This window comes from Microplitis demolitor, chromosome 2, assembly GCF_026212275.2.
Source record: "Microplitis demolitor isolate Queensland-Clemson2020A chromosome 2, iyMicDemo2.1a, whole genome shotgun sequence".
NCBI classification, from domain to species: Eukaryota; Metazoa; Arthropoda; class Insecta; order Hymenoptera; family Braconidae; genus Microplitis; species Microplitis demolitor.
Window position 1 is genome coordinate 1,585,034 of NC_068546.1, and position 60,948 is coordinate 1,645,981.

Genomic DNA, 60,948 nt, shown 5'->3' on the forward strand with positions numbered 1-60,948 from the left:
AAATTCCCAACGCGAACCATTCGACCAGTATCACTCGATTATATTGCGGTGTAAGCATATATAGTACCAAGGGTATTAAACCGTAAACCACTCTATATCCGTACAGGAAGGGCAGATAGCCAATGAGAAATTAAACAAGAAATAACATAAAAAAACCATCCACGAAATATTTTTATATTTGTTACAGCTAGAAATAACAGAAAATATTAAAAATATTTCATTTTCTTTGCAGTTTAATTTTAATATTTTCTGACTCTTAACGGGATCGAACTCGCGTCCTTTAATTTACAAGTCTCGACTGTTAACCACTAGGCTAAGATTAGTTTTAGATTTATACAAATGTTTGTAAATATGTATATATGTAATAATAATTATGTAAATATATGTATGTACAGTTTGTATACGATTTTATATGACTCTCACATCTACAGGTTCCAGGTTGATGTCAATAAATAAATTTGAAGACTCAAGATCACAAGATATTATTTGGATAATAAAAAGTACTGAGGTCAGGTTGGCGACGCGTATTCTTGGGGAATTAACACATATTCGCGATGTTATTGCTTGAGAATACACGTATTTGCCTGGCCGATAACATCACTCACGAGCTATAATCTCTCCTCATCGTCTACAGAATCTCTACTATATAGATTGATTATTAAAATATGAAATTATTTAATTGATTTAATGAAAAAACGAATTTATTATAAATTTATTGTCAGTTTTTTACAGGGCAGAATAAAAAAAATTCATGAAATCAAGTTAAGCTGAGAAAATTTTGTCAAATTGGTGATAAAAAAGTTTTTCATCCGTCGAAAACAAAAGGTAAAGTCTCACGTAAAAACCATTAATCTTTCTACCTTCTTTTTTATTTTTGTTGTTTGCTTTAAGATGCTACAAGTTGTGGTTCTACGCCAGATTACATTCACACAAACTTTTTATTCCCGATACATTGATGATTTATTATTTTATAAACAATTTAATTGTTTCCGATAATCATATACATTTATATCTATGATCTATACATAAATAAAAAAATCTGGGCGTCGGTTGACCCTGCGGGCCAGCCCCAAAACTTCCCGCTGTTTTCAACCTCAAAGAGCTCGAAAATGCTATCACATGCAATTGTTTTTTTATGATCTTTTCAAGCTCTAACAAGTTACCTGTTATGCTGAAGTTTGAAAATTTAAGAATCGAAAATCATCAGTGAAGCGGTTTTTAAAATTTAGTTCCTGATTTTGTTCAGTAAAATAAGTGTATTGAGGAAGAAATCAATGTCGGGGATCAAAATCGAGATTTAAATAAATTTTGACTCATGTAAGAAACAATAAATTATGGAATATCCGATAAAAATAGTAAAAACTACGTTTTATCGATTTTTTTGTTGATAATATGATTTAAACTAAAAACCAAGTTCGATGACATTATATGATCGAAAGAAACCATAAAAAAGATGAGTTGGTATGATATCAGGCACATTTTAGTACGTTATATTCTGATTTATCCGGAAAAAATAACATAAAATGTTATTTTTTTAACTTTTCAACGCCGATATCTTTTGAACTAATCAATCGATTTTGATAGTTGATGTGGCAATCGGCGCGTTTTATTGAGTTCTAGAGCTGATTAAAATTTGAAATCGATCGCGTCAGTCGTTTCGAAAATATTTAGAAAAAACCATTTTTCATCATTTCTTTCTCCCGCGATAACTCTCGAACGAATTATCCGATTTTGATGTTTGAGGTGGCAATCGACGCGTTTTATTGAGTACTAGAGCTGATTAGATTTTGAAGTCGATCGTATAAGTCGTTTTTGAGAAATCAATAAAAAACTAAAAAAAAAATTTTTTTTTTTTCGTAATTCGCCAATATTTTCGAGTCTATTCGATCAAATAATCTGAAATTTTCAGGAAAGTTGAAGGCCAACAAGCTCTTTCGATTGCCACCTCAACCATCAAAATCGATTCATTAGTTCAAAAGTTACAAAGAGTTTACATACATACACACACACACACACACACATACATACACACACTCGGACATCATTCTGAAAATAGTCAGAATAGCTTCCTAGGACCTCAAAACGTCGACATCTGATGAAAACTCGATTTTCAAAAATCGGGGTGAAAACAATAACTTCCCGAAATTTTTGAAAATCGTCGATTTTCTTATCGGGAAGTTAAAAAAAGCTTTTATAATTTATAATTGTAAATTAGTCGAGATATTTATTGAAGCGAATAATTTGAGCATAAATGATTTTATTACTTAAGAGGTTTTGACTTGTAAGCTTCGTTGAAAACTTAACAACCCGAGCAATAAGAGTTCAACAAGTTAAGTCCTTCTTTACAAATATAAATTAACATAAGTAGTATTAAAAATAAAAATAAAAAATTATTAAAACTTTTTATATATTATCATAAATAAATAATTAAAATTGTTTTACTGTAGAGTAAATCGTATAATTTATCGAGAAAAATATATAGTAAAAGTACTAATCATCATCATAGCAGAAATATTTATATTGAATCTATCTGAAGGCTAAAAGCTCTTACATATTATGTGTATATGTATGTATATATTATAGTAGGAGCTACTAGACTGTATGGATTGAGTAGTGGTTATTAGATACATCCAATTTAGATCACAGGTAAATCTACAATCTACAATCTACAATCTACAACAGGTACAGATGGATGCACAAAGACACGCGTGAATGTTGGATCGAATGTTATTAGAGACCTTTGAATCAAAATCATCAAAGAGGACTTTACCAAGACCATAGTAGGAGCTTAACGTTCAACAGCTAGATCTCTACATCTCTATTCTACTACTCCTGCTGCACTTACCACTAATTTAATCACTCTAACATCCATGTTATATTATCCTAATAACATAAATCATTATATTTCATTATATTAATATTCTCGATACTATTCTTCGTTACTTAATATTTATTTTACAGTTTATCAATATTAATACATAACACTTTTCATCACTATAAATATTTACAACTTACCTTTCAATATATGTTTCTGTCTTATGGGAAACATTTATCCTTAAACGACTACTATCGTCTGTTTTTATGTATTCTGCACTATTATATACTATCTGTACTTTATATATTAAAAAATAAAGATATATTTATTTTTAGAGAATCAGATAGAGTAAAATAATTAATTTATTTTTTTTAAATTTATTTTTAACAAATTAAAGATACATAAGATTTATTTTTTAAAATTATGTAGATTGCTAAAGTCTGATGACAAAAAAATTACCTATTGACTCCATATGCAGAGTGATTTTTAAAAAATGTCTATTGTGAATTTATTAATTAATTAAATTAAAATAACATAAATATTGTATTTTAATTGAGACATATATATCTTAAATAACAATAGTCCTCTGTACAACTAATGAGATTTGTACTCGCAATTATAATCTATAAAATTAACGCACTAATGCGCTATTGTAATTTACATACATATATTTAGATAAAAGCAAATCGATAGATTATCCTTTAATTAATATTAATTTACGATAAAAACAAATTCAAATTACATGTAAATCACATATATATATACTAAATAGGATATAGAAGGGATTGTACATATAATAAATAAAATTAAACGAAATAATATACGTGATATGAAAATATAAGGATAAAAGAAATGAATAATTAATAACTGTCATATGAATTCTTGGCAATTATAATTAAAATGCCATTGTTGATTTATTGTAGACATAAAATTGTCAGTGTGATTAAATTAGGAAATTAAATTATTTTGAAAATTTATACTGTGACGATGTGACGATGAAATGTAAGTAACAGTAATTTAAAGTTTAATTTATGATAATTGTTAAAATGAAAGATGATTGGTTTAATTAATTATCTATGTTATTAAATAATAAAAAAAAAAAATAATGAAACAATTAGATTGAGCATTGGGATAATGAATGAATTTAGTAAAAATGAAAAAGCCATTTAAAGAAATAGTTTGGAAGTATTGGAATACTGGGACATTGGTTTGGGGTTGATACGAAATCATTGCCCCCGAGGGGGCTAAACAATTGACATGAACCACCGGCTTCCAAGATAAACTCTTGGCACATCTTCATTAGAGTTGCCCGGACTATTTGTGGCGTGAGCTAACCATTCTTATTGCTGTCTAGAAACAACAGACCCTTTACTTATACAATCTTCAAGCTCTGCACTGGCTCGCTATTTCTCTACTCCTCTCTTCCTTACTACTTTAACCACAAACTCGACTAAACCTTACCACCAAAATAATATATAGATATATATGTTGTTGTTAGTGTCCTACTGTTGTCCATTGTCTATATTATTTCACCAAATGCTACGTCCAGGCATCCTTTAAATGTCCTTTTATTTGTTACCACTTTAACTGACGATCCCCTATTGCTTTAGTCAGAACTTTATATATTAAAATCCAAAAGAAATATTTTATTTATAAATTAATAAATAAATTAGCTAAAGGCAAGTTATCGGTTTTGGTCCTAATTTCGAAAATCGAATTTTCAGGTATGAGGTCCTAGAAAGTTATTTTGACTAGTTTAAGATTTTTCAGTTTCCGTTTTTTTTTTATAAATAAAATTAATGTTTAATTTTTTTTTTCACACTCAATTAAATTAAAGACAAAACGATAAAGCCAGAAGTTACTTATAATGAGTATGAAAAAAAGGAAAAAAAAAATAAAGAGAAAGATATAGAATAGAGCTCGAATAAAAAATAAAAAAAATATAACAAGAAAAATACTTCCGTAGAGGAAAATTTCAATATCCTGGCGTTACTCTCGACCGTTCTTCTCCCATCGGCACTCGAGTACCAGCCCAGCATCACCACCAGTAGTACCACCTACTCACCAGTTCCACTTTCTTGCTCTTCGGTTGGTTCGTTGGTTCGCTGGTTGGTTCGTGACTCGGTGAGACATCGAGGGATCACTTGTTCACTGACTCTGTTCTTGTTCTTTACACAACCACTCGCTTCAATACAACGTTCTTTTCATTCCGCTTTTATTCCAAAGCCACCATGACGACAACAACGACGATGACGACGATATTGGTGGCCCACCGACTCGAGATACCAAGGGTAGTATCGGCTAATTTAATTCGTAAACCCAAGAAATATAAAAGTAAGAGAGATAGACTATCAAGAGACTGAGTAAAGTGCCGGTAGGGACTTGCAAAGAAAGAAAGAAAAAAAATGACAAAAAAACGATTCAAGTATAAAGACATTGTCGTTGTAAAAAGGTAGGGGTTACACTTTCAATGCTATAGGCATTTTATATACATATATATATATATATATATATATATATATATATATATATATACATTTTTTTTTCTTGTGACTCTTTTATCGCGCATAAAAATGCTTTCTTGCATTTGGCTTTTTAACTTTTCTTACATCATCAAATTATTAATGGTGAAATAAAAAAAATATATATGTATATATATAAGAATTCTTTCTTAAGAATAAGAAAAAAAAAAAAAATAATAAAATTTGTATCATTATTTAGATGAAATCCGACAAATTACAATGTTAAAATATATATATTTATATATATAAATAATGAAAAAGAAGAAAAGAGCCAAGTGAACAATCAAGTAAAGAAAGAAGGTAAGAAGAGCCTGGTTATTCTATTGGAGGATATAAAAGCTCTAACAAAGGCAACATAAGTTACGTAAAGTGGACCGTACACTCGCGATATGCTGCCACTACTATCTGTTACCTTATTTTCTACTTTGACCCAGCTTGACCCCCTTTACTTACAACTCACCATATAGTAGTACTGGCAATATACCAGCAGTATACCTTGCTTCATGGTTTTGTCAAGAAATCTCGTAGTAATCCCAGTAACGAACGTTATTGATGTCCATGAAATATCCCGACAGCCCGGATACCACTCTCTTATTATTGTCATTTTATACGATTCTCTACAGACTAAAAACTTTTTTTCCTCATTACAAATATTCCTACTGATGTCACTGCCTACACTTTGTTTTTTATTTATTTATTTATTTATACTTATTTACGAATAGTTTAATTTATTTTATTTTTAGCAGAAATTTGTGAAAATAAGTATGAATAATATTTACCCAAGAAAAAAACCCTTTTGTAGCCATTATATTATATAGTAAATTCCAGAATTTTAAGTACAGATTCTTATGAAGTAAGTCACCAACTACCCGGTCAAAATATTTGGCCAAAATTTTAATGAAATCACTACGAAATCATATACTATTTTACTGAAATTTGCCTAAAATTAGCCGCAATCACGCTAATGAGGAAATTAAATTGTAAAAAGCCGAAAGTTGGCCGAAAATCCGAAAATTTCATTATTTTTTATAAAAAGGTCTAAAATTATCTGTTACATTGTTTTTGGCCATACTATTTTTTTTTTAAAAAAAAAATTTCAAAATTTCGATCTAGATAGATTTCGGCGGATAAAAAATGATATTATTTTTCGGCTTAAAATTTTTTTTTTCCGTGTGGGCAATAATTTATTACATGTAATTTAAACTATTTGAATATTTAAAATAAAAAAAGTATAAAAATAAATGAATGTGTAGGATTATTTAGTGGTAATAAAATTTAAGAAAATTTGTATGTTTACATTTTTTATTTAACTTTGAAACAAATATAAGTAATAAAAACTTTTAATATTATTTTCCGATATTTGAATTAATAACCCACAAGTATTAAGTATTTAGTAGTGTTGTAACATCGAAGTCGATTAATCGAACAATCGATTGTTAAAGGTTCGATTGTAGATGTTTTGCAATCGATTGTGAAGGGTTCGATTAATGAAAAAAAATCGATTTTATTTTTTCAAAACGTTTTTTCAACATCGATTTTTTTGAAAAAATTATATTTATATAATTATTTTTTGCAAAATCTATTGCTTGATTTTTTAACAATAAAGGATCAATTTCGAATGAAATTTAAGTTAGCCGACATCTGGAAATTTTTAGAATTTTTTTTATTGACAAAATTGTTATAAAAAATTAAAAAATGAATATCATATACAGAAAAGAAAGTGCTATTCACCCGTAAATAGCCATGTCCTTAATGATTATTTGTTACTTTAAACAATCGATTATTGTAGTTTCGATTGCCCAACTTAAACGTTGTACACAAAAAATCGATTGTTGTAGAAAAATTTTATTTTTGCAGTGTTTAGATGAAAAACATTGGTAAATTTTTCTTTATGCATAAGTAAATAGTATATGTAATTTGCAATATTAATAATAGTAATAATAATAAAATAAAAATGTAATAATATATTTTATATTAAAAATAAACATTTAAATTTAACAGTTGGTTTAAACTACTAGTTAAAAATATATTTTTCCTCCAAAAATTATTTTTAAAAAATTAGATTGAGACATCTAAAATCGATTGTCAACATCGATTGTTGGATATTCGATTGTCCAACTATAAAGTTGATAATAAAAACAATCTAAAATTTTGAAAAAAAAAAAATTGATTTTCCGATTAATCGATTGTTGAAAGACCGGTTTTTTATACAGTCGATTGTCGTCTATCAGTTATAGTCGATTGTAAACAATCGATTGTTCATGGTCGATTATTACAACACTAGTATTTAGGATTATTAAATACTTGTATGTAATATATTCTGATATTGAGGAAGTTAATTAGTAATATTGGATATTTAAACCGTTTAATTAAAATAATATATGATAAATTGTAAATATTGGATGGATTGAAGACATTTAACAACTAATAGAACAGGATGTTTGGTACGATCGAGAGTAAATCCTTAGGCAGTAAATCCCTGATTTCCCTTAACTTGCACAACTTGGGACTACTGCTTTATCCGCCGGAAGTCCTCCTCAACTCCTTCCCCACCTTCTCCGTTTAAATGTGAATAGAAATAATCTATTGAGATGAATGGCTTTTGACTTGTATATTTTCAAATAATAATTAAATTTTAAATATTTATTAAAAAGTTTCAAAAAATTTTATTTTATTTTTATTTTATAAATTATTTTACTGTTTTGACTATTTCTCTTATAAACTAAAAGTCCCTCATATATTTATAGTAAACAAAAAAAAAAAAATATATCTACTCTTAAAAAAATAAAACAAACTCTATTGACTGTATTTATTTTTCTTACATATATATGTCTCAGAATGTTATCAAAAATTGTTGAATGATATGAAAATATAAAAAAAAAAAAAAAAAACTTTATACGTGTAGTAAGAATTTAAAAAAGTTTTTGATTCGATCTTTAACTTTTGGTTTATTAATCAAATAAAATAAATAATAATAATAATGATAATCCTCTATTTGATTAATGATTACAAATACTTGAGATAAGTAAAATATATGACGCAAAGTGAAATAAAATTTAGCAGTCAACTCGCGCACTCATAAAATCTTACTTAGAAGTCAGAGGAGACTAGAGTTTAAATCAAGAAATGTATAAGATGTAAGACGAGTAGAAAAAAATATATATACTTTGGAGGAAGGATAAGGATAATCCGAAAATAAAAGAAAGCAATGTTGGTCCTGGAAAAGTAAAAGAGTGTAGAAAGCATCAGTGTATCCGTAATGGCATCCAGAGGCTTTTATACTAGTAAACACAAAATCCATATATATATACGGTCTATTCCATTATTCTACAATCATATATATATGGTATGTACAATGCATGTGTAAATTCAATATTTTAGCTTAAAGATCTGGCAAAGAGATTCCATGAAAATGTCTCATTTAATTATTTTGAAATTTTTTTTATTATTTTTATGGGATATATAAGATATGTGAAAATTTTATAAATTTACTTTTTATTTATAATTTAACTTATTAGTCAATGATTTAAAAAAATGAAAATTTTCTATTTTATATTAAGCTCCTTGAAATTTTTTATAATTTTCGGTCTGCTTATTAAGAATAATAAATTTTCAGCGAGTTTTCGGCCTTTTCCAATAAATTTATAAAGTTTTATCGTGATTTCAATGAGATTTAGTTGTGTCGGCCCTTTTTTCACTCACTGGTATTTTCGGCAAAAATTTTTTTCCAGAGTTAGCCAAAAGATTTTTTAAAAAACTCCGAAACTCTTAGTGATGGAGTGAATTAAAATTTGAATAAAATCCGTATTTACTCCCAATTTTTTATAGTGTATATGTAGATAGATAGAGAAAGAGAGAAAAAGCCTGCGGCGAACTGAGAGCAAGTGAATTCCAGGCTTTGGGGTGTGACTTTTCGACTTATTGGCACTGCCTGAATAAATTTAATTCAACAATTTCCAGTTGCTACAAGATAAATAAAATAAAAAAAAACTAAAACGAATGACACAAAGTGAATCTTGTGCGTTGCTAAAGAGACTTGAGAATTTAATTTATATTATATTATATATCTGTGTTGAAATGTTGTTATTTAAATTTATTTTTCCCGTTAATACAGTGAATTAATATATAAATAACAATAAAATGTTATATTATGTTTATTATTTTTTTTCTAATGTGTAGTGAGGTAAAATAACTTAGGCGACATTATATATTTTATACTAAAGAAAAGGTCGATGTTATAAATAAACTTAGGTGTCATCTGGCGCACGCAGATAATAAACTCCTTGAGAGAGAGCTATCATCTGTAAAATAAAGATTAATTTTTTTCCACTGAGATGATATGATTAAAATGAACAAATTTATATAAATATTAAATTAGTAAAATAATAATATTGTGTAATTTAAATTTAATTTATCAATGTCGGAAAAGTTGTTGAGGCGGATGGAACAAGTGATGAAAAGAAATCCATTTAAGGTTTAAGAATTAAAATCGAACAAGACTGCTCGAGAGATAAAGGATGTAGTAAAAGCTAGTATGGGGAAAGGGGAGGGAAGTTGGATCATAAGCACTTTGTTTTTCACTTACTGTCAATTATCTTTTTTATACAAATGTCTTGTAATTGGTTATCGTGACAGCCTCACGGAAATCTTAAATTATACTTTCAATTTAATAATTTTGTAATTTCGTATGATTTATCGATAACCATTTATCTTTTAACAATCACAAATTACCTTATATTACCATGACAAGTGGAAACAGTCAATCTTCCTTAATATTCAAACATTTTTTTTTTTTCTTATCATTTAATTGATTAAATTTTAAATTTTTATTATTTTACTAACATAAGAAAAATAATTTAAAATTTATGGTGAAAAAAATTATTTTAATGATATCATCTGATTAAAATTGGATTTATTGATATTATTTGAAATAATTTGTCTTTGAAATGAAAATTTTTCAAATAAAACATCCAGACTGAAAATAATTTAAAAGTTTGTTATTAAATGTTAAATTCAGTATGGATTGTAAAAATAAGAATGTAGACTTTGAGATGTTGACTCGGAAAAATGGGCATCTGAAAAATATCCAAATGAAAATATATAAAATTTATAAGATTTAATATTGTCGTCTACTTTACAAATAGTCGGATATTTTTCAATTTTAACTTTACTATTGTTTACTAAATTTTAATTTAAACTTGGATAAAAACATTTCAAGCCTAAATAATAATAGAATTATTTTCTTGCCTGAAAAGTGGCCGATAATTAGGCCTGAAAAAAACGAATAAAGACGGACTTAATTTATTGGCCAACTTTTAGGCTCTCCCAATAAAATTCTATCATTTCGAGGTAATTTCAACCAAATATTTTTACCCGGGAATAAGGTAAATGTCCCAATACCGGAACGACGAAGGGTATATGACTGATTTTTATCGTTTTAAAAATATTCAAATAAATTATAAACCAAAATAATTTATTACATCATATAGAATAGACATTTACCAATTTAAAAATAATCAAATTAGTTCTTTTTTCTTAAATTTAATATAAAAAAAAAATTTTTTTTCTATGACACCCAAAAGACCCAATACCGGAACGCTAAAATAGCCGTGTCCCAATACGGGAATTCGGTTGTCCTAATACCGGAACAGTAAATAAAATAAGTTATTTTTTGCATTTATTCATGGTGAAAATATTAATAATTATTAAATAATATTAATGTAAAACGAGTATGAATGTAGCTGAAGTCAGAGAACTTTGAAATTATAAATAAATATGATAAATAATTAAAAAAATAATATTTACAAAAAAAGCACTATTAATTTCAAAATTTTTTGAATTTGCATTTTTTAAAATTTTATATTATTAATTATTTACTCGATTTATTAATAATTTTGAATTTGTCTGATGTCTGCTATATCACACCCATAATGTAAAATGTATTTAAAATTTTAAAATGATTGAATATTCAATGAAAGTAAATATTTTGAACTAAAGAATACAAACAAAATAAATCATTTGAGGTTATACTAGAAAAATAATTAAAAAAAAAAAACTAAAAACAAAAATTTATTTTTTATGATTTAAATTAGAGTTTATCTATACTTAATCTATTTCGTATAACAATTATACATACTGCATTAAATATTAGGGCTCCAGTAATAATTAATATTGTACTTGATTTAGCCAGTCAATAAAACTCACCGTTAATGTCTATCGATAACATTAATATGATTGGCTGTTCCGGTACTGGGCACGGGTTCATTTTGGTGTACCAATAGACGAACAGTAGAATTAATATAATAATACTATTTTTTTCATATTTTTAATATGTTTTCTTGAATTTTATGTCATTCAAGATGCATATACAAAAAAAAAATTATTGAAAAGTAATTCTATGGATTTTCTATAAGCTTAAGACCATTGACTGATTTCTTAGCAAAACCATTAAGAGACATGAAAAAGTCATGAATCCGAGACTATTGCTCTAATTAACATTTTTTTTTTATATTTTAATTATTTTCTAAAATCTATTTTATATCTTATTTTTTAAGTGAAAGATTAAGGTTTCAAATAAAGAAAGTTTTATTTAGTTTCATCGCGTACGAGTTGAAATATAATATAATGATTATCAAATCGTTCCGGTATTGGGTCTTGTTCCGGTATAGGGACATTTACCTCAGTTGAATCTTTCAAATTATCCGAAACTATGAATTTTTTAAATTTTAGAAATTTTTTTTGAATTACTCCAAATTGTGATACGTTTTCCAATAATTCAAATTTTTTTCAGAGAAAAATTTTCAAAATAATCACTTTTAGCTACTTAAAAAAACTGAGCTCGCGATTAAACAAAAATTCAAATCAAATAATTTGAAAAGTTAAAAACAATTCTGAACAACTTGATATAAAATACCGACGACATTTCATTAGTATTTATGTATATATTCATATATAAGATCATATTATATTGTATATTCAATCTAATATATTCTATAGAGAAATATTTATTTGATAATAAAAATAAAGGTAAATCAGAATGTTATGAATTGAATAAAAAATATTGAATATGGAGAATATTTACGAGAAATGTATTTACCAATATTGGAACTTCCGGTTGAAGAACTTCCGTCCGGGCATAGGGTCTAGATTGTAAATATTTTTTTTATCTAAAGTAATGTCCGTCACAGATCAGCAAATGAATAAATTTAATTTTGAGTAAATAAAAAAAAGGTAAAAAAAAATATTCGTATTTTATTGATATTAGTGACAAATAATTATTTGAAAGTTATATGTCTTGTCGTTTGTCCAGCACATATAATTTATTATCTGGGTGTGTATGTATAATAATATTGGCTTTTAGTGGTCTCATCGAGTGAAGGATATTAAACGATATTACGAGGCTAATAATAACAATATGACGCACGTAAGAGCTAGTAATTGAATAAATAAGGGTAGAAAAAGAAAAAGTTTAAGTATAGGAAGAAAAATAAAAAAAAAAAAAAGGTAAATTTTCGAGTAGAATAACCCCGTGGTGCTTCACGTCTTCACAGTTTTTTCCTGCTTGGATTATTCGCTTATTGGTTCATTGTGGATTCCTCTTGTCTTTTATGAGTTTCACGTGTCATGAATAACAAAATATGTCAACTCTCTCATCATCTTGTTTTACTGCTTCAAATAAAATAAATAATTAAAATACAATATAAGAATTTTTTCGTTTTTTCAAAAAAAAATGGGTTTCCTTTTCGAATATCGTCGAAATGACAGAACGATTGATTTCAATATTAAATTACTACAAGAACTCAATAAAACATGTCAGTTGCTGCTGAAAAAATCAAATTCAGTTAATTTTATCGAGATATCGATGGCAAAGAAATTTAAAAATAATCGAGCAATGTATTCATGAAAAGTTGCCCGTAAACTTTTTCTCTGCTGGGAATAACTCGACACAATATGAACGTTTTTTTGTTCATTAGGATGTCCTGTAGTAGGAAAAACCCAAAAAAGTCCTGAGAAATATTTATTTTTTAAATTCAGACCCATATGATGGGTTGGTGGACATGGGTTAAGATGGGTGGAAATGATTCTCTACAAAAAGTAGCCCGTAACTTTGGTCCTGTTGGAAATAACCTATCATACCATAAACGTTTTTTGTTCTTTATGATGTTATCTAGTAGGGGAAGCCCAAAAAAGTCCCAAGGAAAATTTATTTCGCTAAAAGAAAAATAAGTTTATTCTGTTATGAGAAAAACGAAAAATAAAAATTAAATTTGCAGGTGCTTGGTTACTTAAATTATACTCCAGAAAACTGGATCCTCATCGATGAAATTAAAGCTGAATTCAACATGGTCGCAGTTAACAGTGGACGTAGTATGCCACATGGAAGCCAAACAGATGATTTCCCCGGATACTTTAAACTCACTCCGATACACAACCGTCAGCAGACTCAACATCCAGCCGGCTACACACACTAATATAAATAAGACGCGACCAATAAACCACCACCTCAACTGACTTTTGAAATATCTAAATATTATTTTTATTAAATAATATATTTTATTTATTTATCAATTTTTTATAAATCTATGGATATTTTTTTATTTATATACAACAAGGGGTAAGTTGACAGTGACAATGTCCAATATAAATAACTTTTTGAATAATTTCACGTCCAGCTAAACATAAACACATGAATTTCTACTTTTATATTTCTACTTTTAATATATCGTAGCCTACTTTTACTGCCTAGTCATTCTCATTTTTTTTTATTTATTATAATAATAATCTCTCTTTCTCTCTTATTATTCATTTTTTTTTTTTTTTTTTTTTCATTGACATTTTCGGTATTTTGTATATTTTTTTCCCCCTACAAAACTTTTCATACAGTCCTGATCAAATTTATTTTTTCTTGTCATTCCTGATTATATTAAATGTACTCTATGTTTAGGGTGGAATGATTTTAACGATAAAATATATATATATTTTTTTTTTCATTTCAATAGAAAATTCTAATACAAAATATCTGGAAAACGGTTGACTCTGCAGGACTCTGGAAAACGTTATCGCGTGCCAAAAAGTAAAAGGGCGTATACCAATGTATGCGCCCTTTTACCTTTGCAAAGGTAAAAGGGCGCATAAATTTTTTTTTCATCGCCAATTAATTAGTAAACATTTTCTACGCTTGAAAATCACATATTGTTTTCCCAAAGGTAAAAGGGTGTATGTCTTTAATTATGCGCCCTTTTAGCTTTAGGAATTTGAAAATTTTGTGACCAAAAGGTAAAAGGGCGTATAAATTTTTTTTCTAAAAAATTTATTAAAAAGCTTAGCCGAAGTCTAAAAATGAAAAAAAAAAAAAAAAAAAAAAAAATGCTGCAAATTGTATGAATGTTATTTTATTTCACAGTTAATTATTAGAGTTTATAATAGTATTTTAAAATTCTTATACTAAATTGAAAAAAAAAAAAAAAAACAGAAATAACCGGTTCATTTAGGTACGATTCCTATACCCTCTTCCTCCGTGTCTGTCGCACGTACTTTGGTTTTTTTTTTTTTTCATATATTCTGATTCATGACGGATCCATAATCCAAAACACTGATTAAAGAAAAAGTCAATAAATTTTTATTTTTTATAGTCGTTGTAAAAATTGTTTATTCAATTGAAAATTTGATATTTTCATTTTATTTTTTTTTCAGTTATTTTATTTTTAATAAATTAAAAAAAAAGTGTAGGAGGAGTGTTTTTTCATCTAACTTGTCTTGTGAAATTATTTGTCAGTATTTTGTATTAAAACTAGAATTTTTTTTTATGCGCCCTTTTACCTTTAGGCACTACTTTTCAAAAGGTAAAAGGGCGTATGTCTTGAGATACGCCCTTTCAGCTCAAGGATGCCCAAATTTTTTTTTTGCAGATCTTTGCGTTTCGAAAAATTTCAAAGCTAATGGCAAAATAAAATTTTTTTATGCGTCCTTTCAGCATAATTCCCTACTAACCTGTAGCAATACGCCCTTTTACCTTTTGGCACGCGTTATTATTTGTGAAATTTTCATGCACGCATGCAGACATACACACTAACATCAACCTGAAAATTGATAGGAACTCGATTTTCGAAAATCGGACCGAAACCAATAACTCGTCTCTTTTTTAAAATTTTCAATTTCCATAACGGGAAATTAAAAAAATGGAAAAACAATTAATAATAGTCGTGTGTTAAGCTCAATCAGTAATAGATATAAGCAAACATTGTCTTTGAAATAAAACATATAATATATTTCAATATTACCTCAACCTTGAATATTTTCTCTGACAAATATTAAACTTTGTTGATAAAACATGACTCTATGAAAGCATTAATTAATCCTGACTAGTGTTCAAAGGTCCTTGAATGTAAAATCCCCTAGGCAAATGAATGAATTCTCTATCCATCTCTATCTTATAAAATATCCGTTTGATCTCAATAGTATTTTTTTAATTTTCGTATATTTAAGTGAGTAAACAATAACTTGCATAAGTTAATTAACTGTAAATATTATTTTTAACTTAAAATCTGGTATTTTACTATTTATTATTCACCATATTGAAGTATGCAGAAGAAAAGAATAAAAAAAATAAAAAATATAAAAACTCAATTCACGTACATTCATTTTTATTGCATAAAAAAAAACGTCCAAGCATAACTTTCATTGTTCAGTATTTAATCCGGCTTTGACTCCAATTGATTTTAACAATGTTATCGTACAATACACATATGTCCGCTGTTCACCATTTATTACGAATAAAAAAAAATTATTATTCAAGTAAAAAATGAAGCTAAAAATTTTTTTATTATATGAATTTAAAAATTTCACCAATAAAAAAAAATCTAGTACTTGTGTTTTATAAATATTCGAACTGGACTAAACAATTTTATAGAATTTGTGATAACAATTGGATGTATATATATAATATAATATCGCAAATTAGTGTTGTAACATCGAAGTCGATTAATCGAACAATCGATTGTTAAAGGTTCGATTGTAGATGTTTTGCAATCGATTGTGAAGGGTTCGATTAATGAAAAAAAATCGATTTTATTTTTTCAAAACGTTTTTTCAACATCGATTTTTTTGAAAAAATTATATTTATATAATTATTTTTTGCAAAATCTATTGCTTGATTTTTTAACAATAAAGGATCAATTTCGAATGAAATTGAAGTTAGCCGACATCTGGAAATTTTTAGAATTTTTTTTATTGACAAAATTGTTATAAAAAATTAAAAAATGAATATCATATACAGAAAAGAAAGTGCTATTCACCCGTAAATAGCCATGTCCTTAATGATTATTTGTTACTTTAAACAATCGATTATTGTAGTTTCGATTGCCCAACTTAAACGTTGTACACAAATAATCGATTGTTGTAGAAAAATTTTATTTTTGCAGTGTTTAGATGAAAAACATTGGTAAATTTTTCTTTATGCATAAGTAAATAGTATATGTAATTTGCAATATTAATAATAGTAATAATAATAAAATAAAAATGTAATAATATATTTTATATTAAAAATAAACATTTAAATTTAACAATTGGTTTAAACTACTAGTTAAAAATATATTTTTCCTCCAAAAATTATTTTTAAAAAATTAGATTGAGACATCTAAAATCGATTGTCAACATCGATTGTTGGATATTCGATTGTCCAACTATAAAGTTGATAATAAAAACAATCTAAAATTTTGAAAAAAAAAAAAAAATTGATTTTCCGATTAATCGATTGTTGAAAGACCGGTTTTTTATCCAGTCGATTGTCGTCTATCAGTTATAGTCGATTGTAAACAATCGATTGTTCATGGTCGATTATTACAACACTATCGCAAATAAAATCCTAAATACTACTATGTATTGACGACTGGTTGCTGCTGTAATTTAACCAATTTTAGACTATTGTAGTGCTGTAATTATCAGTAGTTATATAAACCCTAAGCCTAATTTCGGATGTATGTCAGCCTAGTGGTTAGCAGACGAGACTTGTAATTCAAAGGACGCGAGTTCGAGCCCATCAAGAGTCAAAAATATCAAAACTAAACTAAAAAAAAAAATGATATGCTTTCACACATTTTTTTCGCCATTTACCAGGATGTGAGGATATAGAGCGACGATATGACTGGCTGATTCAGAGTACACGATAATATTTAATTGCCTGAATTATTAACATTTTGATACTTTGTTAAATATATAATAACGAGTAGTTTATTAAAGCAAAAATAACAATAATAATTTAATTAGTCAATAAAAATAAAATAAGATTATGATCGTTAAAATGAAACTTAGTAGTAGCAGTAGTACTATAATGAGTTGAAATGAGATAAGATGAGATGAGATGAGATGAGGACAACTTGTCATCGATTAAGACGTACATTTTAACGTTGGATGTTCAACGAGGCGTATTAGCACTGAAATTCCAAGTGAGAAGTAGAGAAAAGCTTGCTACGGTTAACGAGCAACCTCCGTTCATCCGTTATTCGCTTCCTCGCATTTCTCGGATACAATTTTGTGTTATACGAGTGATAAGCACTGACGCGAACAATCTCTCACTTGACACTATAATTATCTTACAACAAATATAGCAACTAATAATACGCATAATAATAATATCTAAGTTATTTTAATCATATATTTAAAACCATTATTAAATGTGGTATTAAATTTGTTGTTGCTGTTGTTGTTCTTGTTGGCCATTAACTAATTAATTTATCGTCCCACGGGCAAAAACTCCATTACAATGTAAAAGTATATCAGCACGCAAACGTTTTAACGCCTTTTTTTACCTCTGCAATTCAAGTATTGAAAAAAAAATAAATCCATAATAATAATTATATTTAGCTATTTTTTAATAACAATTTAAATATTTTATTTTGTTCCATTAATTTTTAAAAAAATGAAATTAAATTTCGAATTTTTATTCACTAAAATTCATTAATGAAAATAAAAAATAGTGTCAGTGGTTGTAAGCAGTCGCGATGAAGGGTTTCGCTCGTAAATCTTAGTTGAGCTTGCAACCAACATTACAACTCTCTTATATACGCTCGCTAATGCGTATGTTCAATATATACCATATGCACCCTGCACATATAGATACATACCAGCATTAGAACATAACACACGTACACGGGAATCCAACTGCTACACCCAATACAGGAAATCCTTTTACTCACTCTCGCTATATATATACTAGCCCATTCTACAAATTCTCTTGGCTGGTACTTTGGTAACCTGGTGTAGTAGCTCGATCCTGATATTCGCTCTCTCTTTCATCCTCGAATGCGGATAAGGTATTTCTGTATATTCATATATATGATGTACGCACCCACACCCTGTCATATTGTCTCACCCTGTCATCAACGTGTCACGTTACCCGATGGTAGCCTCTCGCGACCGAGCGGATAGTAGGTTCCGGCACGAGAATCGATTCATTAATGTGTCGATGACCTCGTAAAATATAGATAAAAAATACATATCATAATTTTATGGTTTTTTTTTTATGATTATCGGTATTTTATATAATGATAATAATAAATTGAAGTAATTAGTAATTATTCCCATGAGTGTTAAATGGCTTAAAATCGTTGAATCGTTTGGTCGAAATTCGATTCACGAACATTTGGTGAGTAGTTGCGGAAGTTAAGTTATCAGAGAGCGAGGTTCAAACGCGTATCAGTATAAAATGACTGGAACTGGTAAACTTGTTGGTGGGTGGTGCTGCTAGTAAAGGAAAGAGAGAGAATTATCCCTCAGGACATACTCTCAGCTTCTGTGGATTGGCTATACGCGGTGGTTCTCAAGAAAAACTCAAACGATCCAAGGTAATCAAGAGTCTGATGTCTCGTGGGAAACCTACTTTTATATATATATATATATATATATATATATCTGTCGCCAACTCTCTATATGCTATCCACTATCGTTTCCCGATACGAGTCGCCAGGACTCGGCCAACATCTCAAACGGACATACTCTACGACTCACCCAAACTCACGTCTCTATATATAAATATATATAGATAGAGATATTAAGAAATTACTTTTTCATGTTGTTTGCTTAATTATTCGTTGATAGATATAGAGGCACTATCCCTCTGCTTTGTATTCGAGGTGTCCAAAAATTATATAACATTATCTATATTTTGGAAGATGATGATTATAAAGAAACAGAAAAAAATTTTATTACATCAAATATATGATAATATGAAAGAAATAAAATAAGTCAACATGTTTCCTAGTCCTGGACTTGGATTATTTTTATTTTTTTTTGTCTGTATTATATAGTAATAATTGAGTCGAAAGAGGGCTGTTCTGTCAACGACAGCCTATTGTTTCCTGGGATAAGCCGTTTTTATTAAACCGGATGATTATTCAACGTCGAGAGAATATCACTGATAGACGAGATGATAATAATAACAATATTATTAATCGATCGAAATTTTGTTATTAAATAGTCTGTCTTGTTCAATGGCATGCAACCAGAACAAGATTTAAGAAACAATCGAATAATAATAAAATTACTCAAGATAAATATTTTAGATATAAGTTTAGATTTTAATATGACCAAATGTTAATTAAATTATATAACTTGGACTAATTTCAAGTTTTCGGGCATTTTTAGACCGTCATTGGCCTAGATAGCTCTCGATCTAATTTTTCTTACCTGGGTAATTGTTAACATGCATTTAATCACCCGAAAATAATCTATTTTTACTTCCGGTTATGATCATATAAATAAATAAAGTAAAAGTAAAATTTTTTTTTACTTAATTATTTAAATTAGAGTAAGAAAAAAATAAATAAATAAAAGTAATTAAAGGAAACATTTAAAAGTAAATGGTACAATTAATTTAATTTAATAGATTGAGTTTTAGTAAACTCAATAGCTTGGATTTTCTTATTGAGAGGTGTGGTGCCAACGAAAACGGAATAGATCGAATGAAAGATATATAGATATATATATATAAGTTGGTAAAGAGGGTGAGAAACAAGTCAGAGGGTGGAGTGATAAAGAACATACCTTAGCTCGACAGTTACCATTGAATTCTCAGGATTTACTTGTAATTATTTTGTAATAGAAATAAATTGTTAGATTTGTATCAGCATTGAGTCACTTGGTACACTGGTGATATCCTCGTATTACTTGCTATTGGTGTATTCTCTCTTGGTTTCTGAATAATCGAACCTTAGGGATCTTCTAAGTCACTCTCCCATCTCCCACCACCTGTTTGATTCCTAACACCAGTATCGTAATTCTCTAAACTAAATAATAATTACTATTATTATCAATCAATAAAAAATGTCAACAAAATTAAATTATTACACAAATACATTGAGACATTTTTATTTTTATTGTAGAATTATTATATACAACAAAAGAAATGAAACTGAAAAAAGAAACATTCTTACTTAAGAAAAATTCATTATATTACAAAGGTTAATTATTTTCAAATTATAGAAGGCAATAAAATATCATTTTTTTAAAATTCCCTCAGATTTAAAAAAAAACGTTTCGCTTAATTTTTTTCTTTATCTTAATCTCGAATCTCATTTTAATTGTTCATTAATTAAATTCATGCATCAACAAATTTTTTTTTATTTTATTGATGATATACAAAGCCACTGAGATATTCAAAATTATAAACGTTTAATTTATTAATTAAGTATTTAACCTTATCAGCTTATTTAAAATTAAAACGCATGAATTTAATAATAATAATAATAATAATTATTGTGATGCTAAGCGATAATTATTTCGTAAAAATTTATCGTAAGTTTAAAACTAAAATAATATTTATTTTTTTTTGTTTAATTATACAAGCTTAAGTATTTAATTTAGATAAAATTTTTAAGTTTTATTTTATTTATTAATAAACTTATAATTATTCTAAAAAATAATTTATTGCTGAATAATATTTTCTATTGATCCGTAATATCTGTTTGAGGTATGGAATCTTCCGAAGATGATTTTGTTGATTCTGTTGGTTCAATAACCTCAAATTCTTCACATGACGCTTCTTTACCATTCGTATCTAAACTTTCAACCCTTATTTTCTCTTCTAATTTTGGAACCGATACAATTGGTTCTTGAAATTTAACTTGTGAAGTTGTCGCATCTGATGATGTGTCTTGACTTTCAGTACCTAGTAGTCATAGTACATTAACTTAATAATTTATTCAATAAACTTGACCTCATTTTTACAGGATTCAATTAATTTCCTAACGTTGGGGGGTGTATCAGAAATTTTAAGTGAGTGAATTGGACGAAAATTTGGTAGCGGTTATAGAGCGCGTCTAATGCGACGCGATGTGAGGCGCGCAACAGGAAAATATATAAATATAATAAAGCATTAGAAAGTAATGAATGAATATTTGAAATTGCATATAAATTTATTGCACATATGACTATATTTTATTGCTATCTTTTTTTTTATAGCAGACAATATTAAATACAGACAAATCAAACTCTAGTGAAATATGTACATGATATGAGCAATTCCAATTTCACAGGATTTAATTTTACAAATAGACTTGGTACTGTAAAGATATAATTTTGACACAAATAATATATTTCAAATTATTAAATTCATCATTATCATCATCATCATCATCATCATCATCATTATCAATGATTTGGCAGAATTAATCATTTATATCATTGTCACGTATTATATATAATATATTATAATATAATGTAAACAAATCAAAGCAATACAATTGAAGTATAATGAATAGAAGGTACAACATAACAATACTGTGAGTTTATTTCAGGCATAACTTAATCAAGTTATAATATTCAATGGATTTAATCACGAAATATCAATTTACGGTTATGTAAACCGTAATATTAGGGCGCAAAATTCTTTCATGTATTCATAATAATAATGACAATGATAATACAATAGAATTATTAACTTAATAATTATATTTATATATGAATGAATAGATAATTAAAACCTTAATATGATTGATTTATTAAACGACAAATTTTTACATTGAAATTAATACAAAATATTTAATATATCGTGATAATAATAGTAATGATGATGATATATAATTAGGAATGAACTCTGTAAATGGTGGCGTGCAACAAACCTTGTACGGTTGGAACAAATTGACTCGGTGATGTTTCATCTGTAACTGTTGAATTATTAGTCTCAATTTGTTGTTGTTGTTGTTGTACGTTTTGCTGTTGCAAGTTTTGCTGGGAATCATTCGGATCCACATCTAACTGAGAAAGTTCATTAATGTAGTTTTGTTGAGTTTGATCTCTGGTTGGTATCAAAGGATTTGGGGCATCTGAAGATGGAGTTGTTGCTGGCGATGGACCAGGGGTTGTTGCTGCTGTACTTGGCGTTGGCGATTGAGCACCGCCAGTAGGTGCATGATTTCGTAATAAGATCTGTTGCAATTGCGCTTGCTGTAATATTACTGGTAACTCGTAGTGGTGGAAAAAATACAGCATTGAATGCTGAAAATAAAAATCAAATTAACTTTTTTTTTTTTTTTTCCCCAATTTATTTTAAACAAAGTAATATTAAATCTATCGTTGTATTCAAAATTATTTGAATATCATGATATCACTGGACAAATCAGTCCAGTCGAAAACTTTTTTAAAATACAGATACTGACAAACAGTCAGAGTTTGGTATTTCCACACTACCCACGGGAGTAAAAGAGAAAAGGAAACCTGGATAATATAGAACGAATTTTACAAATTTCCATATAAATTTACTAGAGACGAGGTACACGTGAGCCACTAGAGAGAGTCCCAATCTCTCTCTATCTTTTTTTTTTTTTTTTTTTAAATATATTTTTTTATTTCTCCCTCACTTGTGTTTCTAATATAAGCTGAATATGACACTCGGGTTACTACACTATCACCACGCACATTTATACTAAATTTATCCCTACTATACACATATATATATATATATTTTAGTCCCTTATATTCTGAGCCTTCAATGAATAACGCTAGTCTACACCTAACAAACTCGCAATCAACCCCAACCACCCAATGACGACCAAACCTTCTGTCCTTCCGACCCAGCCTCAGCATCCTTTAGTCGATACTGAACTCCCTTTTTCACTACCATATATATTATTACATGATATCATACATATATATAGTACGATCGATCATTTTATTCTCATTCTTTGCTTCTTTTTAACTTCCCCCTTAAAAAATCGATGATTTTCAAAAATTTCGGGAAGTTATTGTTTTCACCCCGATTTTCTAAAATCGAGTTTTCATCAGATGTTGACGTTTTGAGGTCCTAGGAAGCCATTCTGTTCGAGTCACCGGAGAGAAAACTTAGAAAAATTTTTGTCCTTTACTATTATGTACCAGCGATATTTCAGGAGATTTGTCTGAAGCTTCCACAGAAAATACACACTCAGCACGTAAACATTCCATATTCACCACATAAACAATCCATACTCGGGGCTCGGTCTTGGGAAAAAAAAAATTATGTTCCTTCACTTTCATGTGCAAGTGATATTATAGAAGTTTTCTATGAATCCTAGACAAATCCTAGACTCAAACTAGAGAAAACGTATGAGAATTTTTTGTATCACAACAATGTTTTTGAGCTCAAGGAGATGGAAAACAGCGGGAAGTTTCAGAGCTGGCCCGCAGGATCAACCGATAGACAGATTTTTCTTACTATAATTATCTATAAAAAAGTTTTTCATAATTTACCACCAGTGAAATAAAAATTTTATATTCAAAATTTGAACCGAATTTACGAATAATTCAAATTATTTAACACGTTTTTATAAATCTATGACCTTTATAGTTAATAAAAAATAATTGATTAAATTAAAAAACAGCAAATGTGCACACGACACTTGTCGATTTATAAAAAATAAAAAAATCAGAAAAACATAAATTTTAAAATTATTTTTACCTCTAGTTATTGCATAGTAGTACTCAAAAGGACATTACACTACGACAGTCAGTTTTAATAAATTTACATAAAAAATCAACCATATCAATTGCACACATATTTTATTAATTTAATGTGAAATTCAAAGGACATATTATATTGAAGCATGGACGTTTGTTTATTATTATTATTATTGTTCTGATTTATATATGAATAAATAATAAAAAAACTACATAATTTATATTTTAACGTTTACAGCTTAAATGTTTGAAATGTAATAACGATATTTATTAAATATGGAGTAGCACAATATTTTTTTGATGCATCATTTTACCCTTTGAAGATTAAATAAATAAAAAAAAGTTAATTAGCTTAACAGAAGAGATTGATTTTGGAAAATTTCATGTTATTGATAATGAAGCCCTGGGGGTTAATCGTCAAAGACCGTTGAGCCATAGATGAAAATCAAAATGACCCGCGGCCATACCCTGCTTAATTTATCACGATATAAATTCTAGCTCATTTATAATCATAAAATCCCACTAACTACCGATCTAATCAACTAATTATTAGTTCTATCATTTATCAAATAATTATATTTGTCATTATATACAACAAAAATAACTCTATACAAATATATAAATAAATTCATTTCTTTTTGGGCTCAAAAACCCTTAATATAAAAGGAAATACATTTTGCTGAAATTTTTCTAAAAATTTCTATATCTGATGAAAACTCAATTTTCGAAAAACGATCTAAAATCAATAATTTGCCTTTTTTTGAAAATTTTAAATTTTCATTTCAAGAAGTTTTTGAAAAACGAAATATATATAATAATAATAATAATATTGTAGTGGTACTAGGAGGTCTTTACTGAAATTGACAGCAATGAAGTTGCAAATATAAGCAATACATAAAATAAAAAAATTTGACGGACCGGTAAACTTTATGTTGGACGAATCGTCAGTACAGCTATTATATAAAAATAACAAAAGCATTAGGCTTTTGACAGTATAATCGATTGAAATAATTTCTACTGGGAAAGCAAAACAATTATTATTTCAGTATTACAACTTAACATTATTATTATTATTATTATTTGAAATTTACCTTTCACCGAGAAAAGTTATTGTTATTATTGTATATAATAAAGTAGTATAGTTAAGTAAAGCAATGCAGTGAAATTATAAACAATAAAATAATACAATGTTTCGGGATATTATACATGGCTGAGTAGATACAAAGCTTTGATCTTTCAAGAAGAAGGTAGACAAGGCAGTATAAGGAAACGTCACTTGCAGTTGACAACGAAAATGTAATCTGTGAGAAGAGAGATCCACTCACCTGAATGAAGAGCCAGGATGTGACGAGTGCAAGACTGCTGTACTGTCCATTAAACCGATAATGATAAGCGTAAAAAGAAAAATGATAAAGATAGAAAAATCTGCAACAGACAAAATTATTATTTTTATTTTATTTATTTAATTAAAATGAGGTTACGTTTAATTAAATGCATCATTTCAATGCAAATATCCGGCTAAATTTTATTAGGGTTAAGAATATATATAAGAATAAGAATTTTAAAACCACAAAAAGTACATTGTCGGTTTATATTATGCACAATATAGATATAGATTCTCTTCTTTTAAGTAAAAGAAAAAACTTGTTGAATAAAATTATCCAAGCAATTCACAATGGGTTTAGTTGTTTTACCGCCGATAGTAATCTTTAAGTAAATTACCGGAAAAACCTTACGGTTTATTAACATTTTAAGGTTTTATTTTAATTCAAAAAACTAAATAAAATGCTTTTAAATAATTGCTGTTCTACAATAATATCGCGTTACTAAAACCATAAGGGCGTATAAAAAAACTTTTTTGCTCCAATTAATGCAACAATGTTGACAACATTAAAATCTATGGAAAAAACAAAAAAATTTTTTTTTGTTTTACGCCTTTTTGGTTTTAAGAAAAAATTTTTTTAAAATCATGAGGGCGTATACTGTTTTTTCGATTTATTATCAATTACAGGTAAGAGTAAGAAAAGAAATTGCCAGGGTAATAAAAATTATCACTCCACACTTCAATTTATATGGACAAATATTTATTTAAGTGAAAGAACAAATAAAAAATAGAAAAAAAATAAATTCATCAGGGTTTTAGTCCTATACCATCTCCATCGTCAGGATCATCTGTACCTAAGAGTATAAAAAAAATTTTTTTTAATTTTTTTTAGAACATAACTTGACAATAATAAAAAAATTTATAAACTATTGCCATCGCTGAAAATTAATCTTTAATAATATTGATAATATTTTTGTGGGACGGTGCCTGATGCACAAAAATGATTTAGGTCATTAAACTTGCTTCGATATATTGGTATTCTAAAACCATAACAATTCTCAAGAACAACGGCAATTGATTTTTGAAAATAAAAAGAAAAAAAAAACAGGAAATAGAAAATGAAACCTTGATTGAAAAATGAAAAAATGCACCTTTGAAAAATTGAACAATCTAAATGTGCATTTCTTTAATTTGATTAAATTAAATTTCACATCACTCATAGAATTTAGAATTTTTTAGATGAATTTTTTTCGTTCTCGAATTTTACATATTTTTTACATCAATTGTTGAATTAAAAAAATTGTGACAAGATTCGATCAAAATTAAATAAAGAAATTTGGTTTTTTATTTATATAAATATTTGTTCAGATAAATTAAGTTGTGGAGTGATAATTTTTATTACCCTTGCAATTTTTTTTCTTACTCTGATCTATAATTAATAATAAACCGAAAAAATAGGATACGCCCTTATGACTTTAAAAAAATTTTTGCTTAAAACCAAAAGGGCATAAAACAAAAAAATTTTTTTTTTGTTTTTTCCATAGATTTTAATGTTTTCAATATTTTTAAATTGATTGGAGCAAAAAAAAAAATTTTATACGCCCTTTTGGTTCTGCAGAACCAAAAGGGCGTATATTTTGAGATACGCCTTTTTGGTTTTAGTAACGCGATATTTAAATACGATTAAATAATCGTGTGTTAAGAGAAAACTTTTAAAAAATAATAGTAAAGTAGTACATGATTTTTTCTTCTCTATAAGTAAAATAATTACTATGGGATTTCATAAAGTTTCCTCCAACTAACAGACCAAAGAGAGTATCATCACATCACCAAATGACATTCCTTTCGATGACTCTCACTGTTGAGATAATTCACATTCCACGAATTCAATGCCTTATATTCGTGCCGGGTTAGAAAGTATTTGTCAACCTAGTCTTATCATTATATCATTCTATCACCCTATACTCCTATTCTTCTTTTGCAACAGCCTTTTAACGTCTGTCCACTGAAATTTTCTATTCTCAAATATTTTGCTGATACAAATTAAAAATGAAACTAAAAAACAGGATAGCTATTTTTTTTTTTCAACGATAAACTCTGCAATAGGGTCATTGCGTAAGATATTGGTGAATTTATATATATAAAAAAATATAGAATGAAATGATAGAAGGAGATAAAGCTGGTGAGAGAGGATAGTAGAGCATATATAGTATATATAGTGAAATCCAGCGTTACGTATTCCCATAACATCATCTCTAAAGCCGCACAAGAGAGTTTCAGTTCTGAATATAACAGACATGGCATAGCAAGAGCCAGTAGTCTAGTATAGCTACATAACTATATGTACTATGACATACATTCATATATCTATCTTATATCTTTTGAGTATAATGGTGGCAGTAGCAGAGAGGGTAGAGACAGAAAACATAACATTAGAGGCAGCGTCTGCTAGGTAGGTTCCACCAACGGATTCAACCTACTCTTAGATGTGAAGTGCTGGGTATTTGGATCTACTTGAGAAGTAGCCAAAGGCTTCATATGCATCTACACTCTATATACTCAAACATAAAATCCAGCTTATTTTTAAACTATAAAAAAAATTAATTTTACTTGTATGACTGTTGTTGTTAAAAAATTGATAACGTAACAGACATTATTAAATAATCAATGTTCATAACTATTGCATAACATAATTTTGTTATTTTATACCATAATAATGTAACTATATTGTCAATCAATCTACGGTATAAAAGCAATCTGAGCTCAGGTCGACGGGAGCGAAAGAAGAGAAGGAGGAAACCCCGCGGGGTATTGAGTGGCCAGCAAGCAGCTAAAGAAAAGAGACAAGGTGAACCACCTCCACCTCCATCTCCACCATTCATACAGACATACAGACATAGTAAAGACGTCAGAGAAACACTAGATAGACAGAACAAAGTACAAACAATCCGCCTTTCAGGCGAGAAACCTCTTTCTCCTCTTTCTCCTTTTTCTCTTCTTTCTCAATAGTCTCCTATTCCTACACTCCTATCCACTTTCTTTGACAACTCTCTTTATTCTAGGATGCTCATCGTTGACAAACTTAAAAAAAACTATAGATGAACAAGAAATAAGAGAATAATAATAATAATTTTACTGGTTATTTAGAGTAGAATACAGGGAAATTACTTTTAGACTCAAGTAATAAGAGAAGAATTTTTAATTTTTATATCAAATTTACAATTTTAATGATAAAAATAACAAAAAAAAGATAAAAATTTATATATATGTAGACATTGAAAAGATACTATAAAAAATAAAAGGAAAAAAAGAAATTCAAGTAGCGATAAGTGGTATGACGATGAAGAATGAGAAAGCGAAATCAACTCTATGGTGAATGTCACATCTATGAACAGACTACTCGAGTGCTGTGAAAATATCGGCGGCTTCTTCAAGAGGCTTCACTGCCAATCCGATTGAACATCGGTTATCAAAGGAAAAAAGGTTACTATCAGCTGCTGCTATCTAATCTCTTATTTCATCGGACATAAAAAAAAATATATATATATAGATATATTGATTTTTTTTACAATCTTTCATGAGCAAAATCAAACAATTAACCATTACCAAAATAAAATCTTTTAAATTATATAATTCGGTGGCCAACATGACCCGGTTTTACTATGACACCATATCATTTTAAACAAGAGTCATTTCTCCATGTAGAAGACAATATAATTTAGCTAAAAAAAAGTCCTCATAACACATGATTATGAAATTTATTAATTCGGTAGATTAAAAAAAAAGTATTTGTAATAATTTGAAGGAAAGAAAATCACAACGATGGCTGAAACTTCAAAGAGCTTGAGCTTGACAGTCCCTGGTTTCTCTTGTACCGGCAAATAAGGTTATGTAACCATTCTTACCCAAGGGATGTGGTCCCTATTTCTTGACTCGGACCAGCGGAAAATGAAATATCACTCGAGATACACCACTAGCACCATGTGGCAAAGGTGAGTGGAAGATAAATACATAAGACTATTTTATTTTTATACGAAAAAAAAAAAAAATTATAGTGATAATAAAATAATAAAATGTAGATATCGTGGTATCAAAACATATGGAGACTCTCTTCAGCAACACGTCCAGACAAACCCTCTTCTTTCCTAATAAAATAAAAAATTTTTTATACTTGGAAGATTCAATTATTTGAATTGATTTTATCGTCAGATTCAATTTTAAATATTTGTAACATTTATAGCCAATTACCATAGTTGTAATTGATATTCACGAAGCATAGAAAAGGTTTCATTGTGGAATAGTTTGAAATCTGATTCTCAGTAACTGGTCATAATATCCGAGACAAGAAAACACTAGCCAATTAAATTCAACCATTTTGTCCTGATTTTTATGGGAAATTTAAAAAATCCTGATAAATCATCAATATATACAACAGATATTTTGTCCTGAATATTTATGACGAGAATCATACTGATAGAATCTTATGACCGGGAATCCTGAATCTCAACAGAAGACTGAGATTTATAATATTTAAAATTATACGTATCAAATCTCATTTCCACATAAATAAATAAATAAATAAATAAATAAAAAACCATAGAGTCTGATGTCTGATCCCACCTTTCTCTCAATCTTAAGAGGCTTATCGTGCTTTAGTCATACTAAAGGAATATTTACATATTTTGCGATTTATATCTCTCAATTCATAAAAACGTACGAGCAAGTCTCTTGCTACTGATGTTACTGCCGCGGCTGCTGAGTCACAAGAGAATTGTCATGTTTTTTAGTTATTTTTTAAAAAAATGCAAAATACGTATTTCAAACATATTTGGTTATTATTTTTTTTTAAATAATATAATTTAATGGTTTTGTAAAAAATTTATTGAGAGTAATAAAAAAATATAAAGAATTATAGTAAAACAATTTCCGGGTTGTAGGATATCGCACATGAGCCAGAAAATGGCCGAGAAGTGTTGAATCGACAGGAGGCCAAAGGGCCAACACGGTAGGTGCATTACTCGACACCATTGGAAATCTGCCTCACCATCAACCTTTATACCCATAGATTCACGTACGACCTTTTGGACACCACTATTCACATACAAATCGATATCAACTAAATCGAACAAAAGACAGCTCCAACTCTCTTTGTCCTCATCCATATCCCGTTCACTATTCAGCTATCCGACTTTACAACTATATTGACATTTAACAACTACACTAATAGGTCCGTTTAATATATATATATGAATATATAATTAACAAGTAGTATCACTAGCTAAAAAGTCAGCCACAAAATTTATATAATTTTACCTTCTCGATATGAAAATTTCAAATTTTTTAAAAAGGTAAATTATTGGTTTTGGTTAGATTTTCAAAAGTCGAATTTTCATCAGATACCTATTTTTACTATTTTCAGATGAACGTCCGTATGTGAGTGTAAACTATTTTGTCGTGCAAAATCTTTAGAACGAGTCAACGGACACATAAAAAATTTAAGTTTTTTCTTGCTTACTTTATAAAGCGATTTATATGAATCAGGATAAATTATTAAAAAATGAGTTAATTTTTCTAGAGGCGGTATGTCAGGAGTATTTACGTCTACTTACTAGTCATCCAGCATTCTATGATAGATCATTTATTATACCTGCGATTCGTAGATAGAATATGCTGCCTCTAAGCCCAACATGTCTCTCTACATTCAGGAAATTATTTTTTAGATTTACAAAGTTCGAATTTAAATTTACTTGACGTTAGAGCTTGTCTTATACTGTTAGCTCATAATCTATATTACCATATTAATGTATTATAATTTTTTAGTCGGCCGCAAGAGATTTTGATCTAGTCGAATAAAATTCACTATCTGTCTATCTTCATTATCATTACCAAGTATACTTGAAAAAGTTTTAGTATTTATTATTATTATTATTATTATTAAAAACAAATTAATTAAAGTTATATCATAGAAAATGATGATAATAATAATAAAATGTAATATAATTATTACATAAAATAAAGAGAGATATATATATATTTTATTTCCTTTTTATATAAATTTAATACACCTCTTTTTTTATGGCTTAGAATTTTCATAGTGAAATTCCAACGGCAGCTTTCGACGCGACGGCGACGCAATACCACTCCACTAATTAGACATTAGCGCAACAAACAACCTCGAGGTGTGCTCCCCCGAGCAAACCCTGCCCGACCCAACCCACCATCACCAGATCACCATCACCACCACCACCACCACCACCACTACCAACAAGGATTCTGCTGTCCTCTTTACTCTCTGTTCTCTTTTCTCCTCCAACCTTCGTCTTTCATTCATATATATACACTCACACACACACACACACACAATTGGCAACTCCCTCACTCCACTATCAAAAGCTATCCTACTACCTAACGTTCCACCTCGGTTTCTCTCATCCTCCATATCACCTACTCTACTTCATCCTGTCGACGAAATGTTCAAGTTACAAATTAACTTGTAGGGATAGCAGTTTCCACTTCAACACACATACGCACTATCAACTTTTAAATTTTTATTTTCACTAAAATTTTAACTATTTATTTAAGTATGGACGGAAGTTTAATTATCATAATGATATTTAAAAAAAAAAAAAAACACAAGATATTTGTGGAAAATAATAATATACTAGAAAAATCCTAGGTTATTTATGTAATTGTCAATCAAGTTTCTTAGTCTTTGAGGTGTAAAAACGCTCAGAGCTACCAAAGAGTTTGACCATGCATGAGAAACATTTCCGGTCAAGACACGAATCAGTTGAAAAAAATAAAAACAATAAAAAAATATATTTTTTTTTCCTTCCGTACTTAATTTCAAATAAAACTCTATGTTTACTTTATTTTTATTATTTCCAAAAGTATCCGTAATTAACCTCCATTATTGAGCTTGCAACGCCCTGGGTTTATTTTTATCTTTTTTTAACTCTCCCAGCCATTGTTTTTTTTCACATGTATCTTTTATTTTTTATCTTTTCTTGTCCTTCAGCCATTCGATATCACTCGACCGTGATACTCTCTCAGGCTCTTTACTATCTCCAAGATTCCAATCTTTAAGTACTTGATTCGATTAAGTTTCAGATTGATTTTAGTTAATCACAATTTTTATATTTTATTTCCTTTCTTTAAATTCATAAAAACACGTAAAAAAATCTAACCAACTCGTGATGGTTATTATTATTATCATTATCTAATTAATAATAATAAAGAAAAAAGTATAAAGTATAAAGATTTTTGAATCTTGTCTCAGTTGCCGCTGAATTGTTTTATTTAAAATTTAACTGTACAATAAATATTAAAAAAATTAATATCTGATCATTAATAGAAAATGATTTGTTCTGCGGTATATTTAGTATCAGAATTGAAAATTTAATTGGCAGTGTTAATCAGCGAGTCGAAATACAAGATAGATAACAAGGCTACCATTAAAGACCATCAAATGTTGGTGATGGCTGGTAATTTCAGTAGCCTTACTCCGAGGATTACTCATTGAACTGTATTATTGTTAATTCCATATGAACGCTTAGCACAGTGGGATTAAAGTTTCTCCATCTACTTGCTACTGCTAATGCTGATACTGTTATTTGTACCAGCACTACACTATTTCCATCTCTCATACTGATTATTCTCATTGCCTATCAATAGTACTAATGTCTACGTCTCTACATACCTACGTCTTTGCGTCTTTGCGTCTCTGATTCACTAACAAGTACTAGTAGTACTCGGTAACCTATGCCGGAGGCATGCATTTCTCCAACTTAGTATAACAAAGCAACAGAGGATTTTAATTGGAATCCACCAGCAACAGCCGTACCAGCAGTTGCACCAGTTTCAACAGTTGCAGTACTACCAGCCGGATAATATATACATATACATATACATATACATAATACTAAACCAGAGTAGGGCTTATATAGAATAGCAGGTAGCTACAGATTTAACGAGTCAAGAAGAACAGAAACTGCCTGAAGGAGTCTTCTATTCTCCATCCTGTATCTTTAGTATCTTTACTACTCTCTGCTCTACTTGATAAAATTATTCAATTATGTACTAGTATATATAATGGTTGTTTTTACAATGGATGAATATAAACGATAAATAATTTGGTTTGTTTATTCCCTTATTGTTTTAGTAAACTTTTATATTTTAGTGAAAAAGTAAAGCAGTACTACATACAGACCATCACCCAAGGCGTCGAAGCGTGCCGACATTTATAAATGGAAGCGACGTTGCCATTACTATGCAAATAGATTCACAGTGACACGAAGTGAATGGGTATACCCTGGTCACCCTGGACACCCTGGTCACCCGACGCCACTGATGCTACCGGAACACCGTTTAATAGAGTGTCGTTTCGCTGTAGTACGCCACACCCGATATACATATCCCAAGTAATGAAATTGTCCACGCGTTAACATTCGACCGTTTGTTTCACGATCGGATGAATCTGCTATGCTACTATTACATAGTGATATCACAAAATACACCTTCCATCCTCATAATTCGTTTTGCATTTAATTATCATATCTATAATATTTATAAACATATTTTTCAGTCGATTTACTTTTTAATAAACTTTAAGTTACTATCCGTCCGTAAAAAAATTTAGTTTAATTTTATTAAACTCAAGAGTCTATAGGGCTGCTAAATTTACAAGTGCTACATAAATTCGTGTAGAAATGGTCTCTATTATTTTAAAAGTTAAATTTTATATTTTTTTTTAAAGCAAAACCAGAAACGTATTTTCTTATTTTTTTACAATTATTATTATTCAGGGACAAACTAAAGACATTTATACTAATTCAGATGGAAGCCGTTAAAAGGATAAAATAAAGATGCAAAAGTACGTAATACGGGCATATAATATAATACGGGGTAGACAGTTGGGTGTCATCACCGTCAATTCTCGTTCAGTGTAACGACGCGTCGTCGCCAATGCCACTGCCACTGCAATTCGCATAATCTTCTTGCTAGTGTGTTACTTAAAGTCTTATAAATTTTTTAATAGATATTTTATTTATCTATTTTTAACAATCAAATATATATTTAATATATTTTTATATTACTTTAAGTGTAATACAAATAATTAATTAAATAAACATCCGATTTTTAGCGCCAATAATTTTTTTTTTTAAATATGTTTAATTAATGTAATTTAAAAATTTTAGTGAAAACATATCAATCATTGAAATATAACAAAGCTTTTTATTTATTATTATTTTTATTTTTTTTTTTTTTTTAAATAAAATATATAGTGGCAGTTTGAAAATGAATTTTCATTGAGTACAACACTAAAACGCTAGGGAACTATTCACAAGCAAAAAGCTGAAATAATGGGTTCTATGCCAAGTACAGAATGTCAACTTTCGTGTCGACATTTTGTACTGTCACACTGACAAAAAAAAATATAAAATAAATATAAAAAACGAGGGTAAATATAAAAAAAGAAGAAAGGTAAGAGCGTCATATCCGAAAAAAAAAACATTTTTCAATAGTTTCACGTGACACAAAAGTAAAGTCATTTGGTATTCGCACCAGGTCACTTGCTGTCCGGAACGATCAATTGCTCTGGGTAATTATCCTTGGGAAATTAATTTTCTCACTGGCACTTGCTCGTATTGCAATCATTTGAACCCCATAAATTTTTATTTATTTACAGAATGTTGATAAAATTTAAATAAATAAATATTATAATGTTAAATAAATTTCTGGCAGTTACAACTATTATTAGTTTATGTATATAAATATTAATATGGCTTTGTGTTGATGTTGATGGTAATACTTATATATGAATTCATGTTTAAGTATGCTGAGAAGAATCTGGTTTCTGGTATATTTATAATATATTAAGAAATGCGAAATAATGGACCCGTGGAAAATGATGCCGAGTACGTCCATCAGCGTCGGCTCCAGCTCTCGAGTTGGCGCCTGCCTGACGGACGCTATTCTAGATATCACCCTCCGTTTCCACTCTTTCTACCCTCTTTTAAGGTAGATGGACACAGACGCTGTGATTAAAACCCCACGAGTAGTATCGGAACCCCCGTCTCGAATCCATTTCTGTATACACTCTCACCTCTACCTTTGCCTCTACCTCAACCTCTCATTCGTTTCCCTTTCCATCATAAAATAAGTCAGGGAAAAATAAATCAATATAGTTTAATGAACTCAGTCTTACAATTGTTAATAAACAAATAAAATAATAATAATAATAATAACAAGAAATAAGTGAACTGGAAGAACACATAAATTTGTATATTATAAAAAAAAAGTATGAGTAGTAGTGGGAGGGGAATCCATATCAGCAGAATGACAATCGACCGCATCAGGGAATTCGCAAACCGCGTGCTACCACCACATTCACACAGCGCAATAACAATGATTATTCATCATTGTACGCATTCGCGGGCACAGACGCTGGTGATAATGAAATTTCACGAGCAGGACAGGATTTCGTATATACGCGATGGCAATAGGAGATCATCATCGGACGGCTCTCCCGTCTACTACTCTATGAGCCGACCGGATGACGCTAGTCTTTGTGGCATGGGTAATGTTTGCTCTGTAATTTCGCCTCGAGTCTAGTTCCGGGGGATGGGTACTGGCGCAATACTGATGGTGAAACAGACAAGACTCGAAGCTTTCAACCCTCTCAACCAACCAACCTACGAACTGGCAATCCACCCACTAACTCACACTACATCCCTACTTTTAAATAATTTAAATATTCTCAACCTCAATAACAATAATAATAATAATAATAATAATAATGATGATAATAATAATAATACCCCTGATAGCGATCGTACGTCTGTTATTTATATAATTGCTTAACAACTTCTATTATGGACTTTATTCAATCATAATCATACGACCTCAGTTATTTGCAGACAAGCCCAGCTGATTGCTGTATATAAGCTCACATTGATGATGAACAACCCCATCATCGAGATGACGTCTATAAAACACTTTTATAAAATTACCCTACTATTTTAATCAACAAATAATACTAAAATAAAAAATAGGGAAAATAATTTTATATTTCCATATCGATCCGTGTCATATCATTTGATGTTTGAAATAATTTTTTTATATTTAAAAAAAAAAAAAAAAAAAAGAAATTTAATAGCAAAAGTGTGGAACCTCGGATAAACCGTGAGTAGTTCCGGTCAATTGTGTTTACCCATAAGTGAATTCTGTCAAACATGTGCGTGCTCCGTCCGATAACTGCCGGCTAGATAGAGGTACTCGCGTTGATCCGATAACAATTCACTTGTGGAGTTGGTAATGCGAGACGGTCCACGCCCCTACATCCATCATACGTGCCAAGTCACCCCTGGCTCTTACCACTACTACTTCAACTACCACCTCCTTTTACCACCTTCATCGAATCCTATCTTGGGTTAGTACCTAGTAACATTCATCCCTCTTATTCTATCAACCAAGCCCTCAATTTTACTGATGCTTATTTCGGAATAAAAAAAAAATATTAAACTTTCGTCTTGACAGTTTTTCTCTCATTGCTTCACTACTTTATACAATTAACTTAACAAATAACCGAATTTATTATATCTATTAAATTTTTAGCATAACTTGCGCTTTTTTTAAATTTTAAATTTCAAAGAAATTTAATTAAAAGTATTCAACGATTATAAGTAACTTGATAGTAGGGTGCAATAATTATTCAATGGAACAGTTTAAATTAAATAAATATATATTTTTTTTTCCCTTGTTTCGTTTTGATCAACTGTATCAACATTCAAAGAATTTAGTTGAATAAAAATAAATAAAAAATTAACACTCATTAAACATTAAATTAATATCAAACAAATGAAAAAAGTATTTCTTCAATATGAAGTGTCGCGTTTAGTTACTAAAGAGCCATTTCATTATATGGATAAAATTAATTAAATTCATTATAAAGAGAACGAATGCTTACATCAATATCACGATTGCTAAGTCTATAAAAGGGCATAGAAAATTTTTATTACGGATAAAGTGAAAAAATATTTATTTTATTATATTATTTATTAATGAAATACGTAATAATTTATGTTTACTTGATATTTTAAGGGTATAGTAATGCATCTTAGATGAAAGGGATTTTAATTATAAAGATATTCAGTGGTTAGGGTGTTAGAGAATCCGTCAGATATTCAAACAGAGTCACAAGCATAATTTGAGGATTGCAAGTAATAGTCGGGCTTCTCGTAATTGAACGGCATGTTACTCGCTGTTGTTCAAAGTACGAGTAGGAAAATTAGGTTAATTATTACTTAACCAGGAGTTTATATATATATATGTATATATTCCTTACGGCTTTGTTCCCTATTCCGAGGATTACTGAATTCACTATAGAGTTTACTGATTCGCTATCAAAATTATATTGTATTTAATACTCAGAGTCCTATATTTAATCATTTCCTATTAATATTCCATCTTAGTCTATTAAATTTACCCCCACCTCCATAATTTACTCGTTTTTTTAAACACATCTGTTTTATAATGAAAAGTTGTTTGTAATTTGGATGAAATTTTTTGTTGTAACTAAACCTGATTTATTTTTTCGGTGATGACTTTAATCAAATTCAAAAATGAGCCGATTTAGTGACTGTTTTGAAATAGTAGGGATTTAGAACTTTCGAAATTTTCAGCAAAAGTTTTTTTTGTCGATTCAATTGGATTTAACTTTTAATCCAAACATTCTAACTTGTTTCTGTTTGTTGCATCTGAAAGCTCGTTTAATTGTCTCTGAATTTCACTATTTAGCTTAATGTTTTTTTTTTTTTTTTTTAATACGAAGTACTAGGATTTATATACATGTATTGTACGGTAGTTTTTTTGAATAATGTTAAAAAAATACCCTGCGATTTTTTTAAAAAGAAAATCTTTGACTAATTCAGAAAAATTTTATAAAACTTTTTAAAAGTTACAAAACGACAGTCAGTGTGTTTGACCAAGAGACGTATTTTTTTTTTTTAAATATTTAAGACGCCTGTGTATCATTTGAAAAAAAAAAAATCTACCTATATAATATTTTTCACTTTGAAAGTCTTGATTCTTTATAGCACAAGGTAACAATGTAGAAATAAATTCTTGAAATATATACGGATTTATATATTGTGAAAAATAAAAAAAATATAAAAATGTTGTGCCATGCGATGTAGGAATTTGATCTCTTTATAATATTTTTCTGGGATACTTGTATCGTTTCTTTGATGTTTTTGAGAAAAGAATCGTTTTTTCTGATTTTTTATTTTTACATATTTATTTTTGTATTTATTTCAAATAAACACAGATCAATTCAAGTTTAGTCTGTTGACTGGGAATAAAGAAAACGGTTTGCGTATCCGCTTGGGGCTACTTTGTTAATCGCTTACCTGTTCCTTAATACTTTTTAATTAAAAACCACTTTTAATTCCCTTGTGTTTCGGACAATATCCATACCAGTATAAGAAATAATTTCTTTAGATATAATATCTAACTTTTTTTAAAAATAATAATAAGAAGTAAAAAAAAAATCTGACTCACCGTAACCAGTGTCGTTTAGTGATTGGCGTATGACAGCAAATAACATCATATTGGTCCGCAATCCAAACAATTAGTATAATGTAAAATGCAGTGGTGGTATCGTTGAAAAATTCCGACATTATCGTTTCCATTCCTATGACATGTGAAAAAATAAAATAAATTGTAATAAGACACAGTTAGAATTAAAAGTTGGTCTACTTAAGGGCAATTAAATTTAAATATTTAATAAAGTTTGGTGTGTCGAAATAAAAAGTTGTTTCAATATGGTCTTTTATGAGAGAAGAAAGGACAAGAGGAAGTAAAGAGAGTTAGAAAAGGGAAGATGACGATAAAGATCCACTTTCCTTTTCTCAAACTTCTTCAACCAAGGTTCCTCCTTCGGGAACACTGAGAAGATGATGGGATGAGATAGAAGTGACTAATGGTTCAACGCTGTTAAGTTCATTTGATGGAAATTTCCCCTGCAGTTTGAGCCAAAGTCGTACGTTGAATTGCTGGAGAATCCCAACGCCCTTCGCAACCTCAATACTAATCGGAAATTTATACGGGTAACTTTGTCATTCTATCTCACAGCCGATTGATTTTTTTTTTGTTTTTTATTATTACTATTATTATCTACACTCTCTATTTCGGGTAATAAAAACTAAAAATAATAAATAACGTTTATAATATTTTAACGAAAAAACCATACTTTGTTTACTAAAATAAACCGCATTTTTAAATCGGTATTACCATTGGTAAGTTATGAAACCGCAGACAGATATACAAATATACAACCTAAATACATAAAAACCTCATCCCTCTTTGTATCCATCTCCAGCTTCAGCTTCAACTCTACTCTCACCATTTTTTTACATAAATAATTATTATTTTTATTACAATAATGAATAAGATAATACCTAATATAGTTTTATAAACAAAGTTATTATAATAATAAATATTAAAAACACGGTACTCTATTTATAATAAAATAATAAAATTAAAAGTATCATAAAAACACATAACATTCCGAAACATAAACCCGGGTGTTATCGACGTTTTTCAGCTTATTTGACCTGAAACCCTGTCTATTAATCGAATAACTCTCCCAAGCAATTAAATCGATGCACCACACCATGGATTAAACTCCTGTAAATTTAACATCGACATGCACCATTATTTTACGAATACAACTTTACGGTTTTAATGATTTTACTATTATTGTCTACAACACAATAATATTTTTAACAAAAAAAAAATATACGATTTTTACACCAATTGATTTTACTTCAACATTTTTCGATAAAAATAAAAATTTATTAGATTTTATACTCCTAATTTTAATTTTATTTTTTATAAATTAGTAGAATTAATTCAATTTAAAAATTCGTTAATTAAAATAAAAAAAATAAAATAAAATTATCAACAGGACGAGAACATCGCATCAGAAAACACTAGAGACTACGAGCGTGTTCTTTAATGAATTTTAATGATACCGCTAAATTGTGTAGCATTGAGTAGAGATAAAAAAAAATATGGATACCGAGGGACAACTACTATAGTCAGAAAAGTGTAAATATTTATCTTGAAACGCACTGTTAATTAGTATTAATGAATTTGCTAATTTTTTTTTTACCACCTATTCATCTTTGGATAGTTCATTTAGCAACTTTTTTAAAATCATGTTAAGTAAAATTATTCTTGGCGAAACTGATATAAAAAAAAAAAAAACTCATTTTGTACAGTACTATATTAATCTAAAGAAAATTAACAAAGAGTAAAAAGCTAAAAACAAAGAAAAAGAAAAATAAAGAAAAAAAAGTCGAGCTCTTGACGGGAAAAATGAATGAGCCAACAATTGAGGGTGTGCCAAAAGATAATTAGTTTCTTGATCAGACGCCATCTGCATTCGGTTATATATTTTTATCAATTATTTTTTTGACTTAAATGAAACATTAAAAAGTGTAATAGGGCTAAAATTATTTTCGTATTATATAATTAATTCATCCTTTACGTATCATTTTAGTAGATTTCATATAAATCTTTGGCATTTGTCCTCATGGTGAAATTTACAAAAAATTTCGCTATTTTTAAATTATAAAATTTTAGGACTATTACTACAGTTTTAAATAAATATTATACTGGGCATTTCTAGACGTATGAATCACAATGATGGCGTCCGAGATGTTCTCGTAACGCTTGGATAACAGGAAAGCTAATGCACCCGTTTAAATGCATACTAGTCGGGTATTTTCTCACTAAGTTAAGCCAAGGACCCTACCCAACTTTCTTTCACGCTCGACCACTCTACCTTTTTTACATAAAAATCCTAGACTCGATAATCTTATTTTCGATAAAATTTATCAAATATATTTTTTTATAAATTCGCTTTCAGAAAAATTATACTGGATTTTAAAAATGAATTATTTTTTTTCTCTCCATTGTATTAAATAATAATAATAATAATAATAATAGAGAAAAAAAAATGTAATAAATTTATTTGAATACAGATATATATTGTTGTCATCTTAGTGAGAGATGGAATAGAGATAAGACTCGAGAAAGCGACAGTCGAAAACTGAGATTCGTCTAGCAGGAGAATGAGATGACGGATGAAGAGCAGGAAGCGACACAGGAACCGGAACCCATTACTTCAGATAACAACTTCCTCAAGGTACCTCACCCTGCTCTTTTACTATATCCTATGTAGCCCGGTTTGCCTTTACTTGGTATAAACCGACCAACCCTACTTGGCTACATGACAACTGCTGATTTCACCAGGAAATTTGCCACTTTTGTTGACATGTTGGTCACATCCGAAAGCAACTAGTGGCTATACTCTAAAAAATATTACATTTTCTTATCGAAAAATTATTAAATCTACAATAAATTATTTCATGTCACGAAAAAATATCACTGCGTCTAATTATACATGTAATCAATTATTTATTATTTTAATTAAATTATTTACTAAAAATGAAATACCCGAAATTATATAAACTGATTTTAACTGATAATATTAATTCGATAATAATGAGTACTAAATCTCCACAATGATCGAAATATATCATTAAAAATAATGATGTTATGCAATAAGTTTGTTTAAAAAAAAGGAAAAATATGTAAAAAAAAAGTAGTATAAATATAGAAGTTTAAATTATCTATTTCGATTTCCGACCAATATCTACGATCAAGTGTAAGAAGCAGTGGAAATTCAACTGATAGTTGAGGCTTGTTTCCTCTAAACGGATGGGGTGCAGACTTACATTGAATATATACAGTAACAGAAGTAGCAGTAGCAGCAACATTACCACACGTAACCCGATTTTATCCCTAGTGAACTGGTAAATTCACTTAAACCAATGTAAGAGCACTTAGAAGATTGATTTTTTAACCGGGTCGCCGGACCTTAGAATCGACGAATGAGAATTTAGATGGATTTTCTTACTCCACTAAACGATTGCTTTGATAATGAACCTAACATGAAGACTCTTTTTAAAATCAAGACCAATCCCAAAGAAGAATTTTTATTTCGATCACAAAAAGCTTTTTCATAGTTTTCATAAGCCACAAACGAACAATATACATAAAAATATAAAAAATAAGTGTCATCATTTATAGATAAAAAAGAGGGAGGGACTCAAAGCTACAAAGTATCATGTGATACTTGAGGTATTTGTCAGCATCAGCTTTTGATTTTTAAAAATCCTAGAGTTTTGTTGGAATTGTAAGAAAAAAAACTGTTTAAAAAGATAATGAAAATAAAAGGAAAGAAATAGGAAAAAAACGTATATCAAATATGTTAAAATTAAAAAGAGGAAATGAAAATGGGCAACAGAGAATTGGTAAATGAAAATGGAACAGGACGACAACCCAACTGTTGCGCGTTCATCAGAAATTTATGCAAAATCCCTGGGTTAACCGTCCTGACCAATGAGCTTTGTAACTGAGCCAAAGTCATGCCGGCGCCACTGATTTAGTAAAAAGCTCTTTAATATTTTACAGTTGGTTGGTTACGTCGGAACGCGTTAAAAAGGGGGTTGAATTTTCACTGGTGTATTTGTGACGGTTGAAAAACAAGAGTACTAAGGGTGACACCAGCACATTTTCTCGCAATTTAGGCATCAAATGTGCACATTTAATTTTGAATAACTATTCACACTAGCTTTTATATAAATAAACATTTAAATTTTAATTATTATTATTGTTATTTATGAAACTTTGTAATGTACTCGTATAAATATTCTTAAACAGCTATAAATTATCCGGTTGGTTTAATTTTAGGATTAAATGTATGATAAAATTTGAACGCATTTGCTGTTAAACACTTTCATTAACTATTCCTCATACTGTACTTAGTTTATGTGATTAAACTCCACACAAACACGTTCGAGTGCAACGAATTATATATCATAAACTCTGTTCAATGCAATAGAGAAACAAGATTATAGTAATTAACAAGATATCATGATGGATGTCGTTGATGTAGAGGATACCCTTTTTGTTATCATTAATTAATAATAAATCTATATATGTAGAAATCAATTGTTCAATATTAAATTATTAAATTTTTTTTATCGAAATCGATATATTACTGGTATCATTTGAAAATAATAGAGCCGACGATGTCTAATCAGATAATTTCACAGCTCAGAGAGCTCAAAAATTTTATCTGTAAATTTTTAAGCTCAAAAAACGGTTTCCTAAGAGCTCAAAAAGTCGATATCTGATAAAAATTCGATTTTCGAAAATCGAACAGTAACCAATAACTTACGCCTTTTTTTTTTCAAATTTAAAAATTTCATAGTGGGAAATTTAAAAAGATGAATAAATAGTAAACTTACCAACAAGAGCCAAAATTACGACCAACAATGACGCTGCTGGAAATGACGCCGTTACATTGAATTCAAGCATTTGAAACAAATCAACTGTAACAGAAAAAAAAATAAAAGTGTGTTTATTATGAAATTAAATAATTATCAGTGTAAATTATGGCAAGTTAATAATGAATAAAAAAAGTCTAGTTATTTAAAAGTCTGGCAAGTCTTGTAACGAAATACGAAAAGAAGATGCTAATAAAACTTGGTGACGGGCTCGATCTTGATTCAAATTTCTCTAGCTATTACCGAGACAACTTTTACGTACATATTTTCTTGTAGACATTTAATATACACCCCAAGTCGTAGGAGTTTTCTAGTTGGCCCCCAATAGAACTTAGCCAATCCCAGAGCAGCTAGCTTCTTTATGCAAAGAAAACTCACGTCACTATTTTTTTATTTACTTTTTTTCTTTACCGCCTCATCTATGTGGCGTTTTAATGAATTTTAGATTTTAACTTACTGTCCAGTAACTTTTAAGACGTGCTAGTTATTAAAACTTTTTCTTCTTTCTCTTTTACACTTGGGTTAATACTTTATTATTATCAATATTATTTAAACCCACTTGTCGTTTCAACTTATCCTCATTTTTGTTTATTTTATTTTTATAAACTCAACATTAAAAAATTGAATTTAAAATAAATAAACATCAAAGGTTTTAATATTAAATAATTTAATTAAATAAATTTAAAAAAAAAAATGATCCAGCAATTTATTTAATGAAAAAAATAAAAATTGGTGTGAAGATTAATGACCAGCCGAGGACAAGAAGTAGAAAAAGTATTTACTTACCTTACTCTGAGGGAATATATAACGACCCAAGAGTCACTGCTACGTTTTAAAAACCAATTTTTCATAATTCCCTGGATGGAAAACAAAAGCCAAAGTACCTTTATATATATATATATATACATTTTTATTTTTTTTTAAATAGCGCATCAACGAAGAGATACAAGCTCGAATGTCACTGGCCAGCCCATGTTTACCGGAGAGAAATAGACGCTAACAAAATTAACCGAGACAGCCATTTTACCTTTACTGTCCATTTTTCTACCACAATTTCTTCCAGCTTTTGCTTAACGCGTTCCACTATTTGCTTCAGGCCAATGTACTAGACCAATTTTACAAAACAACCAAATACCAAATCCAACTAAAATAACCATCCCACTTAATAATAATTATTAATATACTCTATTTCATAATAACATCTATTTTCGTGCAATTTTTACTGTAAATTTATTGTAGATACTAACAATAGCGATGATCAAGCATTTTATTATATACCGCGTGATAAGAATTACTTAAAAGTTTAAATAATTAATGATAAATTAAAAAATAGTTGAGTGACTCAAAAAAAGAGATTATTTTTCATTTTTCAAATCATGTGAAAATTTTTTAGTTTAAAATGTTTTGAGAATCCGCTCCAAAAATCGGCTAGATAGATAAATTTTAAGAGTATTAACCCTAAACAATTTCTTAGAAGCAAGTTAATATAATATATTGAATTTATTAACTGCAATACTCACCAATAAAAACAAATATTTGATGATGTGAATATCTCAAGAGCATTGAAATCGACACGGTCTGAAACAAATAATATGCAACATAAATTCAAAAATTTATATTTTTAAATAAGTTATTGTATATATCGACAATATTAAGTATTTTAGTATTGAAATAATGAATAAATACTAAGATTCCTATAGCAATTTGAAGGAGATTTTGAAATAAAGAACAATTTCATTTCGTTAACTCCGACCCGGCATTGCTAGTGACAAATTGCAAGCTGCTCTCACCGGTACTATCGGTTTCCGGGTGAAACGAATAATACAATTGAATTGCGAGCAACGCGAATTGAATAGGCACCTGTCGCCCTACGTTGGATAATCTGTTATTCTCAGCAGCTAACATCCAGTCCTTCGAGTCATATAAAAACTATTCATCCGTTCAACTAACGATTAATAATTTTAAATTCAAGTTAATTCAACAAATTGTTAATATTATTATTGGAAATAAAATATATTCAAGTTTTGCATAATAACTTAAAGTTTTTCTGGTGAAATATATTTTGCTGAAATATTTAAAATCAATAGATCACGATAACTGAAGAATAAAAAAGTTAAAAATGAAAAAATATGTCAAATATAATAAATAAAAATAACATAGAAATCGATTTGTTTGTTAGTGTAAACTAGTTTCCAGCTTTTGGCAAATTGATATCATTGATTTTTTTTTTTTACAAATACTACCAAGTGCTTGTGTAAAAAAAAAAAAAAAATGAACATTTTATTGCAAAAGTTATAGTGGTATCACATGCATGTACATGATAAAAGTGAAAAAAAAATAATGAATATAAAAATAAAACAGCAAAAAGGACGAGGAAAAACAAAAAACGAAAACCGAAAATGAAAATAAAAAAAAAAAAAAAAAAAAATTAAAAGCTGTTACAAACGTAATACGAGGTATAAAAGGTGCATGACGAAAAGACTGGAGGATTGACGACAGTCAAAGCCACGTGACCGATAGAAATAAACTACCAACTAGCAAACCGTGTACAGAGAGTTTGAAACTCACGTGGATTGACACACGACACAAACTAACAGCTAACTATTTATCCCCAACAGGGATTGTGGTGACATTTATCATTACGATACGATTCATGTTCAGACTACTTTGATAACTCGTACTATTATTGTTATTATTATTATTGTATTTTAAATAAATAAAAGTAAAATTTATTCAAAAGCATCAAACATCCCAACTTGGTTATTATTTATTATTATGTATTTTTAAAAAAAAATTTTTCTATCTCGAGCCTCGTTGGCGTCAGGCTCGCGCATATTTCACGATAATTTGATACGAAATGACCAGCTTGGGGCTCGCGACGACGAATATGATGCCCCCTAATAACGTTGATTTATACACGAGCGGTTCAACTCTCACCAGAGGGTCGCAAGTATGGGGTCAAAAGAGCACCAACAAGCTGGGATTTTACCTCCCTTCTCTCTATCATCCACCACTACCCATGACCAACCTCCTAGGCAACGGGAGGTGGGCGGTTAGTTTGAATTGATTGCCATATCCTCTTACGTTTCCCGACATTGCTGTGTGGATTCATGGCAAAAATAAAAATAAAAAAAACCGTTTGATTTAAACCTTTGCGTATCAATCGTCCATGTGATGTCTAATAATATTTAATCTACCTCGTCCTTTTTTTTTTTTATTTCGACCATTATTTTTATAGAATATCACAATAATACAATTAATTACTTTAACGATAATAATTAAATACTTACAAAAACCAGCATAATAAAAAACGCAGCAAGATAGGAAGTCCGAGCCATCCACATGCTGACAAAACGATAGTGTTCCCCAGTTACAACATTTCTGTAAGTATAAATAAATCATAATTAGTAAATAGTTGTATGCTAATAATATAAATATAAATACCCATATGGAAAATTATCGTTCCGAAAAAGATCATGACAGTAAACTGTCAAATTTGCGACAATTTTTAACTTTGAGTTCAAAGTTTAGTAAACGATCAACTCAAAGTTCAAAAGTGTCAAATCTAAAAGTTCCTGATATGAACTTTTCTACCACGAATTTTTTTTAACACTGGCACATTGTAAATAAAATAATAACCGTAAAAATCCTTTATTGTCTTCATGTTCAGCCAAAGTTTTGATGCTTGCCATAAGAAGATCATCGTAACCAAGCAATTCATCAAGAATAAGTCTCGAAAATGCATCACCGAAACATTTATCATTTTGCGGATCCAACGTAACTATTTTAACAGGGATGTTAAGTCTTTGACGTACCGCTGGAGACAATCGTAGAAAGCCATATTCCAATGAATACTCGACGATGTATTCATCTTCTGGAAATACTAATTCATACTCAAAGAAAGTTACTAAGTTAATTCAAACAATATTCGTAGCTTTCTGCACCCATTTATACTATTTTCCTTAACAAATTTACTGATTGTATTATCTTATATATACATTCGCTTTGTCAGCGAGATAATTATTTCGAATTTAATTAAATAAATAAATAGATCCTTTTTTTTTTATTATTATTGTTGTTGTTGAAATAAATTTGTAAAAGTAAATATATAATCAATAAACTCATCATAAAAATATAACAATAAATGACAGAAAAATAAATATATTATTATAGAAAAAACTCACCTGCTCTAACTAATTTTTCTACTTTAGGCACATGATCCTTTAAAGGCTGAATGATATTTTTATCGACACTGAAATCAGAATTAACAGTCTGATTTGTAGAGTTTTCTAATTTAATTATTGTTGTTGTTGTGACAATATCCTGATCCTGAAAATAAAATGAATTACTCAAAAATTTACTGTATTCCACAATGACTTTAATTTATTTTTAAAAAATAATGATCTTACATCTGATGATGCGCTAAGAAATTTATTGCTCCACAAATTAGTCGATAATGAAGGACTCATGCTTGCATTAGTAATATTCAAATTTTTACTTGGTAATTCTGAAACCGTAGCTGCTTCAACGACATCATCATCATTCAATTTAGTGTTGGGTTTTTCATTATTACTTTCGGGAATTCGTTCTTCATCTACAGCCGAAGGTTCAATATTTATAAATCTAAAAGAAAAAAATATATGCACATAGAAAATTAATATTAATATTACACGCAGATAATTTTTGAATGAAAATTACTTATAAATTTTGGTACTGTAAGGACATGGTAAATAAAACTTAAGACGTCATGGTAAATTCATACTGAAGTCTTATTTGCAAAGTGAGAAAAAAAAACTCTTTGAGAATAAAGAGACGTCCAAATTATAAATAGGAAGTCATTCAGAAATCATAAAGACATCATTTTGTTATCTAGAATGCAGTCGAGTATTATATTTTTCCACATGTCCTCACAGTATCATATTTTGTTGATAATTTTTACTAAAAATTTCTCTATATGTATTATTATTACCCATCTCTTTGTAGTATCCCAAGAACGCTAGTTAAATCATCAACTTTTTCTTGTCGTAATTTTTCTTCTTTAGCGTAACTTTTTTCTATACTGTAGTCTTCAGCTCCATTCCTTAGGATTTCAACTCTTAGAATACCATCACGTGGCCACTCATCTCTTATATGTTCCAAACAATTGGTCGGTGCACGTGAAAATACTATGTGAATATATGCCATTACAAAAAACGCCATTATTGCCTAAAAAAATATGAAAACATTAATAACAATAACTCGTGGTAAATAAAATAAAAAATGAATTACCTTTAACAAAACTATAAACTCTATAAATCTTCTTACAGGTTTAGGAAATGTTCGAGCATAAGCTAACGCAGCTTTTATAAATAAAGCGTGAAAAAGTCTATCTCTCATGTGATACAATGCATTTTGATTGTTATTATTTCTAGCTCGATTCATTAAACCTGGAGCAATTGCTCCTGCTAAGCTATGATTATCTGTAACTCCTCCATTCTGACTATTGTTTATGTTATTATTATTATTATTATTAATATTATTATTATTCGTTATATTATTGTTATTATTAATATTATTATTCGTAACATTATTATTATTATTATTATTATTATTATTATTATTATTATTTAATGGTGGAGCAGCAATAGACACATCTGCCGCTGACATTTTAAATATTTAAATGTAATCTTTATTTTGAAATAATCTTCAGATAAATTGTAATAATAAATATTACAATAAAATGTGCGTGATAATTAATGAAATTTTTTATTTTTACAAAATGTAACTTTACATTTTATATTAAGCATTTCAACAAATCAATTGTATCTGCTTCAAATTATTAGACCTGCAACAGAATGAATATTTCATTAAAGTATTTAAAAAAAAAGTAAAAATAAAAATACACGTGTACAGATAATCAAAAATTTTTTAAAATTGAATTGCAAAGCTATTGAAATTGTCATGAATTATTGACTTTGTTTCAATGACTCATGATATACATATATATTAATATTTATATATTCTCTAATTAACTAACGTTTCTTTCGAGAACTGTCTAAATTATTTTTTTTTTTTGTCATGACAAATTTTGTTGCCGCGGGTCATTAAATAGAAAAGAATTTACCAGAAAATTAAAACAATAAACTAATAAAACTTTAATAAAATATATAACGATTGTTAATAAAATAAAAGAGCAGGTAGAAGAGAACTCGAGACACTTAACCTCTAATCAATAACTAAAATATTCTATAAGTTTGTACTGACAAATTTAAAAAATTTATTTTTTTAAATTTAACATATGGGTTATTTTTGTAGTTTACTTATAGAAAAAAAAAAGTACGTGAATAGAAAGTGTCAGTAAAGTTACGTAATAAAAACAAGCATTGAATTAAATTGTAATATTAATATCATTAATTAATAATAATTATTATTTTTAAAAATTTTTTTCAATAACGAAATAAAATTAAATACTAAAACAAAAATTTTTGAATATCAATAAAAATGTCCCGCATTTCGACACCATATTTTAAAAATAAAATCAATAATTAAAAATTAATTGTCATCGTTAGATTAATATTACTTACATTGTATACAATATATATATACATTTATTTATTAGTAATATTAAAAATGATTATTATTATACACAGATGATTACTAAGAACTTGTTGTTGTTGATGTTGTTATTGTTATTATTGTTAGTGTAATTACTGGAGAAAGACGTTGCCAATAAGTGAAAGTTATTGTTATTATTTACAAAAAAACATCAATGTAATAGATGTTTAAATACAAGAGAGAAATAATGGGGTCTCATTGCTCAGTGTTTTGACCGTTTTCAATTTTGACACACACACACAGAACACACACACGCACTTTTCATTAGTGAACTGTATGGTGCAATTTCGCGATTGTGCCAGCTGTATAATTTACTGAGTGCCGACGTCGTTAAAGAGGATGTAAAAACTTGGAGGTTGGAACTTGAAAAACAAATAACTACACTGTTTTTTTTTTATAATGGTTTTATTAACCATCACAGTTCAGATAATCTATATTTTTTATGATAATCTATATTCTAGCGCGACATTTTACCAAAAAAACTGATTCCTCTATGGGTTTACCTGGGGAGAGTGAAGCAAATTCCCACTTTTTAAGATTTCCACCTGGCGGCGTGATGTTGGGAGAGAATATAATATGACTACGGATGTCGATAACAACATTTCCACTTTATCGGACAATAGTTTTACAGCTAGAGGCGGGAAAAATGAACGTCAAGTTGATTTTCGATTAGAAGGCCGAGACCGCCACTTGTGCGAATTTAGCGTCTCATTGAAGGAATTGCCAAATCAAAATGACCTGAATTGATAGGTCTACGTTAGGTCCGTATAGGTCCACCAAAATTATCGTTAGGTCCCCTATAGTTTTTTTTATAAATAATTTTTGAAATTTTGCAAAAACAAATATTTCATTTTAGCATGAAAAACTAAAGACCAATACGGACCTAATGATAAGGAATGCAAAAATGATCAAATTTATTGGTTTCTTTCTGAATGAGGTGCTAAAATGAAATTTTTTTTTTGCAAAATTTCAAAAATTATTTATAAAAAAAACTATAGGGGACCTAACGATAATTTTGGTTGACCTATACGGACCTAACGTCGACCTATCAATCCAGGTCATTTTGATTTCGCAATTTCTTCGATGAGACGCTAAATTCGCACAGGTTTCTCTCTGGCCCCCCACTCAAACAAGAATGAATAGTGAAACGCGCAGTGGCGCCAACAGCGCTAAATTTCAAAATTGAAATTTAATAATTTTATTAAAATTTATTTGTCTCGGTAATTATATACTCGCCACGTTGTATCAATAATTCAAATACTTAAACATGTGATTGGTCGCAATTCTAGGGTTATCTACAAATAAATAATAAAATTACAATTATTTTTTGTTTTTTAAATGCTGACAAGTTGGTAAAAAAATTACAAACTTTCACATAAAAGTTGAAAAATTTATTCGCTAAAAACTTTAGCGGGTTATGTATGTTTTTTTATTTATTTGAATAGATTATTAGAAAAATTGAGTAATGGAAAAGAATAATTTGACAGTTATAGAGTACGAGTGGTAAAATAATATTTTAACAGTTTGTGAAAATAAATGCACCCAAAAATATAAAAAATTAGTCCGAAACATCGAAAAAATCAACGTTTTTCGGTTCAATCGAAATGTAGGTCATGGCTGAATATAAAATTTGGAATTTCCGAGGTGCTTATTATTAGGAAATGATCTCGGGAACACGCTGGGACGTATCTTTGGCAGACTCGCCTTTGAACCACCTAAAAAATCCAAAATTCGTCCGAAATATCGATGAAATTAATATCGAATATCGAACAAGAACAAGAATAAGAATATCGAACAAGAATATGGATGAAATTCTTGTTAGAGTGGGGGGCCAGAGAGAATCGCAAAGTCGATTGCTGAGTATCAACTGACCGTAATAACTATTATTAATAATAAATGACTTTTAATAATAATTATTAATTAAAATTACAACTAATAATCTAAAATTTATTATTAAATAAAAATATAATGAGAGGATTATGTTTTAACATTTATTTATCCATTTTACAGCAATTTAAATTTGTTCAAAAAATTTTTAATTATCAGTTAATTAAAAAATTCGAACAAATAATTATTTAAAAATTTATTACGTTAAAAAATAATAAAAAAAAAAAAAAAAAATCAAATTCGAGTGCGGATTTGAACACCCAACTCTGAGCGGGTATGAAACGACGCATGGTGGGGACAATATTTCTCCTCCGCTTGTCTACAGCGCTCGGTTTCTCTCGGCTTCTTTCGGTTTCCCGACACACCGATGGACAAAATTGCATTTGTGCACCGCGCGCACGGCGCTCGGGAAGGGGTAAAAATATCGCACGTTCTGGCAGCACCACATAACACAGTGACGTCGGTAGTGTTTAAACATGGCCGAAGCTCCAGACTTGACATTCTTTGACTTAAGAATAGTCCATGATAATTTCGACCGTGCGTTAATTAATGAGGATGATGTCGATATCAAATTATATCTGGAAGCTTACAATGAACTTTACAAGTAAATTTCCTGTGTATTAATTATTACTATTATTGTTATTTTTTTTGTAAATGACTGAATTGTTTTCAATGCGGATCTCTGTCACGTCACCTGTTCATTGTTGATAATCATCATTATTGTTTACAGATTTTTCCAGCTGATGGGAAGTGTATTCAGTTTCGTGTCCTCGGATTTGAAGCAGAAGATCGACGCGTTAAATGAATTGCTGATCAAAGATAATGACAATTATCGATCGATCAAGTCAATGATTGACTATGAAAAGGACAGTAAATTGCTGGAAAAAAATGACTGTACCAATGGTTCAAGGACGCTGCTGCGATTGCACCGCGGGCTGGGTAGTTTTTCTTTGTTTTTAAAACTTTTAGTTTTGTGTAGTAATTTAAAGAATTGCTTTTCTAGATTTTATCCGCGAATTCTTGAGGCAGTTGGGTGACTTGAAAGACGTGGATAAGACGAGTAATTGTTGCCAGGATGCTTACAATAAAACACTAGCGAAACATCATCCATGGGTTATTAGAAAAGCTGCTATTGTTGCCATGTACACGATGCCTACTAGAGAAGTTTTATTTAAAAAGGTAATTCAGGGAGATTTGGGCAAAATGATACACTACACAAAAATAAATAATCTTTAGAAATTAGTTGTTGAATTATAACCCGTTCTGGGTGTGAATATAAGGAATTTTTCGCGAAAATCACTTTTATAATGCGTTCCATGAATTTTGAATCTTTACGTCACGATTTTTTTAGTCGATGTGTTTATTTTTGGAAAATTCGGGTGTATGCTATTCTGATAGATGACAATCAGACATATTTTCATATATTATATTTAGTTATGAGACCCGACTCAAAAATTTTTTATTTTTTCAATTTTACTGTTGCGAACCCATAAAAAACCAGAAAAATATCATTGAATGATATTTCTTTAGATTATTTGATTTAATAAAAATCTAACTATTGTATTGGTCCTCGTGAGGCAAGTTTTCAAAAATTTTAGCATTTTATGAGTTATTCATTAAAATTTTCGAAATTCAGATACTGCACTACTTTTTAAAATTTTTAGTAGGGGAGGCGAGAAAAATGGACCCCAAAATTTAAGGGGTCCATTTTGACCCGAAACAGAAGCCCTCATTTCTTCAGCCCCCCCCCCTTCCCCTAAATTCATGATTCTATTTGAATTCGTATTTCTGCTATATAACATGTTATATATTAAAACATGTTATTTAAGGGTTATATCCAATTTTGTTTCATTGAAAGTATATAAATATTATGATATATCAAAAACAAGAATAATAGTAAGTTACTCTCTAATGCGTTGCGTTATGAGTCGTACAATTTTAATTATGATTAATGATATGCCTAATAATAATACACTATATTCTTTTCACATATTTTAATAATATCATTCTCTATAATGTATTGTTCATCATATATTATCATGATTTTTCGGTTGTTCATTTAAAAGATTAAAATAACTTAATAAGGCGAAATCTACTCCCATTTCGGCTGGCAAATGACCTTTTGTTTTTTACATTCATTTTCGGATATTTTTGCTACAGATATTTTGTCATAGATATTCAGTCGCAGATAATTTTGTTAGGAAACCATAAATTTATTTTTCTATTGGCTGCTATCAAGTCGAATTTTCAAATTTAGTTCCTCGACTTCTTAAGACAATACTATTAAACAAATTAACCAATTTATTATCAATTAATGTTTTTAGGTATGTGGAGAACATGTTCAACGTAATGTTGATGTGCTACCAAAAATGTTGGAAGTAACTGCCGACGTATTTAATCGTACTCATAATCTCTACGAATTTAATGATCTTCATAATCTACACTAAGTGTAAACACATAGCAACTTAAATTAAATTAAAAGAAAAACTACTTGACACGGCAGTGATAAACTGAACCATAAAGATTAAGATAAAAACACATAAAAATTAATACCACTTTTATTTGATATTTTTACACAAAAATAAACCATTCCAGCAGAATAGAAAAAAAAACTTACAACTTGTATTTATTATACGTAATTTATTTATGGCTTATAAAATTAAAAAAAATCATAAATGTTTGCGTTATTGTTATAAGCGATGTATGTGATAAAAAAAGCGGGATTATTGGCAATATAAATTAATTTACAAACTTATCAATTTTGTGTTTTTTTTTTTTTTTTTTTTTCTTAAGTATCCATATTTGTTATGATGATAATTTGCAGTTATTTTAAGTACTGGTACTAAAATTAAAAACTCGACAATGTTCTATTGGATTCCAATGAATGGAGGAAGTCATCATTCATAAGCATTCCTAAGAAAAAAAAAATTCGTAAAATGTGATTTAATAAATTTAATTTAAAACTTGAAACATCTTATCTAATTAATTAGAATTTTTTTTAATGAGCTACTTGACAAGTATGAGAACTTTAAAAAAATTCCAGCTAAATAGATCTATTATTCCAATTTCTAATGAATCAGATCTGATACTAATTATTGCGACAACTTATAAATTTCTGTCTTACTATTAATTTATTAAATGTACTTTTAGTTTGATAAATCAGTGTACTTTTTTCTAATTAATGAGATCTAATTATAATCAGAATTGTTGCTAATTAATTAGATCTGATTAGTGTTATTTTTATTTATTTGTTATTTATCTCTTTCAGCTTGATTAATATGACTCGTACCAAAATTAAATCTATTAACTTACCAGCAATAGAAGCTGACATGAAGCAAACAATAGACCCTCCAATAAAAGCTCTAATAGCAACTGCAGCAATCTGTTCCCTTTTTTCGGGCGCCAGAGCTCCCAACCCGCCCATCATAATTCCAACAGACCCCGGATTAGCGAACCCACAAATAGCAAAAGTTGCTATGCCCTCAACCCGTGGCGTCAACTTTCCCAATTTCTTCAACTCGCCCAGCTTCTGATAGGCCACAAACTCATTGACAACAGTCTTTAGCCCAATAAGAGTTCCCACATCCTCGCACTGGTCCCAAGGCACTCCGATGATCCAACTCAGGGGCATGAATGCCCGCGATAACAAGAATTCGAATGTCAAATCTGCGAAGCCTACCAGCCCCCCGAGCCACGACAAAATGGCGTTGAAAAAAGATATAAACGACACGAATGCGACGATATTCGCGATTATTCCCAAAACTAACGGAATCCCTGCCATGGCACCCTTTGTTGCCGCGTCCATTACACTAGTGTCCTCAGATTTTTGCATCGGTATGTTTTTAAATGTCGTTTGACTCTTTTCCGTTTCGGGGTAAAGCAGTTTAGAAAAGGACAGTGAAGCTGGCGCTGCCATCAGTGAGGCCGTTATCAAATGCGATGGTTGGGCGCCAAAACTTATGTATGCTGCTAATACGGTTCCTATAATTATTTTTGTCAGTTAATTTTTTGAAAATACGATTCGTTAAAGTTAGGACTAACCAGAGACTGAAGCGAAACCGGAACACATCACTGAATGAATTTCTGATGACGTTAATTTAGTAATATATGGTTTTATCAATAACGGAGATTCTGTCTATAAAATAATTAATTGCTATTAATTAATCAATTAATATCTAAAGGGAGAGCTTACCATTCCGAGAAAAGTATTGGCCGCGGCATTAAGAGACTCGCAAACAGTGGTACCCATTACTGCATGCAATGCCCAGCCTAATTTCAAAATAATCCATTGCATGGCACCCAGGTAGTACAAAATTTGAATAATAAAACTGAAGAAAAATATCACTGGTAGTGCCTACAACATGAATTAGTCATTAAATGGGAATTTGGACGTGGGTTGGTAGCATGAGCCTTCGGCTCGTGATGCCAACAAACGTCGAAAGCCCGTTCTGAGTAGCGGATTACTATTTTAGCACCCATGGAAGTTGAATAATACATTTATTGTAGATAATACTGCAGATAAACTTACGGAAAAGGCAAAAACTTTGGCATCGACAAGGTGGTCAGAGAAAACAAACTTAGACCCACTTTCAGCGTAATTCAAAAATTTAGCGACTTTGCCTGAAATGCATTGGAACATCAATCTGCCGACTGACCAACGTATGGTTAATAATCCGAACCCAAATTGTAATATCAGGCCCCAAATCACGGGCCTCCAATTAATCTAAATATTAACCAATAAATAATGATAGAAAAAATATGTAATCACTTAAACATGAAGAATTTTAGTCACTTAAACGTTATTAATAATTCGTTTATTAGTCTAGTGACTAAGAATGAGCCATTTTAGAAATTTTGGCATCACAAGCCAAAGGTTAATGATGCCAACACCCTCTTGTTTAAAGCTCATTTGTTTTTAATGGTAAGCAAATTAGTTGAAATGGTATAAAAAAGGTATTAGAAGCATATTGGCATCATAAGCCAAAGGCTAATGATACCAACACTGTCAGTGAAATCTCATTTGTTGTTAATGGTGACTTTTCTTAAGCTAATTGGTATAGAATGGCTCTTGGAAGTGTGTTGGCATCACGAACCAAAGGTTAATGATGCCAACACTTTTAGTAATAGCTCATTTGTTGTTAATAGTGACTAACTTGGGCTAGTTGGTATTAAAAGGGTATTGGAAACATGTTGGCATCACGAGCCAAAGGCTACTGATGCCAACACTCTTTTGTTACAAGCGCATGTGTTTTTGATGGTAATTAAATTAGTTGACTTGGCATAGAAAAAGTATTAGAGGCATGTTGGCATCACGAGCCAAAGGCTAATGATGCCAACACTGTAAGTGAAAGCTTATTGTTGTAAATGGTGACTTACTTAGGCTAGTTGGTATAAAAGTTGGTATTAGAAGCATGTTGGCATCACGAGCCAAAGGCTAATGATGCCAACAAGCTTAATAATAATACGTGTGAAAATTATAAATACCTTACGTGGATGTTTTGAGATTAATAAACCAAAAGAAAGCATAACAAGCAAACCAACACAGCTTATTAATCGATCTCTTGACCCAATCGTATCGTTAATTAAAAAGACTATCACTGACGCCAGTACAATTAAATAGAATATTACTTTTATTGAACATGATGCGTATCTAAAATAATGCATATCAATTTACTATTATTTTCTATCTGTCCTTAAGACCAATAATGATCAAATTTAAAAGTTTGTTAACCTTTTTTGATTGATTGACTCTAAGCAGTTGCAAAATGGCCGGAAAATATATTTTATCGAGTTGGAAAAATATTTTTTTATTATGAAGTAGTAACACAAACTGAAGTATGTGAAAGAAACCAGTAGTAAGAACATTCCATAGCCGTCACACCATTCAAATACGCAATTATTGTCTGAAAAAAAAATATTTAAAAAAACATTTTTCTCAAAAATGAAATTTCTATTTTTAAGACTTACTGTTCCTAGACCAGTATAAGCTTGCGAATACCAGATAAGTAAGTACTATAATATTTATTACTATTATTCCAATATATTTATAAATTTCTTGTTTGTTCGAAAACCATATTTGTAATTTTGATTCCGTAAAATTTTGATGATTCTAAAAAATAAATGATTTGTTTATATTTAAAATGGAAAATTTATGAGAGCGAAGCGCCAGATTGTGAAGGATAAAAAAATTATTAAATTATCAGATATAAATAATATGATAATATTTATTGAAGATTACCTCACTGTCAATGTTTTCGATGTACGATTTTTTTTGTTCGCCGTCTTGATTATTTTCCTTGTAAATAAAAGTAAATGAATTATTAATGTTAATTATTTTTACAATGATTGTATTTCAATAAATTATTTTTTTTAATTTTTACTAGGAAAAATTTATAATTAAATTTACGAGGTTGTTAGTAATATTTTTTTTTATCACGTATTAGAATAAATGGAATTTTCTATTGGAGCGTAAATGAACTTAAAATTTACCAAAAAATATCAACGAAATTATTTTATAAAAGTAAATATTGGAACTAGACATGATTAAGTAATTTTTAAATCGGTCTAATTAGTCCAATTAACAATTAATGGATCTAACTAATCAGAATTTAAAAAATGTATAAATATAAGAAACCATTAGAAGAAGAAATTCGTCCAATTAACTAGCATTAGATGTGATGATTATGTATTGGATCTAATTATTGGAAGAATATAAATTCTAATTAATTAGAGTGAAAAAATTTATTGTTAAGGAGTTTCATTAGATAGAAATCCATTTAATTAACATTCAATGGATTTGACTGAAAGTTGGATCCAATTACTTAAAATTAGATCCAATTAATTGGAGCTTAATCTAATTAATATTGAATAAATCTCATTAATAGTCTAATTGATAAGAACTGGAAAAATGAGTCTAATAGTTAATAGATCTTGTTGATAAATGAGTCTAATTAATTAGAAACAGATCCAATTAATTGGAGCTTAATTTAACTACTTTGAATAAATCTTAATAATTGGTCTAATTGATTAGAACTGAAAAAATAAGTCTAATAGTTAATGGATCTAGTTGATAAATCTAATTAATTAGATCAAGTAATTATTAATTAGAAATTAGATAAATTTTTCATGGGTATGATTACTATTAATTAGATCTAAAATTGGTCAATTGTACAGAAGTCAAATATAAAAGAAATTATCTAATTAATATTTAATGGATCTAGCTATTGGATGGGTCTAATTAATTAGAACTAAAAATATATAATTTTTACGAAGTTTAATTGTTGAAAAACGAATCTAATTGATTGGAAATAATATGTCTAATACCTAGTGGATCTAACTCTAATTCGTCTAATTAATCAAATCTAGATCTAATTATTTTAAAAATTTCCAAGAAATTAGAAACAATTCTAATTACTTCGAAATCTTAATTAATATCTAATCGATCTAACTAATAGACTAATTAATCAGATCTAGAAAATCCAATTTTTTTCTAATTAACTTTTTTTACCTTACTAAGGTCAATTGAAATTCTCAAATTATGACTACTGATTTTTCTTTCCACCTGAATCAAAAAAAAAATAAAATAAAATAAAAATTCCAATTAAAAATTAGATCTAAAATAAAAACAAAATTTAATTTTTTATAAAATTCAAATTTTACCTCAGAGAAAGCGGGACTGGCAATTCCCGCCATTGTTTAATCTAAAATCTCTATAAATATTTATAAATAACCGTAAATATTTTTTAAAAAAAAAACAAAATTATTATATTCAAATACACTCTACATAAATATATATCAGGTTAATGGACTTGCTATCAATATTTCTTATTTGCAATGCTATCTAAAGTGTCACGTGTTCTGTAACCACTTTAGCAACTCACTGCACTTTTTAAATTTAAAAAAAATGACAAATAACTTTCAATAAAAAAAAAAAATTTAAGTACACAAATTATGACACGAAAAAATTAATTAATTAATGCATTGATTAATTCAAAAAATACTGAGAGTCGTACGGATTTTTTAATTGTTAGCCGTACGAAAGATATCCGTCAACTGGATACTTAAATATTATAACGTCGATATCGTCATCAAGATGTCGTTGGACGTCTTCAGATAACATATATATAAATTATTTTATGTTTATTTTAATAACTATTGTAAACAAAACTATTTAAATTTATTAGTCTTAATTGTTTATTTAATAATTAATTAATTAATTAAAATAAAATATTTGAAATTTCCTGCGATAGAAAATAAAAATTATGATTTTTTTTCAGATAGCAATCAAATTTAATAATGGGTGTCGTAACACGATAATGTCAAGGACAATTTTATTTATCGTGATTAAAATAATAGAGGAAAAAAACTTGACAGTTTTTGGACTTCGAATTTTTTAATTTTTTTTTTTTTTTTGCAAAAATGGGTGAGGTGGGGGAAGGTGTTTTTAGTAGTGTAGAT

The 60,948-nt window shown here is 28.9% G+C and overlaps 3 protein-coding genes and 1 long non-coding RNA gene across 6 annotated transcripts; 2 read left to right on the forward strand and 2 right to left on the reverse strand.

The window, feature by feature from the left end:
* The first annotated feature begins 8,414 nt into the window (after positions 1–8,414).
* On the forward strand, positions 8,415–14,663 carry LOC128669032 (uncharacterized). Its single transcript, XR_008404592.1, has 3 exons — positions 8,415–8,683; positions 13,611–13,951; positions 14,337–14,663. It is a non-coding gene; the product is annotated as an uncharacterized LOC128669032 (long non-coding RNA).
* Positions 14,664–20,874: 6,211 nt separating this feature from the next.
* Positions 20,875–51,162, reverse strand: LOC103573459 (membralin). 3 transcript variants are annotated; one of them, XM_014439695.2, is made up of 13 exons: positions 50,574–51,101; positions 49,279–49,834; positions 48,980–49,215; positions 48,420–48,633; positions 48,195–48,339; positions 47,650–47,884; positions 47,301–47,391; positions 45,531–45,588; positions 43,972–44,055; positions 39,149–39,281; positions 25,590–25,689; positions 22,452–22,827; positions 20,875–21,499 (listed from the first exon to the last, which is right to left on the reverse strand). In XM_014439695.2, the coding sequence occupies exons 2-13, from the start codon at positions 49,654–49,656 to the stop codon at positions 21,276–21,278; spliced, it is 2,274 nt and encodes a 757-aa protein (XP_014295181.1). In that variant the 5' UTR covers positions 49,657–49,834; positions 50,574–51,101; the 3' UTR covers positions 20,875–21,275. The 3 variants fall into 3 exon arrangements, with proteins under 3 accessions (XP_014295181.1, XP_053598835.1, XP_008550779.1); XM_053742860.1 differs by lacking the exon at positions 50,574–51,101 and adding an exon at positions 51,108–51,162 and having other exon boundaries at positions 20,877–21,499; positions 47,650–47,893; XM_008552557.3 differs by having other exon boundaries at positions 20,877–21,499; positions 47,650–47,893.
* Positions 51,163–52,924: 1,762 nt separating this feature from the next.
* On the forward strand, positions 52,925–55,250 carry LOC103573460 (ceramide-1-phosphate transfer protein). Its single transcript, XM_008552559.2, has 4 exons — positions 52,925–53,095; positions 53,222–53,430; positions 53,495–53,670; positions 54,816–55,250. Exons 1-4 carry the CDS (start codon positions 52,968–52,970, stop codon positions 54,936–54,938), a joined length of 636 nt encoding a protein of 211 aa, XP_008550781.1. The 5' UTR covers positions 52,925–52,967; the 3' UTR covers positions 54,939–55,250.
* A 7-nt stretch (positions 55,251–55,257) lies between these two features.
* Positions 55,258–60,613, reverse strand: LOC103573461 (solute carrier family 28 member 3). The gene is made up of 11 exons (XM_053742861.1): positions 60,151–60,613; positions 59,999–60,052; positions 58,730–58,786; positions 58,459–58,600; positions 58,223–58,394; positions 57,976–58,141; positions 57,020–57,214; positions 56,684–56,845; positions 56,533–56,626; positions 55,804–56,472; positions 55,258–55,404 (listed from the first exon to the last, which is right to left on the reverse strand). Exons 1-11 carry the CDS (start codon positions 60,181–60,183, stop codon positions 55,340–55,342), a joined length of 1,809 nt encoding a protein of 602 aa, XP_053598836.1. The 5' UTR covers positions 60,184–60,613; the 3' UTR covers positions 55,258–55,339.
* Positions 60,614–60,948: the final 335 nt, after the last annotated feature.

Excerpts from the sequence above, each read along its gene's own strand:
- LOC103573459 (XM_053742860.1), bottom strand. The coding sequence starts at position 49,656 with ATGTCAGCGGCAGATGTGTCTATTGCTGCTCCACCATTAAATAATAAT. Across the intron at positions 49,216-49,278 it reads AGTTTATAGTTTTGTTAAAG|GCAATAATGGCGTTTTTTGT; the intron begins GTAATTCATTTT and ends ATATTTTTTTAG. Across the intron at positions 45,589-47,300 it reads TTTTTATTATGCTGGTTTTT|ACCGTGTCGATTTCAATGCT; the intron begins GTAAGTATTTAA and ends TATTTGTTTCAG.
- LOC103573460 (XM_008552559.2), top strand. The coding sequence starts at position 52,968 with ATGGCCGAAGCTCCAGACTTGACATTCTTTGACTTAAGAATAGTCCAT. Across the intron at positions 53,096-53,221 it reads GCTTACAATGAACTTTACAA|ATTTTTCCAGCTGATGGGAA; the intron begins GTAAATTTCCTG and ends TATTGTTTACAG. Across the intron at positions 53,431-53,494 it reads GCGATTGCACCGCGGGCTGG|ATTTTATCCGCGAATTCTTG; the intron begins GTAGTTTTTCTT and ends TTGCTTTTCTAG.
- LOC103573461 (XM_053742861.1), bottom strand. The coding sequence starts at position 60,183 with ATGGCGGGAATTGCCAGTCCCGCTTTCTCTGAG. Across the intron at positions 58,395-58,458 it reads CTTATACTGGTCTAGGAACA|ACAATAATTGCGTATTTGAA; the intron begins GTAAGTCTTAAA and ends TTTTTTTTTCAG. Across the intron at positions 57,215-57,975 it reads TCTCAAAACATCCACGTAAG|ATTAATTGGAGGCCCGTGAT; the intron begins GTATTTATAATT and ends GTTAATATTTAG.